Source organism: Amblyomma mixtum, chromosome 3 (genome assembly GCF_055824585.1).
Source record: "Amblyomma mixtum isolate Tamu chromosome 3, ASM5582458v1, whole genome shotgun sequence".
Lineage (NCBI taxonomy): Eukaryota > Metazoa > Arthropoda > Arachnida > Ixodida > Ixodidae > Amblyomma > Amblyomma mixtum.
Window position 1 is genome coordinate 122,573,370 of NC_143014.1, and position 70,435 is coordinate 122,643,804.

General features: G+C 52.6%; 1 protein-coding gene and 1 non-coding gene across 3 annotated transcripts; one reads left to right on the plus strand and one right to left on the minus strand.

Moving 5' to 3' along the window:
* Positions 1 to 1,850: 1,850 nt before the first annotated feature.
* On the minus strand, positions 1,851 to 47,537 carry Mtp (microsomal triacylglycerol transfer protein). Of its 2 annotated transcripts, XM_089581006.1 has the most exons (19): positions 47,089 to 47,537; positions 26,126 to 26,152; positions 22,442 to 22,635; positions 20,811 to 21,038; positions 19,917 to 20,030; positions 19,516 to 19,661; positions 17,163 to 17,251; positions 16,471 to 16,541; positions 15,118 to 15,278; positions 13,816 to 13,978; positions 13,213 to 13,326; positions 12,424 to 12,636; positions 11,183 to 11,394; positions 10,135 to 10,232; positions 9,925 to 10,046; positions 7,447 to 7,653; positions 4,647 to 4,801; positions 3,196 to 3,366; positions 1,851 to 2,066 (listed from the first exon to the last, which is right to left on the minus strand). In XM_089581006.1, the coding sequence occupies exons 1-19, from the start codon at positions 47,144 to 47,146 to the stop codon at positions 1,919 to 1,921; spliced, it is 2,691 nt and encodes an 896-aa protein (XP_089437132.1). In that variant the 5' UTR covers positions 47,147 to 47,537; the 3' UTR covers positions 1,851 to 1,918. The 2 variants fall into 2 exon arrangements, with proteins under 2 accessions (XP_089437132.1, XP_089437133.1); XM_089581007.1 differs by lacking the exon at positions 26,126 to 26,152 and having other exon boundaries at positions 47,089 to 47,536.
* Positions 31,967 to 32,038, plus strand: TRNAT-CGU (transfer RNA threonine (anticodon CGU)). Its single transcript has one exon. It is a non-coding gene; the product is annotated as a tRNA-Thr (tRNA).
* Positions 47,538 to 70,435: the final 22,898 nt, after the last annotated feature.

The following is a 70,435-nucleotide window of genomic DNA, read 5'->3' on the forward strand; positions in this document are numbered from 1 at the left end:
ATTTCAATTGTCGTTGAGACGCGCCCTCGGTCCTTGCAAAAACGCTTTCGTTTCCCCACGCAGCCAAGATTCTCCTAGGCTGCCCATTATGATTACGCATATTCACGGGAAGGCAAGTGCAATGTAAGCTCAGAAACTCCGAGGCGAGCAGAAATCAAACCATTTACCGGCGCCTTTTGATGTATTCGCATACGGAACCAAAGAACCCTCTTAGCATCAACAGTCAACCTCGGCACCATAGCTCACGCTGATACCAAGAAAGAGTAACTCGTCGCCTGAGCAGCAATCGTTGAAACTCGCGTACACACAATGGGTATCGGCCGTGAAAGCAGCCAGGGACCCCTCCTAGGGCAGCGTTACAGGAGAACCAAGGTAACATCTCGCAACCAGTCATTATTTGAACTGCCACCTGCCACGGTGGACAGTTTGCTCACAATAAGGTGGGCAGGTTGTGATGACGCCACAAGGTTACGTGACCTAAGTGGCCCACCTAGGCCAGGTTGCCCAGATCCTGGTTGGCACATAGAACGCTCTAGTGCTAACGCACTTTTTGAAAAGCCCGTGTAGCGCTGCCAATCGTGTTTTGGACGAACGCAGCGTGCGTGCTCGCTATACATAGCTTGCCAATGACGTCACGTCAGCGAACTCGCTGCTACGGCGGCCATGTTTGCGAACCGCTTGGCTGCCGCGCGCGCTTCGAGACGCGGACAAACAGAGGTGTTTCGAGCTGAGACCAGCCCCTTCCCAACGTCATCATCAGAAAACAAGTGGACCATCGTGGCGACCGACTACTTGATCCGTTACGCCGGAGCGAAAGCCCTGCCGAGCGGTACTGTGGCGGAAGTCACACAATTTTTCGTTGGGCAGTTCCGTTTGCGTCACGGCGCCCCAGAAGTTCTCATCATTGGCAGGGGAGCAACATTTACGGCGGAGCTCACCTAAACCTTTCTGAACTACATCCACACAAGCCACTGGCGAACTATTGCACACCATCCGCAGACCAACTGACTTAATTACGGAGCGTCTGAACAAAACCAATCACTGACATACTCGTCATATATATCCTACGTCTGCCATCCTAAGTCGTCCTTGCGTACAATTATGCTAAATTTATTTTTATTATTCGTCCCGGCGTTACGTTCATTTGTAGAGGGGGTCAAGAAACAAACGATGTAATTTTTTGCAGCAACGTATCTCCTATGTGGTTCTTTTTCCAGCATTCAAAGAAAGCTCGCGAAATCTGAGAGAAAAAAAAAACGTGATTCCGCTCTTGCGTTGCCGTGCTGTCGTGCTGTCAAACGCGTTCTGGATGAATAAGGCGCGGTGCCGTGGCGCGCAGTGCCTGCGCCCCAGTGCAGTAAAGCTGCAGGTTCAACACAGGCGCAGCAACGCGCGTTGCGTACTCTGCTTGCAGTGAAGCAAACGTTCAGTATTTATTTTTACGGGATAGCGTAAGGAGCTCGCTCGGATGAAAAACTGGCGCCGTCCGTCGTCCTGCGACAGTCGGAAAATATTCCAGAAGTTTCAAATAAAGCTTAGGAATTGTGGGAGGGTCCAAATGAAGCCAAAACTGGCAAAGAGGTCCCTCTAACGGGGGTATTTCAGAAAATAGAGATGTAATTAATTGAAAGAAATTAGCCGGCAGTGGGTCCTGTTAATTTTTTTGCCTTGCAGCGGCGTCACTGTGCGCCCTGAACAAGAGGCACATCATTCTAATTTAGAAATAACCCTACCTTCTGTGGTATCCTTCTTCGACACGCACAAGAAGACGACCGATGGCCGTCATGAAAGAGCAGTGTAATGCAACACACAATATAGAGTTGTACGATTACGCACACAAGGCTGCCAAGATGAGTAGAAACAATTTTATTTTATTTTTAATGACAAATTAATTAAGCATGTAGTGCCTACGCGACGTTCATACATCGGCGAGCAGCACAGAGCAATACTCGCAGTTCTTTTTGTGAAATGCATAAGACTTCCCGCTGATATTCTGAGATCTCCTCTTGAGCCTGCGCACAAGGTGCTTGCGGCCAGTCACACTCTCGTACTTGCGAATGTTGTGCCTGAAAAAGAAGAGAAGAGGGCAGGGAGAAAGGTTCGCTTAGCGAGAAAAGGGACCTCACCGTATTTACATGGAAATAAATCGGCTGAAAATAAAGTCGAGTGCGCCCTTGTAACGCCTGTCTCTGCACGAATGCAAAACATGAGAAAAAGAAAGCAAAAGCTAAACCCTCTCTTTCAATTTGCAATTTAGGAAAACAAAAAAAAAAAGCACGTTCTGACCAATCGGAAAGGGGAGCAACCTATAGAGTCGAGTACGTAAGGTTGCACGGCGAATAGAGTTGGGCGCTTCATGGTTCATCTTATGAGCGGAACAAATAACATATGATAAACGCAGCGCCTACGAATTCCGCTCATGCTGAAGGAAACCTCGCGAGTGCGTGCTGACATCGCATTTGGTTAAGCCGCTTAATTTACGGAGTCGAAAGAAACGCGGTCGAACTGCATGCACGGAAAACTTAACTAGGTTCTTGTACGTGACAGCCGTCCAAGATATTTCGTATGCTGTTACTTGCCCAGAGCGACGAGTTCTATGAAGCGTTCGAAGTTACGTAACGCGATTAAAGCTTCCCTCCCCCCAATAAAAAATGGAAAAAAAGAAGAAAAGACAGAGCTACAGTAATTTCGAAACTATGTTATGCGTCGATTCGGGCTGTTTGCAAACCAGCTCTAAGTTGGTGAAACATGGTGACCTCCAGAATATCTCGCGATAGCAGGCAGTCATAAGAAAGGGAATTTTCGGAATACACCTGCGCCTTCAATTTTTTTATTTTTTTCCCTGAAAGTGTTCAAACTGGTTATACTTTAAAGTATCAGAATTCACGGCGACGAATGCCTCGCGGGAGGCTGTTGCTGCAAGTGTCATAGCTTTACGGTTTCTTTCTGATTGAAGGCCAAGGTTGCGCAATGCTGCAGAGAAAACGCGCGAACAGAAGACAGCGGATGCCATCAATTGGACCAGAGGCAACCTGCAGCCCGCTAGAGAAACTGCGCCGACTATATTCCGTTTAAAATTAGCGAAAAAAAAAAAAGAAGTAAGACTCCTGATTTCCATTTTTTTTTTCTTTCTGCGCGCAGTCATCGGATTTCGTTCCCATGGGAACACCTTCACACGAAGGGCGGGCGACGCACCTCAAGACGACGCCCGGCTGCGTCATCTGGATGCACATCTTGTAGGGCTTCTCGTAGAAGTCGAGATCGGTGACAAACTCGAGGTGCGTGTCGCCGGCCACGTTCAGCTGCACGTGGCTCGAGGCTGCGTCGCTGTTGAGCGACGCCGACGCCTGGACGACGGTCGCGCCGCTGCAGTGACCAGAGAAGGCACACCATGAGCCGACAGTGCCTCGTCTGAGCAGCAAGCAAAACGGCGCCGGAGAAAAGTAAAAGCTGCTACGGCGAAACAATATGCGGCCCGAATGGATTGCGTGCCTGCTCTTTCATAACCGTATGTGCCAGGTCTGGCATTGACTCCGGGACAAAAAATCCACGATGCTGCACTAGTTCAATCCATACAGGGGAAACATAGAGGGGTGTGTGCGGGACGGCAATACAGTGCTATCTGGTAGCACGTTTGAAGACCGCACTTATCTGCCCAGTGTGCGCCTAAAGGGGACGTTTTGAGAGAGTGAGTCACGCCATGTTCTGCTGGAACCGCCATTGCGTATGGCCGTGACGGCCAGGCAATGCAAATTTTAATATCTGGCGCGGTGGCTCAGTGACTGGCGTTTGCCTGCTAAGCCGAGCCGAAAGTCACGAGATCGAAACCTAGCCGCGGCGGCCGCGTTTCGATGGAGGCGAAACGCAAAGTACGCCTGTGTGTTGTTGCATGTTAGAAAACTCTAGGCAATTAATTCAGAGCACATAAACTATGGCGTACCTCATAGCCCACACGCAGATTCGGAACGTTAAATGTCACATACCTTGATACCTCAATTAATATACCGAACCAAACGGCCGCGCGAGTGAGTGAGTGAGTGAGTGAGTGAGTGAGTGAGTGAGTGAGTGAGTGAGTGAGTGAGTGAGTGAGTGAGTGAGTGAGTGAGTGAGTGAGTGAGTGAGTGAGTACACGCACGTGTTTAGGAAAGGCATTAAGGGTGCAGTAACTTACTCTCAGTGGACACCTTAGCCGTGCCGTGAGGGAAGGGATGAGGGAGGGAGCGAAAGCAAGCAGAAAGAAAGAGGCGCCGTAGTGAAGAGCTCCGCGGGTTCCGGATTAGCTTCGACTATCTGGGGGTTCTCTAATGTGCACTGACATCGCACAGCACACAGGTGTCTTCTGAATTTCGCCTCCGTCTAAATGCGGTCGCTGCGGCCGGGATAGCACGAACAAGCGGATCGTGAGCGTTCGAAAGACGCGAGGTCAAACACGTCAGACATTGAAACGCCGAGTGAACGTTGTTCACGAGTGATCGTTGAGAACGATTGAGTACTTTTTGTGATAATGTTATACGGCGTGCAAAAGTTCTGTGTTTACTTTTATCCCCATATCATGCGACTGATGAGCTGTTTCCGAGACGCCGCACCAAAATTCGCATATAAGTATACGCATATGCCTCTGGCAAGGTGCAGCATATATCACGTACCTCGTCCTGACCACAGAGTGCGAGTTCCTGTTCCACAGCGATATCTGTATGGAGCCGGTCATGTCCAGGGAGATGACCCCCTGAAGCTTGAGCTCCAATACCAGGCCGTTGAGCAGGGCCACGAATTGGTAGTGGTCCATCATGAGAAGGTTGCCCTGCAAGGCAGAGGGAGCGTCACTTTCAGCTTTGACGCCATCACAGTTCTGCTTCAACAACTGGGATTTTTTTTTGTACAAGCAAAAATGCAAGTTCAAAAAGTGCACACTGGCAGCTGCACCGTCGCCGCGCCCTGCTGCACGAAGGACGACTGGTAAAGGTCCGCTGCAAACCAGCTCCTAATCGCCTTCCCAGCAAGTAAAATATGGCATCGCGCGTAATAGTATAGACGCAAGGACCGGCGCAAACAAGGGCGAGTATGCCCCGTCCGGTGCTCTGCAAAACAACATTCCTGCCTCGGGATGCGAGTCACGTATGCGCCTTGGCCGCTCAGTCAGTCGGAATTAGCGCCGGTCGCCCACCACACGCGGAGCCGGCAGAGAGCCGTCACTTTGACGGGCGCTCACTAACACCGCCTCGCCGCTGCGCATTCCCCGCACATTTCTCAGCGCGGCTCGCCTTTCGCCGCATGCAGCGCGCCGTGGACGCGTTGGCCGAAAACAGTGGCGAGCCCGACCCGCTGGCTACGGTTTCCAGCGGGGCAAACGATCGATTCACGTGGGCAGTGATTTGCGCCCGGATATCGTCTCTCGCTCCCTCTTTCTTACATAACAAAGCAGGCGTTGCAGCATTCCATAGGGGTATACCTTGGCGCGAGTGGAATGCTCGAGCGAAAAACGACACCGGAGATGCGTAATTAAGGAGTCTGATTACCCATCTCTTTTGTTCAAGTGCACGGAGCGGGTAACCATGTGGCCCCCATTGGCGGGCGCGGGGCTATCAGCTAAAAAAAAAAAAAAATACTCTAGAGGGTGAAAGGCGAGAGCGACTTGCCAGCCGCGCAACGTTCTACTACTTATTTCCGTAAAAGGAGAAAAATGCGCACCGCAACCGCGCAACGCCCGCACCACCGTGGGGGGCCTTGGACCCTCTCGGCCTCACGGTCGCCTCGAACAAGTGCACCTGAAATTCGCCGCTTCCCTCAGTCCGCATTCGCTCCCAGCGGAAACATCTCTTCGGCGATGGGTGCACCAGCTCGGCCTAACCAACGCTTTTGTAAATCGAAGTTGGTGGCACTCTGCCTGCGCCAATCAATGCCGTGCCTCGTATCTGCGCTCAAAGTTGCCCCACACACTTGATCAGGTATCTGACCGATAAAGGGCGGATGTGAAGTGCTGCCGTAGGCTGACCGAAATAACCCTCCAAGATAAGAGAAGGCGCACCGGTGCACTGCGCGGCAAAGGCAATGCCGCTTCCGTCAGATAAAGGCGCAGTCGCGGCAGCTGGTTCGCGGGTTTGATCGTGGGGAGGGAGGGAAACACGTATGATCATTGGTTTCAGCGCACGGTTCCTTCGCACGCATCGCAGTTCGGCGGCAGCTGTAGCGTTCGCTGAGCGACCACAAAATGGCCGCAACTAAAGAAGAAAAGTGAGCTAATGGATGTTGGTTGAATGGCTCAGAGAGTATAAGGACGAGGAAAAGGGTTTTTGTTGAAACAGCATGGCGAGTGCAAGCGACAAACGCGGTAGCAGAGAGGACAAGCACGAGCACTAACTACCAACCGTTTTCATTCAGAGACGAGAGCGCATAAGTATCACGCGATACCAGGCAGATCAAGTCCTAGCTTATCGATTTTATTGCGCACAGCCTTGGCTGTGCGCTCTATATGCGCTCTCGTCTTTATATAAAAACATTTGGTAGTTGGTTGGTAGTTGGATGTGTTGGTACCAACACATCCTTTTAAAAAAGGGCTTTTGTGAAGTCCTTTAGTTCGTAGTTTGAGTTTTTCGAGCGCTAGGTACCCCGTTTAAGCCACTCGCAAAACCCCCAGCCGCATTGTCCTCGTTTCGAAGGGGCCGCAGTGCAAGAGCGCCGATTCAGCGACGTACGACTGGAAGAGAAAGCCGGTCTTGGGAAGGAGCACACCTATGCCGCTGCTGAGTACGTAATAAGAGGTGGCTGCGAGCAGGACACGCGAGTTGTTGGTGACACAACAGAGAAAAACGTTATATGCGCCAGCAATTGCGAGAGAGGCAGTCCTTCCTTCCTTCCTTCCTTCCTTCCTTCCTTCCTTCCTTCCTTCCTTCCTTCCTTCCTTCCTTCCTTCCTTCCTTCCTTCCTTCCTTCCTTCCTTCCTTCCTTCCTTCCTTCCTTCCTTACTTCCTTCCTTCCTTCCTTCCTTCCTTCCTTCCTTCCTTCCTTCCTTCCTTCCTTCTATTTATCTGCTTTGAATCCTGTTTTTTGTTCGAAGTGCAAAGGGGCCAAATTAAACTCTGTCAGCGACATCGGCCACAACACAAGTGGAGTACATTTTTTTTTTTAAATTCAGGATCTAGTTCTCGCGTCGCTAACAGTTCGAACATCCTAGCTTGCCACCGATCAATGCACACAGTTGAAAATGTAGATAAACCGAGGAACGCGAAACTCCAAAGTTTTAGCTGGAAAAAAAAAAACACAACCTCCACCCTCCCGTATTCGTGGAAGCCGGAAATCCTCAATGGGCACTGGAACTCCCTTGAACGTCCAGCGGACGTTCAGGATGTCTGCAGGACGTTCCAATGTCCATTGGGTCAGCTACAAAGCTACCGTGTGCCCACAACACAAATATACCCCCCCTATCCCAAGGCAGCTCCCTGGCCCCACCTGTAGCGCCGGCGTGGGCTCGCTGGCGGTGCCGGACCAGACGTGGCTCATGAGCTCCGAGGTGCCCACGAAGAAGACGTAGGGGCGCAGCTCGTAGCCCAGCAGGCTAAGGCGCATGCCAGCCGTGGCCTCCTCCTCCTCACCGCCGCCGCCTCCGGAATCGTCGCCGCCGGCTAGGCCGTCCAGGCCGCCCGCGAACAGGCCCACCTGCGGGACAGCGAATGTTCATGCAGAACTTGTTGGTTCATTATAGATGCGAAGAAATAACTGCGCGAACGTGACACGGAAAGACACACGCAAAGCACAGCGTTTGTGTGCGTCTTTGCCTCTTTGCCGTCTGTCTTGTTCGCGCGGTTCTTTCTCCGCAGCGAATGCTCCACCGATAAATGACGCGTTGCGGCCACTCGCCAAATAGCTTATACTGACCGCATGTCGGTTAATGGCTGCTGGCTTCTGCTAGCCACTTGCCCTTCCACGCTATCAAGTGCAAGGTGGTTTACCGCAACGGCGTGATAACGGCGTGATAGAGTCGATGCCACCGGTTGTATCTAACTATAGACGCGTTTGAGCAGCTGGAAGGACTGCACGCGTCCACGTAGAGCGCCACAATTCCGACAATAAAGCTCCGAGCCTGTTCTGGTAGCTTGTAAAGTGGCCCGAGCTTTTTTGAAAACCTTTGTACGCCAAGCCGCGCAGTCGCCGCAAGAACAAAAATTTAGAGGCAAAAAAATGTCATTTTTATTATAATCGCGCACTCTCGAACTAGACAAGGTTTCTATAAAAGCGAAGTGTGTTTAGCAGTGCTGTCCTTTTCTGAAGAACAGTCGCAAAAAGCACAAATAAAAAATAGGGAAGGGAGGCTTCTGGTACCACGGGAACTTTTCGCGAAGAGGTCGAAGGGCGCCGCCATATTCGACAGTGCGCTGAAGAAGACAGTTGATAACGCCCGCTCGTAGAACAGCAGATTTAAGTGTTGGGCTGCGAAGCTTCCGTACGCTCCTCACACAGCCAGACAGCCAGTTTCTTTGAGGGTCGTGAAAAGGTCTACGCGTACTCTGGAGCATGTATTCCTGCTACGGCGGCTCCATCAGTGCTCGTTTGCGAGGAACGGACCGCCGTCGGAGGGGCAGAGAGGGACGACGTCTGAGAGCTGGGCGGATCGATACAGATTCGCTTGCAAGCCACGGAGTGAGAAGACGAACTACAGTTGTAGAAGAAAGCCGGCAAGCGCCGTAACCTACGACCCGGATTTCGCGCTCCCGTTTCCACACTGAGCTGCAATTATTGTTTGGTTTGTGAGCACTGCAGATACAAAAGGAAAAAGAAAGGCGGAGGTGGGAAGAGGATGGCTGGCAACTGCTACCACAGATGAAGAAAAATTGAGAGAAAGAAAAAGAAAAAAAATGGCAGACGATCATACGAATTGAAGCGGCGAAACTGAGGCGGCTTTTGCTTTTCGCTTTACATTGGTCGTCTTCGTAATGCGCGTCTCTAAATTTGATTTAGCCGTCACTTTTTCGTTGCGCTGTTGCGAGCTTCTGATGGGTCGAAGCTTCTGGAGGGTAGAGCGGCGTGGGGTGGGCGGCGGGGGTTTCAAGCCTTTGCTCTCACACGCCGACGCCGGGGTTTTGCTCAATTGCACTGGTACTGCTGTCGCAGTAAAATGAAAACAAAGAAAACAAAACAAGCAGCCAAGCGCAGCAGTGAGCTTTGTGAGGCGAGATGAAACAGGAAGATGCCGGGCGCACGCGGTTCTGCGCCCTCCCAGTCATTTAATGGTGCGCCCGAATTGGAACCGCGCTGAAACAATAACGATGAGGAGTGGCGAGGCAAGCTTCCCGTAACTTTCAACCTGAAGCCACTTCTGTCTTCGCTGAAGTGCGTAAGAAAAAACTTGGGGGCCACCCTAAAAGAGCTAGATGTTGGGCTAGTTAGTTGGATTTGTGACAAATTATGCATATTTGTAGCGCAACCAGGACAGAAGTCTTTCTTTGTGTTTCTGTCCTGGTTGCGCTACAAACATGCATAATTTAACTATATTCGTAGAAAAAAAGGCGATAGCATTTCGAAGTTGGCCCATCCCAAAATATTCCAAGGGACCCCCCAAAATTTGGGAGCAGGCCCACCCCAATGAATGGATTAAGGTGGAATATTGAGGATTAGTGGGTGGAATAACGTGAATTAGCGGGGATTAGTGGGTGAATAAGGATGGAAGAGTGGTTGGGGTGAGTATAATTCCATACGGTAATACAATAAAAGGAAACTCAAACATTCTAGTCCTCAAATTTTGTGGTGCTGATGACGTCACGACCCTCTCACGACCCGTCACGACTGGCTTTCGTTACAGAGAAACTGAGTGGTTTCTGCAAGACGACAACATAAATGATGTCGCATTAGTAAGCGAAAAGTAAAGGGCAGGGACTCGGGACTTTTCGCTGTGAAAAGAACGACTAAGGTAGACTAGATAATAACGCTTACGGAGATCAGGTTTAGCCTTTCGTCAGGAGTTTCGAGATTGACGTCCAATGAGCTCTCTTTGAGTAGACCACCAGGAATGAGCTCCATGTTCACTGCATAGGTGGAGTTCAGGTCCTCTCCCTCTGCAAAACAAAAAAAAAAGGGATTGAGCCGCATTTAACGGTTGGAAACGCAAGCCTGTTACCCGCGTAGGTATGCTGATGGACTTACTGGTGAGGTACTTGGTGAACGTGGCAGACGACCCAGAGTGCGCCAGGTTGTAATAGTTTCCAAATGTACTGTTGCTAAGCACCTTTCCAGCAAACGACCTGCGTGTAAAAGGTCACATCAGTCCCAGCCTAGACCCGAGCAACCCAGCGACTGGGCAATACCAAGGCGAAACACAAGTCGGAGTCGATTTCTATTTAAAATAACGTATTGTGAGGGACATGCGGGGTTACCGCAAAACGCCAAGTTCCAATCCTCGCACCGATCGCAGCGAGCGACGGCCATCTGTAACCACCGCATGCTCCGAATGATGTCCGACACCCCCACAGTGGACCTGTGCGGGAGTCTGTGCAACCCGACCGTCGCTGGTCTCATCTGAAGTAGGCGAAACTGATACTTCCGTATTTCTTAGGGAGAGCGTTTCTCGATGGAACTTCAGATGAATGGGACGCGCTGCCAAACACTCAATCTTCAACGAATCTGCTGAATCGTTCGCCGTGTGCTTGAGAGAGCCAGAGCATCAATGCTGAAGCTGCAGATACGCAAGTGTGCATGCTTAAAAAACGTGTACCTTCTGAGCTTATAGGATATGGCCAGCACTTATTATGGCCTAGAAGTTTACGACCGGAGCACTGCCAGGCTGCAAGCAAGGCACTGCTGAAAAGTTTTGTGAATTTACGGCGCGTCCAACGGCTATGTGGCTATGTAAAATGCCAGCCGCGGTATAAGGTCGTCGCCGCAGTGCTTCTGCATGTCACACTGAGTATGGCTCTGGATGTATGGGGTCTAATACTTGGCTTTCCGCACTACTCGAATTAAATTAGTGAAAAATAAATCACGGAGGCGACGCGCGTGGTATCGACTGACGTGGTACGACAATCCGCTTCGTATGTACTACGTGGTCCTGGACGGTTCTCGAAGGGTTCTGCAGTGTTCCAAACACACCCGACACATTGGCAAAGCGATGCCTACCGGCGCGGCAAGAAGGGGAACAGCGCATGGGAGCCGTCCCGAGATAAGCCCCCCTCCCGCTCATCCCGAGCACGCATACCTGCCGCTGTCGGCGCGGTCGACCAGCTCGAAGAGCTTGCTGGCGACGAAGGTGGCCAGCTCGGGCGCCTCGACCCTGGGCAGCAGCTCCAACGTGCGCTCGATGTGCCGCACGCTGGTGCTAGAGAAGATGAGCTCGGCGGCGAGAGCGCGCGCCGTCGAGTCGTGGCGCCGGTCCACTTGGCCGTACACCTTCTGCAGAGCGTCCAGCACCTGCGGCCGCCCAGTGAAATGCTCCAGAGGCGCCAAACTGGCCCGTTGGAAACAACAGCTGCTTCATTTAAACCATCCTTATATGCACTGATTGTCGTCCATGGACCGTACAGACCACTGAACCACAGACCACAGACCACAGACCACAGACCACAACACCACGGAAAACGAAAACTATGGGCAACCAATTGGATGGATGTGAAGGAAATGCGTTAGCGTCCTTCTTTCACTCACCAATCTATTCCAATTCTGAATCTACTCGGTTCTGAGTCCATTGTCTTTCACTACCTAACCTATTGCAATTCTGATTTCATTCCAATTCCGACTACGCCGTTTGGAAGCCTGACGAAGCAATATGGCACAGCTGCCCACTCTAAAGGGCTTTTTTTGTATTACTGAATTCAGGTTGCTCTCTGCTTTCGAAAACAGCGTTTATATGACACAGCATTTCAGGCGAGTGCAATTTCTTCGACTGACTTTTCCCTTAGCAGCTCCTATGCCTTCAGTGATGAGGCACTCGTGCATTCATGTTCAAAGCGAATAATGTGCGAAACAGCGAAGCGCTAGCGGGGATGCTGTGGTGCGGCGCTGAAACTTACGGAGTTTTAGCTGCTGCTGTCAAAAGACGCAGCAGTGATCTCCACTACTGCGTACGCAGCACGAAGTCAGTATATTAACTGTATGATTGTCATGTTATACGCTGTGACGACAGCGAATGATCTAGAGCCGTATCTCAGTAGATGAGGGGCAAGAACTGTTTATGAGCCATGGCCTCTGACTGCGGGCATCAAAGCAGGGTTCGCTGAACCTGCCTGTGCCCTTCCGTGTCGCCTTAACTAGGAGGCCATGTACGCGCAAGCATTCTGAACGCTGCAACTCGAGTAGAGCGCGTCGCGGCGCTGAATCCTCCATCCCGCGCAGACCGAGGAGCCCTGTTATCGGCTAACGGCTATCGAATCCCTGTATCTGTGCGCTATACATTCGTATACCACCCACGGACAGACGCCAGCAGGGGATAAAATCACGTACCTGGTCGTTGAAGTGCTCGTTCCCGACCTGCTTGATGGCGCGCAGCGCGCTGAGGACGGCCTTCTTGCCTCCCTTGCGCACGGCGTAGAGCAGCGTGGGCAGGGTGGAGGGCTGCGCCGCATTCTGCAGACCGCGGAGGTGAATCTGCCAGCAGGCTTCCTCCTTGCACTGGCGCAGCTTGTCCTCGAGGAACTTGAGCGCCGCGCCCACCGCCTGCGCACGCACGCCTCGACGCTCAGCGCAGGCAAGAGCACATTCTAATAAAAGGCCCTTGACCGCTGCCCGATTTCCATCGTTTCCTCCTATATGCAACAGGTGTCTGCGCTTCAGGAATTTATAACCGGCCTCGAGAGGTGAGAAGTGAAGGCTCGAAATCCTGGACCGTCAAAGTGAAAGACAGGCGAACTCTCTGCTTCCGTATGGATATACCACTGACGGCGATGTAACTCGCAGAAACATTATTAAGGCATGGCGTTGGCCCCCAGCGTGAGCCAACATCATCCCAATGAAGCTTTCTTAAATACGCTGTTCCCAGTTCATCAAAGCACGAAACATAAGATGCGCGACAGTGAGAATTTACTGGAAGCCATGGCATCGAAAGACTTTGCGGCTGCCAAAAGGGGACCTAATGATACAGTCGTTAGACAGACGCAAGAGCATCGTCCGGCTGCGCTCGCGGCTGCCTGCTCTCTCTTCCCCGGCTCAGGGCACGTTGAATCATTGCGCGATACGGACGCAGGCTGTGACGTTCAGCTCTTGTAGACGCACAGCAACTCAGAAGGTGCGCACCTCGGTTTTTTCGCAGTCTCGGTGACCCCTGCAGTAAACGTTGATGAGGGCTCCGAGGGTTGCCACAGCAGACGCCTTGTTCTTCTGGTTGCGGATGTCCTTCTGGCAGACTCCCTGCGAGGACGCGGCGTCACTTGCGAACGCAACGCGTAAGGAAAATAAAGAGCGAGCGCGTGTTTTCCACAGTAAAATAAGTTTAACAACGCGGAAGAAGTGCTTCTTGCCAACGATACAAATTGTTTGCTGCAAATACACTATGTAGGCTACAAGCTGCTGCGCCGCAGTCCATAAGCAATGCGCTTACACAACGAGCACCTGAAGTACTACAGGCGCATGTAACGTACTATACCCGCCAGTAGCTGTGCTGTGTAGCTGTGTAGGAATGCAGCGTTTATACGGAATAAAAGTAGCCTGCAGTGCATTCCATAAACAATATCCGACGAACAAGTTTGCATCTAGAAAACATCTCGTTCGCGACTTGGGTCAACTTAATCAATAAGTCACTTCTCAAAGCGAGGCAGGCGACGAAAAGAATTGAAGGTGTCATGAACAGTGGGCAAGCACAGCGAGTGCAAAATAGCATCTCGACGCCTGCCGACTCACCAGTATCTCGGTTATGATGGCGGGACTCGGGTGGGACGCGGCCATCAGGCTCACGAGGAACCGCTCGGCGAGATCGTTCTCAGAGTTGAAGTTGAGGAACTTGAGCGCCGCCTTGACCGAAGCCACGGTCTGCGTCGCCGCCGCCAAGTCCAGCAGCTGAGGCCTGCCTCGGAGAAGAGGGGCAGCGAGACGCACAATGCATGCCACTCTCGAGAGACCAACAAAAACAGCGCGGTGCGCCCGCGAACTGACAGCGCCAAACGAACCGTTATTAGAGAGAGGATCCGACGTGCACAGGCTGGAACTTTATATTATACTATCATGTTCAACGAGCAGTGTATCATCATCACGAGCATCATAATCACCCCCACCACCCAGGCAATGTCTACCGAAGGACGAAGGCCACCCCAACTGATCGCCAATCAACCCTGTCCCGCATCACAGCTGCGGCCACCCTATTCCAGTAAACCTCTAGATATACCCGACCCACTTTCTGCCGCCAAAGGCTATCTTTTTCTTCACGTGGAATCCGATCTGTTATCCTAATAGGCCATCAGTTATGTGTTCTTCGCACTGCATGTACCGTTTCTTCCTCTCGATTTCGGCTAGTATATCAATGACTCGAGTTTGTTCTCTGATCCACGCTGCTTTGTGCCTCTTGCTCCCGTCACTTTCCCCTCCGTAGTTTGCTGCGTTATCCCCAGTTTAATTGGTTATCATCCTCGTTATTTCTTTCTCATAGTCCGGGTCAGCGATCACTACTTGGCCGATATGTATTCCCTTACAACTTCCAATATCTCCCATCCAACCGCAGCTGTTGAACCCTTCCCAGACTACGGAACATCACTCTCTCTTTCTTCATATTAATTTAAAGCCCACTGTTTTACTTCGCGCGTTTAGGTCTTCGAATGCGCTGACATTTCTGTCCCGAGTTACTTAGCAGAACCCGCCATCAAATCGCCAAATCGGAGGTTACTAAGCTGTTCTTCATCCGCTCCTATATTTACCTCTTCCTAGTCAAACTCTGTGAATGTCACTTGTAGGCTTTCAGCGAATAAAAGCAAAGAGATTGTGCACCTTTCCTGGCGCCCTTTCTGATTTTCGCCCACGAAGTCCTCTTGTGAATAAGGTCTCGCTGCGCAATCCCTGTATACATATTTTCCAGCAAATTTACAACACATTTCCCCTACAGCCTGGTACAAAATCGTCTTTATGGCGTCTCTTTAAAGCGTGGTAGCGTATCTCCCTACCACTGTTTCAGAACTGTTTAAATTAAGAAACTCGGCGCAGGGGTATACGTACGTGATGTTCTTGTTCTTGCTGCTCTTGAGAACCGCGTGCACTTCCTTCTCGGAGGCCTCCCGGAAGCTCTCCAACAGCCTCAGGAACGACACGGCGGACTTCAGCGTCGCCAGGTTCTTTGCGCGGAGATTCGATTCGAACAACTTGACGTTCTCGGCCAGCTGGGAATGGGCGGAAAGGAGCGCGCTCTGCTCAGCAGTCGGCTTGTCTTTTATTTTTTATTGCCAACAAAATGATACGCCATGTACATAAGAGCCGCCAGCCAACCCGTGACTGGCGTAGAAAAGCTAAAATTCTCTAATTGTCGTTCAGGCTTCAACGTACGGGAGCCGCTCAGGTGCCGGATCCTCAAGTATGATTATCTCAATGCATCTTGCATTTCCTTCTCTAAAATACTGTCTAACAGGCCGTGCATCGAGATCTGCGTGACGCATCGCCATCCTGCTCCTCCATATACACTATGCAACCCCAAAGCCATGACAAGGTCGTAAAGCACACCATCCTCGTTTTCAATCGGGAAGTATGTAATGCCGTGGGGGTGAAAGGAAAATCCTTCTTAAGAGTCCTTTGGAGGACATCTAAGAAAAAGAAAAAAAGAACCGCACCCCAGCTGTCCAAGAAAACATGCTCAATCGTTTCTTCCTTTTTTACACAGAAAGCAGTCGGCTCCCCATGGCACAAATAATCCCTTCTGCAGCCACGTTTTTATTGGAAAAGTACTGTTGCGCAAGCGAAAAAGAAAGGTCTTGGCTGCGGTTGAAATCGTAATCTTCTTAACCCTGTTTAAAATATCTTTCCCATGGATCTGCACAGCACATGGTCCAGTACAATGGTGGAAGGAAGCGTGACTCACAGTGATCTTTGTAAAGGGTTTTTTGAGTCATTTTACTGAGATCATCAGAAGAAAAGCGGGTATGCAGAAAATGGCAAGGCTCTACAACTTCCTTCAAGTATCCAAGAACAGCTCCTTGAATACGTAGCACACTCCTTGCCGCGCAAACATCGGGTCACATCAGACAACGTCGGTCAAAGGCGTGCAAAGCACACGCACTTGTTCGTACGCCTAAATGCTTCCTCACTTCTTCCTGGCGCTTCGTTTATGATTTGCTAAACCAAACCGCCTGAGCCTTCGAAGACGAGACACGATCGCACTAATTATGTTGGTTCCGCAAGCATGTACAATCTCAAAGGCTCATCTAAATCTTCGTATCGAGTCAGGAGAGCACTTTCTTTAGTTTCTTTCGTAACTCGTTGCGATTGTGGGAAGACTGTTCTCGCGCATTAGTGAGCAGTTATTGTGCAGTCAGTTACTAGACACTTCAGATTCGTATTTCTGGCTTGTTTTTCACATACAGACTTGCAGTTTTTGGTGCATTTCTTCGGCTCCGGCCTTGCGACTATGGTGTCCTCCGTCAGTTTCTGACCTAGAATAAAAGAAACAGCCACGCAAGAAGTAAGTGCCATTTTAAAGGATGAAAATGTTGGTCATGGAAGATTTTCACTTTCCCGAGATAAGCTGCTTATTGGCGAAATAAGAAGAGGCGTTGTAAGGAGAAGACAGGTGGGGAAGCACTGCAGCCATAGCTTTCAACACAATCGTATTCGAAGTCATAACTTTTTCATGGTGGCGTAACCCACTTCATGCGATGAACATCAATCTTGGTGGATTCTGCCCCCCCCCCCCCCCCCCCCTTCTGCTCATGATCTGTTGAAGCGAATATGCATTGTAACAAAGTAGCCTTTTTTTGTGGACGCTGTCGTAAATTACGGAATTTGGCATCCCATATAATTCTTCTGCTACGGACAGCAAGCCACAGTAACTAGATTCGTTGGCAACTCGGTATACATACTCCATTACGCTAAGATGTCACGAATAAGACGTATTCCTGTGGCTGCGTCTGTGTGCACCGAAATTATTTGTAAAGCCGGCTCAAGTTACTCGTAACACCCTGTATACACTGACTACTCGTAGACGCTAACACCATGTTCCGTCCTCTCGCCGGCGAACAATCCCCACAGAAGCGAACGCCGGTGAATGCACTTACCAGCGGTGAGCTTCTGAATGACTTCCGCTTCTGTTGCTGCGGTGAACGTCTGACCAGACGGTGAAGTGGACTCTAGTTTGTAGCTGTGCCTGCAGAAAGAAATGTGAGGCAAAACTAACCGATCGGTAACGGAGCAAAACGATTTCATTACTCGCTTTCACAGAGCACGGGACGTAAAGCACTGCTCCAGGTGTATAAACAGAGCGCCCATTTAAAAGGAGCATGAAACGTTATTTATTAAGGACAAAAAGCACGCGAGCTATCAGTAGTCGATCACCCGTCACCGCAACCATTTTTAAGCTGGCTTCATTAAAACCAAAGGTATCAGCGATGAAAAATGATGCTCCTATTTGTCGCCTTCAACTCATACACGCCGATACCCAGAAAAAATAAAACAGGTAGGGATGCACAGTACACCGGAATCTAGCATTTCGCCTATATGTAAATGCGACCACCACGGCCGAGATCAAACGCCAGTCCTTCGGGCCACTAGACAAGCACCATAAGCGGTGGATTCCGTGTTCCCTTTAATATTGCCGCTACCCTTACAACTACAGTATTGCGATTGTCGTCGAGTCTATAGGCAACTCATATATATATATATATATATATATATATATATATATATATATATATACCAGGTGTCCCAGTTAAATGTAACCAAGCTTTCAAAAAACACGGGATGTTCTAGCCGTCTGAAATTAAATCAGGGTTGTTTAGAGTCACGTGACCTAGTCCGCAGTATTTTTTCGTTCTTCAAGGTTGACTAATTAGTTAAGTTTAATTAACTAACTTTTTAATTATTGACTTGAGAAACAAAGTGTCAATGGAAAAGTTGTAGATCGCTTTGAGAAACAGCTTACCGAGACATTTGCAGCAAAGTAATATTTACGTAAAGTAGTTTTTTTTACCGGCCTTTAACCACAACCCGCACAATAAGAAAAAGCTTCCACATGACAACTGTGCCACTTCAACGTCCCAAGACGCGCCTTAAAGAATAAAATCCATTTTTTCTGAAGTCCTCTCCTCGATGAGACTTTGGGTGCACATTGGGGCAGAGAAGTGAGCGAGCAGCCGGTCACGTGACAACTTTCTCTTAAGGCCAATAAATGAAGCTACGTAAATCGTAACTTCATGGAAACAGCACTAATAGCGGTTTTTCGAGGCGGTCTAAAAGTTTTTCATGACACTTTCTTCCTGAAGCCAATAATTAAAAAGTTAGCTAATTAAACTTAACTAATTAATTAACTTTGAAGAGCGAAAAAAATACTCAAGAGTAGGCCACGCGACTATGAACAACCCTAAGTTGGTTTCACTGAACTAAGACACTTCGCCTTTTTTAAAAGTTTGGTTACATTTAGCTGGGACACCCGGTATATATATATATATATATATATATATATATATATATATATATATATATATATCAAGATTCTTCAAGACAGTTGATAAAAAATAGGAAGTCACACTGAATAACTTAACGCATTAATTTATTCGACGTTTCGACCAGAAGCTGGCCTGCATGTGTGTGTGTGTGTGCGCGTGTGTGCGCGCGTGTGTGTGTGTGCGTGCGTGCGTGTGTGTATGCGTGCGTGCGTGCGTGCGCGCGCGCAACGTTATTAATTCGTCGTAATAAATCCCCTCGAAAAAACAAGAACCATTTTTCGACATTCTGGCTCACTTAACCCCAAAAGACAAACCTTACACTACACGAGCTAATGATGACTCGTACATACCTCGCTCCCGCACTAACTATGGTCGCCAAATGCCTCGAGTTCTGGTTCTAACACCTGTGTCGCTTAAATTATTATCTCCCCGAATTTGAACGGACGCGTCTGCCTCTTTACAAGATTTTTTTTGTTGTTCTGTCCATCGACAAGCCTGCATAACGCTCCTATGTAATTATAAACCTATGCACTACGCAGATGCCACACGGTGTTTAATATTGTCTTTACTTTTTTATTAGGTTTGAAATTCCAGAGTTAAACCTTTTTTTTTCACCGCACCTATGCAGCCACATACGCCCAGGGGGCCACATTCCCCGTCAAGCCTCTTTTAGCTTTTTGTATGTGCCCCCTCCCCACATCACTATGTTGAAATAAAGATTGATTGATTGATTGATTGATTGATTGATTTATAACACGGTGGCGACACCAATATTTTTGTCGATTCTCACCAGCTGCGTTTTTGAGAGAACCGGCACGTAATGATGCCTGTGAGAATTTTATACTCAGAAATTATGTTGTTGCTACGTATTAAAATAGCCTGACAGCAAGATATCTACATGACTTTTGGCGAGTCAGGCGACGCTGACAACAATTTTTCTGCCCAGCAGTTTCGCATTTGTACTCACTCTGCTTTCACCAGGATGCTGGCTTCTTTCAAAATGTTGACATACATTTGGGTTTGTTCGCTGATCTGTACACTTTTTGGAGCTGTCATGTCAGGCAGTAGTTCGTACAGTGACGTCGATTTGGTTAGTACCGTAGGGGACTGGATCTGAAAAGTAGACGAAATAAACTATTAATCATCAGTCAGCACTAAACCCCTAATCGACCTTGATGGGAACAGCAACAGCAACGACTAGAAATGTTTAAAGGGTTACTTAAATCCGCAGCCCGTGCACGTAATCTATACACATCGTTTTCTGGCTAATGCATGCAGGGCCGCTGAAAGCGGTGCTGCATAATGATTCGCAGTGAGTCACCGAAGAAAGTCCTTCGAACGCTGCTGAAGACGCGTAAGCATACGTACGTGATTAGGGTTGAAGTACTGCGTCTTGTCAGGATGTGTACACGAAGTCTTGTGTTTCGTAATGGTGTTACGCTCCGTCTTGAACGACACCGAACACCGACCGGACACGTCAACCTAGAATGATGCAAAGCGCGAAAATTCCGATCAGCACAAAGTGAGGCTAAGAATGACAGCGACGTCCACAGAGGCGCCAGCGAAAGCTCAGCTGACGTTTAAAGGTGAAGTGCTCTCATGGCGAGCTCAGAAGAGAGGAGGCGCCGCGGTGGCTCAGTGGCTATGGTACTCGGCTGCTGACCCAAAAGACGCGGGTTCGATCCCGGCCGCGGCGGCTAGAATTTCTTTGGAGGAGAAATTCTAGAGGCCCGTGTACTGTGCGATGTCAGTGCACGTTAAAGAACCCCAGGTGGTCGAAATTTCCGGAGCCCTCCACTACGGCGTCTCTCATAGCCTTAGTCGCTTTGGGACGTTAAACCCCATAAACCAAACCAAATCAGAAGAGAGGAGCCATATTTGCGTCCTTTTTAATGAAGACAACATTTTCTTTCTTTTAGGAGAGAGAGAGGGGGGGGGGGGGGGCTCGTTCATTATATGTACTGGTTCCCGGCTTCTAGACCAGTTGCTTGGGCCATAATCCGGCTTTTGCTTCTGTCAGCCACACTGGCTGCGGCTCTCGCGGAGCTTTAGGACGTCGTACAGCACGAGACGGCTGGAAGGTGAACCGACACCGAATGCGAGCCCGAGATCCCTGTGCCGCCTATTTTGGTAAGCGTTTTACAGTAGCGTTGAAGCTATTTGGAATGCCCTTCACTGAAGCGCTGCAATAGCCTGCTCACTACCAGGAGAAAGATGAGGGAAGAGAAGAAGCACAGATGTGCCGACAGCATAGCGCCAGACCTGCTGCTTGTCCTCGGGCGTGAGCTGGTACTGCAGCATGCTGGCGACGGCCTTCTTGATGTTGACGCTGGTGGGCGACTCCTTGTGCGACCAGACTTTGACGATCTCGTTGCTCTGCTGGAGCACGTACAGCGGCAGCGGCGAGGCCGCGTCCCACTGCGACCCGTGCTCGCTGCGGCCGCTCTCGGGTGCGTCCGCCGGCACCACGGTCAGGTGCACCTGCGACAGCTGCAGGCACGGCGAGGCCAAACGCTGTATGCACACGTCCGTGTATGTGTGGGCATGGAAAGCTATAAGCAACCCTTTTCGCGCGGTCATTTGTAACACATGTGGCAGACTATGATGCACCTATGGGGTCGCCGTTAGCTCGCCCAACGCCGCAGCCACGAAAAGCGGGGAGTAAACGAGATTTCCCTAACGTTTTTGCAACTACAGTGGGAAATTGCTGTTAATTAAAATGATGCTAAACTCGGCGCGGTTATATGATTATCGTCGTGCACGGTTTTAGATTCGTCGTCAAAGCAGCCAATATCGTAATAAATACTTATTATAGCACAGTACGAAATTTCACGACACTTGGAGTGGCGGCACAAGGATGCACTGAAAGGGCACTCGCGGGCATCTTAGTTTCATTAACGCCTCCCTCTACTGGAGTATTGTCCAAGGAGCGCCGCTTCGAAAATGCGAAAGTAGGGTCATGAAATTTGCGTCACAAAACACTATTCAATACACTACGGGTGTAGTTGTAGTAGAGGGGGATTCGAATATTTATAGTTCACAAATAACGGTGGGTAGCTCAGACTCAACAATTACGCCTGAGATGGTACAAATCTGCGTACAGCCTCGACGTTTTGCATCATGAAATGTGTACTCAGCAGGAAGTGCCTCCACGTGGGACTAAGCAAGCTACAGAACAGAAGCTTGGAGTGCTGGTAAAACTATATATATATATATATATATATATATATATATATATATATATATATATATACGTACCAATTCACGCTGTCGCGCTTGACTTAGTTCAAAGATATTACATAACTGTTTCTTTAATATATAATGGCTGCAAAGCTTTTACTTTATGCACTGCACAATTCCTTTTCGTCTTTTCTATATTTACAGGGCAGAGTTTTTGTTACTGGTCGGTAGAAACTCGATATAGAACAATTTGCGCTGAACATGGCGCGCACTGGAGGAAATCGGAGTAAACCCCATCTTTTCGCATCGACTAAATGCTCTTTATTTTGCTCAAACACGCAGTGCGGCGCACGGCAGCTTTGATGCAAGATGGGCGTTGACATCATAGCCGAGATTTCTGCGGATTAATATCAGCAGTGGCATAAATGAATACATACAATTTCCCAAGATGCATTTGAAGTTATCGGCGGAAACAATGAACGAGAAGAAATCCCCCTGAGGTGCAGCTTTAAAAGCACAACTGCATCAAAATAGGCAAAAGATGGCGATCCCAGATGGCGATTCCAGATGGCGAATGCGAGTAACCGAAATGCATTTACGCGCGGGGTTTCCTCCAGAACTGTTTGCAAAGGAACGCGGCAGAGCGTCCTCCTCGTCACATGAATCCTTGAACACAGTACGCGCACAGGTTAAGCCCACGGTGCGTCACGTACCTCAATCCGGAAGAGGCGGTTGAGCGGGTCCTGGGGACTCTTCCAAAGGCAGGTTACCGCGGCGGTGGCCCTGAGCCCGTAGCCCACGCTCTTGCTCGTCTTGCCGGCCGGTCGGGGCGCCGCTTCGTTGAGGAACACATCGCTTTGCAGGCTGTACTTGTAGGTGGTGCCCAGCTCGAACTGTCGGCTCGGAGCTGTTTCACGGACACGACGCCAGAGCATTCAGAACACGCGCCCGCCACCCCAGGTTCGCAGTAGTGAGAAAATTTGAGAGGAGCAGAAAGACATAGGCCGAAGGACCGGCGAAATGCGCTTTTACCGAGGAATAAAAGGATTTAGTGAATAAACGTGCTCTTTTAGTCGTTGCCTATACAGTGCATCCAGCTTCATGGCTTGCTGGTTTGCGACAGGGGCGCAGCGTCGCATGCTTGTACGAAATGAAAGTTGTTTGCCCGTCCTGTCGATTCCTTGCTTGAACAATGCGAATCGATGTTTCCTCCGTGCTTTCTTTTTTTTTTTTTTTGCTTATGTGGTCCGAAGCCTTGTGTGCGGTGAAGATGCCCGCTGAATGGCGTGTGCTTACAGTGCTCGGAAAAAGTCGAAAGAATTGCATGTTTCCGCTCTCACCAACATGAGGCTGCACGGGCAGAAAAAAAGACGCGTGCACTGTTGCATATACCGTGACATTCGTCTACATAACGGAGCGTTCACATTCGTTCAACCACTCAGGCTTCCCTCTCGACCTGAAGAAACGACACGACGAAAAGCTAGACCCTGTAAGGTGAGTGTTCCCATACAAGGAGTTCTTGCTACAGGTGTCACTTAACCCCAGGTAGTTAAGAATTCTGAAGGGGATGGAAGAACTTTAACCATCACCTCGCCCCTTCCCCAAGAGATTTGCAGCGCTGGAGATATTCTACGAGCTGCGCGGCAGGGCCGTGAAGCAACCCCGGTGCCCGAAAACGACGGTATAGTTGTCAAAAGAGCCCTCTTTTCCAACAGCTGTTCTGCGCCGCACAAGTAGCAGGCTATAGAAAGCTTGGTGCTTAGGAGCTGTATTTAAACGAGCGTGCCCACCACCATAAATTCAAGATATGGAAAGTGTTTCTGCTTTTTTTGTTCTTTGCCAAGCATTGATCAATGGTCCGCATTTTGCTAAGTCGCCGCTCGGCGGCGCTTGATCTTTGCACGCCCAGGGTTTACCTAAACATGTGGTCTTACACCACATGGCAGGACTGCATTTCTCCTGATAAGCTGTACGAGTATTTTCAACCCAGCCAGTACTCTATCAAGTACTCAAGTATCGGTGTGGCCGTGAATAACCTTGAGGAAGCTTCACTTAAAAGCCGTTATGAGGCTGTCACAGGGATCCGCGCATATTCTGCGTATAACACGCGTGGTGTATCTACACCATACACCCGTGTACTAATACGTGTGCCTGGTGCACCAAAGGGTAGCACACGTACTATAAGTTACAAATTCTCAACAGCTCACTAATACCTCGCAAATTATTAGTGTTATCAATTCGTAGATACGTAAAACGTCAGCATTTGGTTGCGAAACGAAAGCGGAAACAATTCGGTGCATCACAAATAACCGATACAAGGTGTCAATAGTTTAGATATCGCGAAACTAACCAACTACGCTAAACTGCATTACTGTGTGCGACGCTTTAAAAGCACATCTTTTTGTTCCTTGTATTCTTGTTGATCCAGTTTCTTTTCCATCTTCCTCAGCGCGAGAATGACGTAATCATCATCCAAGAACGTAGAGCGTACTTCTGTGACCGAACATCACTGTGTCATTATTTCGCATGTCTGATATTTTTTCTTTTTTTGTGGGGGATGGGGATGTGCCTCAGTCTCTTTTCTTCTCCCCAGTTTGTCAGTGGAAATCTTACAGTTGCTAAAGGCGCCAGGTTTTTGACCACGGAAGCAGCAGGTGTCAGCTCTGACTTATAATATCCATTTTCACCTGATGCACGCACGAATCCTTAATTTGTATGTTTCGTGCAAATAAAAGTATCTGAACTACACACTCATTAGCAGACAACAGTTAAAGTGCTCATGGCAGGGTGTAACGCAGCAGTGCATACACAGACCACAACTAGATAGCGTCGAGAGCTTCCGTAGCAACGAAACACATCGCTTACAGAAAAGTAAATAATACAGATGGAAGCGGCACAGGGAAACAGAACGATCATGTGCACATTTCACAGCAGTGCAGCCTGGATTTCAGTGCGACATCGCCGTTCGAGCGACGGGAGAGTTTTCTCAGTTATCGCACTGGAATTAAAGGGGCTCTGAAAAGGGCTCTCAATAAAGTTGCGTAATGCCTGGGATGTTAAAGGACGCCGCTTCACGAATATCCTCCAGCAAGAATTTTTTTAATGCATTTGTTAGAGGCTGAGTTATCTGTGCTGAAAATAAATTTAATCGTTTTCGCTCTATTCCTCTTCTCTCGTCACTTTTTGCACGCTGAAAGGTCGGTGCACCTCCGCCGGCCCCACCCACTGTCCCACCGCCGGCTGCCGACAGGCGCGGGGATTTGCCGCGAAGAGGGGGGCGGGGGGGGGGGGGGGGTGGAAGGGGGGGGGGGGCTTCTGACCCGCCGTGAGCGACGCGGCCATAGAAGCTGCGTGATGTCTGAAATAATCTAATAGACATCTCTTAACTAACATACGCAGGAGCGTGAAATGGAGGAGGACGCGACTATGAAAAAGTCGCCAGAAGGGGCTTGCCAACTTTTCCGAGCGATTGTGGGTTCTCTGCTGCGCGTAGACGTGCATTATTTGGCTGAGGTGCTCATGACAACACAATCTAGTGACTGAGGAAGTTTATGTACACTCCTCAGAACGTGTTTCAGGGCCCTTTTAAAAGGGAAGAGATTAAGGGCTGGGTACTTGATACCAAGAGCCGTTGCATTTCGTTACAAAAGCCACGACCAAAGTGCCAACGACCAACTAACAGAAAAAATACGCCAGCAGCTTGTACAGTTCAAAGCTCTCCAACTTAAGTAGTACCCGAACCCGTTAGCCAATTACAAGGTCCGACAGCTGCTAGCTTGGAATTCGTACGTATTTCTGCATGACGAAAGTGTCACAAACTAATATTTAGCAGCTAAATCGAGACATTAATCAGCTGCCTTCTCTCCCTCGCTACCAAAAGTTTCAAAAGCTGGATTATAGAAGTTAATTCCCTCGTCACAGTCCGCCCACAGACGCAACGATGCGCACAAACGTTGAGGACTTTGAGGCGCAACTTACTTGGACTAAATAGGAACAAACTTGAAGCGAAGCAGCATCATAATATATACTGTTCATGAATCTGCACCTTGCGTTAAATGCTTTGTGCGGAATACACAGGGCAGCACCCCGGATCGTCTAACGCAAACATGCCTCTGGACACGACTGCGACAGGCAACGTTGAAAACAGAAGGCGGGCACATGCGAAGAAGTGAGTGCTGTCAGCGGAGTGTATGCACAGCCACACGACATGAACAGATCACATCGCCGGAGTAGCGACTCAGACAGCGAGAGATTAGTGGGGGACCAGAGACGGGGAGACAGATTCCCAGCGCCAGATACATACCATGCAATCTACACACGGCTCGACGCACCTACACACGTTCCTCCGTTAGTGTCAGTATGCATTCAGAGCAGGCGTCCGCTGCTATGGTACATACCTGGAGCTGGGGGCGAGATTACTGAATCTGAAATGTCCAGAAAAGCACACAGTTGGCCGCTGCGCACAAACGCCGAGGCACGCTCGGCCCGACACCTACACGGCGGGTCCCGAGCGCCACTTTTAGCCAGCTGTAAACATCGAGCAACTACAGACATCCCGTGGAGCCGTTAGAGTTTACACTCATGGCTGGAGAAGCTGCGACAGAGAGGTTTTTCAGCCACGTGCCTGGGAGGCATCTAAACACTACGGATTGCAGGTGCTGCTTCCATTCCTGCAGGCGGTTTGAACCTATACGCAGTGGTCAGCCAGATGAAGCAACCAGCCTCTCACGTGCTCTTCATTACCTGGGGAATGGCAGTAACAAACTAAACGCCCTCTGTAACGAACCAACGTTCTCGCACATACGCGTGTCCGTCGCCATAAGTTTACGCCGATTCCTATTCGGATGTCGACAACCGCACGGAATTCGTCTCGGAAGAGCAGCAACCCATGGAGGTAGCCGTGCACGAAACCAAGCAATGTTCCTTTCAAGCAATGTGGGTCCTGCTACTTCCTCTCATTCTTCATTCTACGCCTTGATCGCGTAACAGGCGGACCGCGCTGCGCTCTACGACGCATGGCAGCACCATATGAAAGGCTGGATAGCCTGTAAACGGGAAACGAAACGGGAAATGCTATGTACTATCGTGAACAAAAGTAAGAAACCCAACTCCAAGTTCCGACCCGTGCCACTCTGCGTGGAGGCGCCACCTGACACAGCACTTCTGGCATCGAGACTGGCGCCACTTGACAATGCACTTTCCGGTGTCGAGACGGGCCCACTGCTTGGTGACTTAGATGAGAGGCGGGTTAGAGTTACGAGAGGGTAGCCAAATACCGCACCCGTAACCCTAACCTCCCCTCTCATCTAAGTCACCAAGCAGTGGGCCCCCCTCGACACCAGAAGTGGTTTGTCAAGTGGAGCCTCCATGTAGAGTGGCACGGGCCGAAACTTGAAAAGGGAAAGGGGGGGGGGGGTCTTATTTTTGCCCATGATCATGCACCACCCTAAGTGCACTGCTATGGATGGCGGCCAAACTGCAACTGTTCTCTTCTGCACGCTGCAATAAATAACCTTCGTAGCAGCATGAGCAAGGGTGAATTTTCAACTACCGAGATCTGGAGCACCCGAATAACAAAAAGGGCTCAAGTTCCAAAAATAACCCGACGTCCGCAGACTCCCGGAATCGCGAAAAAAGAAACGAATGAGATGAAAACAGGCGAGATATCTAATCGTCGGGTCAGTAAAAACAAGCGCGCAGTCCCTGCAATTGACTGTTCTCGCGATGAACCCCGGAGCGAGCCGCTATATCAGCGCACTCGAGCGACCGCAGTCTCGTGCATTGACAGTGTGTCGCCACTTCACACGTCAGTATCGTCAGATACTGTCAGATATGCGCAGATACGTGTCAGATATGTATCAGATATAGTCGATGACCATATCTACTCTAAATATTGTGCCATAGCGCGTTTTTTCTTGTTTTGTTTTTCATCTCGCTCTTCAACGCCCCAACTGCAGTATTTTCGCAGTGCACCTTCAGACATTCTACTTTGTTAAAAAACATTCTAGCAGCGTCCACGTCGTTTCGGAACAATTTTTCGGGCCTTATTTACGTGACAGGCCCTGTTTAAAGTGCTTGCACAAAACATTTAGTGAATTACGGTATGGATGTCCATATAGACTGCGCTAGAAGGGCAGCTACGCGTAAATTAAGTCACGTGTGTCATGTCCGATCCAGCTATCGCACATTATTAGCACAGTCTTAGTGCAGTGCCCCTCGGGTTCCCATCAACAGCCGAAGAGTTTTCCCTATAGATTCATTGAAAAACGTTCGTACGCGCTCTTTCTCGAATGCGAACCTTTATCGACGCGCCACGACATATGGCGACACTTGTCGGCGTATATAAGACGAACCGACAAGGGAGATTTCTAACAATGTCAGTCAAGCATCAAAGATGGAGACCTGCCAGTTTTATGAGTGCTGGTACTCATCTAAACACTTCATCTGGCGAAATAAGGTCGCTTATCGTTGGTGCCTGACGACGAAATCGGCGCGAGTGCTTGGCCGGGGCAAAATAGCAATGTAAACACTTTAACATGACCTCTCCGCTTCTTCGTGATTTGAGTTAGGGAAAAAAATGAAAAAGACGATGAGATTGCCTCTCCCTCCAGTCCCAATGAGAGTAGACCACACCAACCAGTTTTTCGAGCAGAAAGGCACAGATCCACAAACATGATAAAAAAAAGCTGCTTGTATATAGGCATATAGTTTTGAAACGGTACGATATATTTGATAGAAATTTTGTTTTATCAAAAGTTGGAGGTGATAAGAACATTGATTCGATTCAGAAATGAAATAAGAATATATATAGTTTTGACATGGTACGATATATATGGTAGAAATTTTGTTTTTATCAAAGGTTGTGACGTGATAAGAACATTGATTCGATTCAGAAATGAAATAAGAATACAGCTAATCAGAGAAAAAAAGATTTACGCGCGCCTTCTGCTTTTTGAAGACCATCGTCCAAAAATCCCTGAACATTGCATGTACACTTAGAGATGTTCTTGAAATAAATTATACCCATTCTACCTATATCTAAATGACACTTAGCACAGAACAGTGCGCGCTATACTAACGCTCAGCGGCCTTGTTATTAACTACAAAGCACACGTGGGGAAAAAAAAAGAAGAAAGGACCATTTTTGGATCCCGGTTCATTAAATCCAAGCGTTAACATTTGGGGGTAGGTATCACCACTTTTGAAGCAATCAAATGTGCCTTAAGTTCACTAATATTTAGCAAACGCGATTTTCTTACAGGCAGCTTAACAAACGTATTTTCAGCTTTATGGGTTTTTAGAGCCTTACAGTTGGCCACTGATCATGTAAGAACTGGTCGCCAAAACCACAATGGTGTCACAACGTCAGGCTCTAGCCCCAAACACAGCGCAAAGCTGACACAACGAATGAGATGACAAGGATAGGCAACAGTTTCTTTCCCCAACGCGAGAGTTGGGACATAACGTAGTTGTTACAGCCAGGTCGCGATAAAGTTGCTGGCTTGAAAACAGACGTAGTTCCCTCAAACGAACCAGCATATTTCTGCCTCGGGCTGATCGCGCTAAAATTACAGCGAGTGAGCCGCCGCTAAGTGCGTGAGCGTGGCCTTAACTCCATCGACACACGTAAACCTCTTCTCACTCATTTCGCGAGTGGCAACGTAATATGTGAGCGTGTCGCTTAAGAAACGAAGCGAAGACTGTTCACCGCAGATAATAGCGATAATGACGGTTTGAGGCGAGATGCGTGAAGCAGAGGAGAGGAGTCCGTCAAGGAAGCGCCGCAGGTAGGAGACACGTCCTCGGGGTACCACACCTCAGGTATCCTCCTCCGTGTCAGTAATGGAGCAGGCAGCCTTCGCTCAGAGCTCGCGGCCAGTGCACGTCTCGACGATCAAGGGTAACGCAGTTCGGCGCGCCTCGCACGGCGGATGCTTCCCCCAGCCCGAAGCTCGGAAGGGACCCGGAAGCCGAAGCAACCGTCCAGATACAAGGAAGCCGACGCCATATTACGGGTCATATATAGACTCCCTGCATGAGTCATTAGTCTGACTTCTCCACGCGGCCGTCTCCCTCACTAGATATATGTATACGGCGGCTCTGTCGGCTCCTGACGTGGGTTCACGTGGTGCTTTCAACGAGCTTCCAGTAATGCGATAATTTTCCGACATGTACCACGCACATCTGTCGCACAGCGGCACAAATTCTGAGTTGAATTAGTGCTTGAAAACTAGTGGCCATTCCCTGCATTTAGCCGTTGTTTGTTTGTATAACTTCCCAGGTATACAAACACCACGTTATATATATATATATATATATACATATACAGTTGAGCCCACTTATAACGAACTTGATCGTCGCGCCGAATTTGTTCGTTGTATCCAAAGTTCGTAGTAAGTGGACCACCTATAATACGGGCAAAAAGAGCAAGCGAGACGAAATTTAACTTTATTTCTGAAAGAAGTTAGTGATGTATGTCTGCTTCTTCAAAGCTGATCGCATCACTGCCGTTTCTAATTTTTCCAGCGCGGTATAATATGTTCATCGCCAAGGCCTCTGCAGCACACGAGTAACCGATCGCGGTTGAAGCGTTCACAGCAACCGGCGGTAGAGCAGCATCCTCGTCATCGTCCTCGTCGGTCTCTGGGCAGTCAGGAAGGGCTCGCACTTCACGCACAATAGCTTCGTCAGTGCATGGCTCCGCAATGTCGGCGTCGTCATCAGCAGAAACGAAATCGTCCCAGGCAACGTCAGGTCCGGCCAGCTGCGTGTCAACGACGCGTTGCCACAAGTCCTCGTGCGACCGGCCTTCCGGTGGGTCATCTATGGCGTCCTCAGTGCCTGGGCCCATAAAACCCACCTTGCGGAAGCAATTTGCTATGCACTCCGCGGTGAGTTCCATCCACGCCGCTTTCAACATCTCCACGGCGGCAAGCAAGCTGATACGAACTGGCATGGCAGCATCAATCGTGATCAACAAGCGTTGGATGACGCGCCGCCGGTAGCACACCTTGAACGCATGAATGATGCCCATATCCAGCGGCTGAATTTTGCAGGTTGCATTGGGAAGCAAGAAGAGCACTGTCACCGCACTCAAGGAAGGCTGCACATGGTGCGCCGCACAGTTATCCAGCACGAGCAGGACCTTCCTGTTTTTTCGTGCCATGTCGCGGTCGAACTCGACAAGCCACTCGGCAAATAAGTTACGACTCATACAGGCTTTTGGATTGTTCCTGTAGCGTACGGGCACGTAGCTTCCAAAGCATCGCGGCTTACGTGACTTGCCGATGACAAAAGGCAGCCGCCAGTCACTGCCGTACATGCCACTGCCGCGTCGTGTCAGGGGAACACAAAGTGCGCGAAATTCGCCTGCCGCGAGTTCGCAGTCGAGCGAAACCGCGCCAAACACCGCCGGCTCGGTCAACTACGGGGGTCCGACAGCTTCGCGTTCGCTCTAACCGAGTGTTGAGGCCACAACAGTTCGTTCTATGTGAGACACTGTGCCATTGCCCCAATATATATTTTGACGGTAGCACCGCCCACGTTCGTACTAAGCGAGCGTTCGTTATATCTGCGGCTGTTATAAGTGGGCTCGACTGTATATATATATATATATATATATATCCCACCTGCGGCATGTGGTTGTTTTTTCTTCTGTTTTTTCTTCTTTTTTTTCTTCTGCTTTTCTAATCAATTAGCTCTAAGCGACAACATATTAAGTAATATTCTTACTTGATCAACACCAAAAAAAATAAAAAATAAATAAATTTAAAAAAATCCCCTGTGCTGCTTGGTTTCTGTGGCTGTTGGCTTCTCTCATATATATATATATATATATATATATATATATATATATATATATATATATATATATATATATATATATATATGAGAGAAGCCAACAGCCACAGAAACCAAGGGACACAGCGGATTTTTAATTAATTTATTTATTTTGTGCTGTTGTTCGATTTAGAATATTACTGCATATGTTATCGATTAAAGCGTAAAGCCTTGACGCCATAGGAAGCATAAGAGGGTTCTCACACAGCTTCCACCCTCGCCGTTCGATGGCGTTCTACGTCACATCAGCGGTAACTCAGGACGTGCTACGTCCGCCGGTTAAGATCGTGGGTGGAGCTGATGAACACTCTCAAGGTTAAGTTATTTGTAAAGATAAATACCCCCGAAAGCAGAAGATTTGACAACCGTCGCCGTATAGCTCAGCCAATAAAAAAAAAGTCGCCGTAGCTCAGCGGTAGAGCACCGGACTCGTAATTCGGAGGTCGTGGGTTCGGATCCCACCGGCGGCATGTGGTTGTTTTTTCTTCTGCTTTGCTAATCAATTAGCTTTAAGCGATAAGATATTCAGTAATATTCTAAATCGAACAACAGCACAAAATAAATAAATAAATTAAAAATCCGCTCTGTCCCTTGGTTTCTGTGGCTGTTGGCTTCTCTCAAATTTATAACGAGCCCCTCATTCCCCTTCCGTTGTTTATATATATATATATATATATATATATATATATATATATATATATATGGGTTGCGAAATCGTGAAGTACTAGACTGCTTATAAGAATATACGAGGTCTGTTAGAAAAGTATCCGATCTTTGGCCGAAGAAAAAAAACTGGCATAACTGGAGCGTTGGAAACCTAATAACCTTCAAAGTAGTCTCCTTGGGGCTCCACATACATCTCCCATCGGTGCTGCCATTGTTGGAAGTATTCCGAAAAGGCCCTTTTCGGAATGGAATTTAGCTCTGCCGTCGTTGCAGCCACAATGTCCTTTCTTTTCTGAAATGGCGCTCCTTTCAATGGCCTCTTCATTTTAGGAAACAGCCAGAAGTCGTAGGGGGACATATCAGGAGAGTAAGGAGCCTGTTGAACTACAGGAGTCTGGTTTTTCGCCAGAAAAGTCTGAATCAAATGCGAGGAATGTGCAGGAGCAATGCCGCGAGGGATGCGCCAATTTCTTGTTGACCTCAATTCCGGTCTCTTGCGCCGCACAGCACCACGTAGGCGATGGAGGACATCCCTGTAGTACTATTTAGTCATTCTTTGACCCTGTGGGGTGCGTACTCGTGGTGTGCCACACAGAGCTAGTCAAAAAAGCAGTCAGCATCACTTTGACATTGCTGCGCACTTGGCGGGCCTTCTTTGGTCTTGGTGACGTGGAATGCGTCCTCTGTGACGACTGGGATTTGGTTTCCGGGTCGTACCCGTACACCCAAGACTCGGCACTAGTGATTACGGCGTCGGTGAAGTCAGGGTAACTGTTTGTGGAATCCAGCATCTCCTGTGAGACTTCAACACGAAGCTGCTTTTTCTCCACCGTCAGCAGCTTCGGCACGAATTTCGCCGCATCTCTCTCCATGGCCAAATCTTCGGTGATAATGGAATGTGCAGAAAAATTGCTGATGTACACCTCTCCCGCAATTTCTCGGATAGTCACACAACAGTCCCGCATCACCACAGCGTTCACTTCGGCAATGACCTGGTCATTTCGGCATGTTGATGGCCGACCGGAGCGTGGCTCTCTCTCCACGGATGTGCGGCTGTCTTTAAACCAGTTGCACCACTGCTTAATCTGTGTGCTGCTCATAGCATCATCACCGAAAGCCGTCTGAACATTTCGAATGGTTTCCACTTGGCTATCGCCAAGTTTCTGGCAAAATTTGAGGTAGTAGCGCTGCTCCTCTCGCTCCGCCATTTTCCTTGCAACAAAAAACCGACGAGAGCACTGCGCACTGCCTCACTCAAACGCTGCTTCCCAGCGACTGACGCTATCGGCAGGCGGGAAAAAATTCGTGCATGCGCACGAGGGTTCAAGGTCGGCTGCTGTAAGCGCGCTTGTTTCACATCCATCAGGTGTTCGCAAAAAAAAAAAATAAAGTCGGATACTTTTCTAACAGACCTCGTATAGCGAAGTATACGCTTCGTTAAAGGAAACATATTTATTCAACTCGACGTTTCGATCGGAAGACCGATCTTCTTCAGGAGTGATTTTACATTGTTAATGCATCCCCTTTTATAGGGGTGGGAACAGAACAGGTAAGTGGGAAACACAAAGCACATAGCAGAAAAATACGCATAAAAAATTATTAGAGGCAGTGCGACCCACATACACCCCCCCCCCCAAAAAAAAAAAAAAAAAGAAAGGAGAGAGTGCGAGGAACAGGTACTCAGTAAGAAAATACAACGTCCAGATGTTGTATTTTCTTACTGAGTACCTGTTCCTCGCACTCTCTCCTTTTTTTGTGTTTGTGTGTGTGTGGGTCGCACTGCCTCTAATAATTTTTTATGCGTATTTTTCTGCTATGTGCTTTGTGTTTCCCACTTACCTGTTCTGTGCCCACCCCTATAAAAGAGGATGCATTAACAATGTAAAATCACTCCTGAAGAAGATCGGTCTTCCGATCGAAACGTCGAGTTGAATAAATATATTTCCTTTAACGAAGCGTATACTTCGCTATATATATATATATATATATATATATATATATATATATATATATATATATATATATATATATATATATATATATATATGTGTGTGTGTGTGTGTGTGTGTGTGTGTGTGTGTGTGTGTGTGTGTGTGTGTGTGTGTGTGTGCGAGAATGAAAAACGCTTCATTTAGGTAAACATTTATAGCGAGTCGATGTTTTGGATAGAGCCTGTCCTTTTTCGAGCCGCGTGTTTTTGCAATAGAAAGCATAGAAAAGATAAAACGGTCAGCGAAATATTCGCATCAAATCATGCCCTTTGTGAAAAGACAAAAAATTTCGTTAAAAAAAGAACAATGCCACGCATGCTATATGCACATATGGGAATTAAGCTTGTTATGGCTGTTTCTCAGAAACACAGCCTTCCTCCTCTGGTAAGGACAAAGCAAACTCTTCTTGTCACTTTTCACGCTTTCACCTTCTCTAAGAAATGCTCTCTGCGTTTCCGTGCATTCATTTGATTAGCGATGCTCTTATAATTCCAAGTTGCTCACAGCCGCTGTTATTCTGCGTCCTAGAACAATTATAAATTTCTCCCCACGTTTACGCTTTTGTGGCGCCTTGACACTATATTTGGTCACTTTTTTGGCTACTTTTAAGATCTTTATGGTTCTTATTTTAGTTTAGGGCCTAACAAACCTGAGGAGGGACTCTCTGCGGGGCAAACGGCGTCGTAGTACGCTGCAAAAAGAAAAGTCCCACGTTTACCGCGGTTTCCAAATGCATCGCTGCAAGCTCAGATGGGGTGCGGTCGCCGTTAAGAACTTAAGTCTGTGGTCATGTGGCCGAGGCGAGCCTGGGAGCGGGTGCACAACAGCTATCGCTCTAAGTTCTCCGCCTCGGGGGAGAGAAGGATGAGAGATTAACTTCGAGAGTTTGTGTCATGTTTAGCTGAGAGGAAAAACGTAAATGGTAGCTTAAATAAGGTCTAGCCCATTTATAACCAACCTGACGGTCACCCGGATACCGTTCGTTATATCTGATGTTCGTAGCAAGCGCACTCTCCGTATAACAGCCAAAAATATTAAATCTGCCAAAACTGGCGTCTACTTTTTGTAAAACTGCGTTATGCACGTCTACTTGTTCAAAGCAGAGCCTCCTGCGGCTCTTTCAAAGCTCTCCAGGGTGGTAATGTTCTCCTCGTCGAGACCCTTGTTGTCAGCTATCAACTGTAGGGATGGGATATAACTAGCCGTGGTCGAAGCGTCCACGGCAGCTGACGGCAGGTCGGCTACAGGGGAGCGCTCGTACTTGGCATTCAACGGCTTCGTCAGAGCCCACGGCTCTGCGCTATCGTGGTCCGTACGAACGTAGTCGTCCGAGGAAACATCTGGCCATCTAAGCATCAACGACGCGCTGCCAGAAATCTGCATGCGTCTGATCACGTGTGTTCTCAAGCTTCATCTATCGTTCGTAGGCTCGTGCAGCGACGAAATTAGTGCAGCGCTCGTGACACAGTTTGTATCAGCTGCACTGTCCGCTATAGCATATGACGCTACCTGCACATGGTAGCAGCGAAAACGATGGAGCCGATTGGTCAGGCGACGCATACCACGTGACCAGCATGGCCAGTAAGGCATTCAAGCTTCTCAAATCGCTGCTAGTAGTTGATCCACGATCATGGGCAGTAGCTTCGCTTTCGACGATGCTGGAAGCTGGAAGCGCGACCTCTTCAATTTCGGGAAGAGTTCAGGCCGTCCTCGTTCGCTATAACCGTGTGGTGCGGCCAAAGTTGTTCGTTGTATGTGAGAAATTGTCATTGCCCTAGTGCATATTTTGACTGTAGCGGCGCACTCCTTCGTAATAAGCGAGCGCTCGTTATACCTGCGGCTGTTATAAGTGGGCTCGACTGTAAAATATAACGAGATGGTAGCCATTTATTTAAATGCACGTCACGCGTCACGCGCGTACACTGTACTGTGGCATCAGTAGCGAGGTGTGCTGAGATCGCTAGTTGGGGTTCTGTCATTATGGAATATGCGCAGCTGGCAGACGACGGACGTAGAGGAGGACAAATACGCGTCCGCCGCTGTTTCTCAGTGGTTATGTGCTCGGCTGCTGACCCGAAAGACGCGGCTTCGATCCGGGCCGCGGAGGTCGCATTTCGATGGAGGCGAAACGCTGGAGGCCCGTTTGCAGTGCGATGCCAGTGCGCGCTGAAGAACCCCAGGTGTTCGAAACTTTCCGGAGCCCTCCACTACGGCGACCCCCATAACCCGAATCGCTTTGGTACCCCATAAAACAAACAAAACTGCACTGAGCGAACAGAGAAAGACCGAAAGACCGAAGCATTTTTACGCGCGTGGGCAACGCGCGCGGAGTGCCTGTACAGAAGGCAAAACACATGTCTAGAACGACCGAACTGTGTTTTCCGCAGCTTTTAAAGATGCTGTCACCAGGCAGGCAAAAAATTACGGCGAAATCCTACGAGTTTAATTGCACATGCTTACATCAAGAGCATTTTTAACCAAGTGTCATCGCTAGATATCGCATGTTCAGCCCGAAACACACTCACACTCTTAAAAAAAAAGTTAGTAAAAAGGTAGTAAGTGCCGCAGTTACTAACCCGGACTTCGTTTTACTACTTTCTATCAGGTATTTCTACCCTCTTCAAGGTATAATTAGTAAAAGTAGCCCTTGCTACCTTTTTACTAACTATGGTCGCTAATTACTACGTAGTTAGTAACCGTTCCTTTAACCTTAAAATAAAGTCGAAGAATATAAACTGACACAGATTGTCGTGCTAATAAATTGGTATTGTAATTAAACATTTCTTCAGGTGCATATGGTTAGGTAGACTAAGCTGTTTCTACAATCTAAACTTCATAATTAACGCTGGCATCTTAGCTCAACCGGTAAGAGCCACTAGCCTGTAAATGAGAGTCTGATTTACGGAGTATGTAAGGCTGAGAAAGATTTCCCTAAGATTTCCCCACGGCAAGGATGTTGATGCCATCCCCTCGCATAATTTCTACATGTAATGCGCGATAAGCTTAAACCTAAGTGTGTGATTTACGGCCAGCACGTTCTGACAGCTCTGTCTGGATTCCGGAATTAGTCAAATTGACTGGAAAGCTTTTTTTTATTTTTCGAGTACGCATAAATTTGACAAGCCACGCCAGCACAGCGTACGATGAATCTAGCAACATATGCGAGTTTCTATTCATTTTCTTAGTAAATATACTGCTAGCTTCCCGTTACTACCTGCAGGTAGCAGTCGTTACTACCTTCCCGTTAATACCTGCAGTTACTGTAGTAACATATGTGACAACCAGTTACTACCCCAAAAGTTAGTAAGTACTACCTTTTTTCTAAGAGTGCAGACCATGTTTTAGACAAGCATTTTGCCCTCTGTGCGTGGACGCGTCAACATGCGATGATCTAACCGCTGTCGCCAGAGCAGCTGGTCGGCTGATGCTTGCTACGCGCTTACTTTGGACGCAACTCGAACTTATCTGCGGGCGTAATATTGGAGTAAGGTTCCCCGCGAACAGAGAATAGGTATTGATTGCGGGAGTGTTAGAGTCCAGTGAGCGAAGCTGCAGGAAGCGTCATGGACCGTCAGTTGCTTCTTTTTACAGCCAGGATATGGTACACGCGCCATTGTCCTAACAAACGCACCGAAAGTTTTTTTCCTCCGTTTCCCGTTGATGGAGAGCTTTAGCAAAGCGTAGACGTATTAGTGTGGACGTGTACAGGATCAACGTATGCCTGCTGCGCACGCACAGGCGTGGGCCCCACCTTCGACCACAGCGTACAACTGCGCGTGCGCAGCAAGCCTATGTTAATCGGAGACGGCGTAGAGGTGCAACATCCGCCTCGCGTGCAAGAGGACTGCATTTCGGATGCCGGTGCCGCGCAATTCTCCACCGGATAGAAGGGGAAAAAAATCCGACTGTCGACGGAATTGAATAACCAGGCCTGGGGTGCGGCCTGATCCCGACGACCGGAGCCGACAACGCAACCTCTCACCGAGCGGGATTTTGCCATCCTGGTGAGTACTTGACCACCACCTCCCATATGAACACACCAATCCTGCATACGTCTACGCTAATACGTCTCCGCGTTGCTAAAATTCTCCGATAACAGTTCCTGGCCACTCAGTCGGGGCGCAATACCGACTCCCAGCACCAGATCCCTCCCAGAGCCTTCTGATGTTGAAATACACTGAGTGTTTGAAGTGTTTCGTATACTATGACCACAACTGCTGCAGTTACGTAACCCTGCGCATGCAAGCGGTGACCCGGAAGCCGGAATCTCGAACAATGGCGGTGCGGCTGCCGCTTGCGCACCCAGCGTCGCGATAAAGGAGCAAAGACCTGTTCTATGACTTCTGCAACGACGGCCTTAGCCCCGCTGCCTGCGATCCATAGATTCCGTGCAAGCTCTGAAATCGCTACCATCACTGTAGAAGAGTGCGAATAGCAGGCCTCATCCCCTAGTGAGCCCTTGCAGTGATCGCTGTTTGCGGACATGGCCAACAAGAAGACGCGAAGTGGCAGCCGTGTAGTTTTTGTTAAAGACATTGGAACCCAGGCGCGTACTCACCGCGGTGCAGTTTTCACGTTCCCTAAAAAACCGGATCTGAACGGAGGTACAGAAGGAAAAAGAAAAGTTGCTCCGGCAGGTTCACGCGATAAGAAAAAGCCCCGAACCAACGTTGTTTTTCAGAGGCAAAAAGCTGCCCTGCTTGCATGAGGCCGTGCAAGCAGTACGCGCTGCGGATCTTGCAGTGTTACAAGCAACGCAGCACGCTGCGTGTTGAGGTCATGCTTACAACACTGCGGGAAAAAGAGAGAGATACACTTCTGGAAACTAAAGCGCTGAGATCCACAGCACTTTTTATATATACATATATATTTACATATACTCCTTCAAATGCTTCTTTTTCTAGGAATTATAAAGGTAGCGAACTTACTGACGATGCCATAACCTGCCTTGTGCACTGCAGTATCACGCGACGGCCCGTAGCAAGATCGCAGCGGTCACAAATGAATACACACACCCGCTGCATTCTGGGTGTGGGGGCCAATGTCAGCATATTTATTTTGTTTATAATTAATACCCTAAGGGCCAAAAGCATTTTAGAGGGGAGTGGTTATAAATGATACAATGAAAGCAAAACAAAAATTCAACATACAAGCGTCATGTTGCTGGTTATAGAATTCAGTAAAAGAAGTAAGCGTAAGTTGTAAGCGCAAGATAAAATGAGGAAACAAAGTAACAAAGGTAAATAAAGGTAACGGAGAATAATAAGTACATTTGTTGTGTGCGCCTTAGTATACAATGTTAGCTAAACTATTACCGAAACGCAGGTTGTCTTGAATGCTGCCTGTCGATCCGGAAAGATGGTTCCAATCTGCTCATGTACGGGGAATGAACGACTACGAACAAGCTTTTGTTTCGTATGACGTTATGCCGACTTTTTGAGTGTGGTCTAGCCGTGGAGGGATGAAAGACGGAGGAGATATGATTTCATCGCGTAGATTGGGACAATAGTGAAAAAAAAAATGATAAAATAAGCGTGACCGTGAAAATTCCCGACGGGAGGCTAAAGGTGGAAGGTTAAGCGTGTTTTTCATGGAGGTGATACTTGCAGCAAGATTAAAGTTAAGGAGGATGAAACGGGCGGCGTTATTTTGCACGAGCTCAAGCGATGTCCAAATGTTCCTGCCGACACCAACGTCTACTGTCTGCTCTGTCGCCGAATATGGTATTTTTGCGGAGTGGTAAGGAAAAAATACGCGGCTCACGAGCCAAATTACGGGCACATTGTATTCCTGCCTCAGTTAGTACGAATCTCGGGAAAACTAATGAAAAAAACAAAACAAAAATCATCGCTGCGCAGGTTCTACGGAAGTTCCAGCCGTAATGCCCAACTCCATTATTTCCATCTTACAAACGATGAATAAGGTACGAGAAGAGGGCTGATGCGGGCTGGTTGGTACGTATTGACGGAGAGGACGTGACAGCGCTTAAGACGGGACACGGGGAACGTGTTTCCTTTATACGCTGCCTCACATGTTGCAATAAATCATTTGGTTGCTAGTCAGCGCAAGTGTGAGCCTCGTTCCCCGTCTTAAGCGCTGTTACAGGTACGACCGAGTATGGGACCGGAGTCAGTTGTCAGAATGAATTTATATATACTTTTATGCGCCAAAGCAATATTTAGGGTTGTGGGGCGTACCGTGGTGGATAGCTGCGGATCAATATCGATTTCCTGATGTTTTCTACGGCGGCTTCAATACAATGCGATTTACTCGGCGTCCAGACTACAGTTCATTCGCCGACTGCCTTTCTTGGAAATGATCATTGTGCCGATTTCTGGCTCTTGCTGTATGCGTACAACCAGGCTATTTGTGCGTCACTAAGCAGTTATTTTGAAGCCACCGAGGTGGTGGCAAGGCGGAGGTTACACGACCGAGTGTGAAGCCTGCTTTCAGATAAACACGCTAAATGAAAACTACACGCGAACATACGGAGATAAATTGTACTTCTTGAAATTTTGTTCTGAACATTCTCAGCTTCTTTCCTTTTTGTTTTCACAATCGTATGTCAGTTGTTTTTTTTTTTTCCAGCTGCTGTAGAGTGGCAAACAATGGGATATGTACGAAACCATTCGTCAACGCTTTTGTGTGCGTTACACGTACGAGCAACCAACAATCAAGCTTCATCAGCGCACAGCCGTGGAACCTTTTGACTCAACACATGGCACTCTGGCAACGAAGAGTCTGAGAACGAAACAGGAGCGACGGAGCAGACGTATGTCTTTTCAGAGACTATAGCGCCAGCCTCGTAAATCTTTTCTTTTTTTCTTTCGCGGCGCAGTTGTTTAACGCGCGCAATACGAGCCGTCGGAGTGACCCCATCCCGAGGTGCTTCTTTTTTCTAGCACTTCGCCATCTAACCAAGACAAGCGGGAACTCGTTCTTCCGACTGCGACTCGCTCCGCGCTGAAAGCGACGCCGAGCGCCCGTGGGTCGGCCGGAAAGGCGGCGAGGACGGCGGTCCGCAGCCCGCCACGCAGGGGCCCCCGAGAGACGCGTGGCGAAAGTGGCCCGCTTTAGTGCGTGGCTTCCCGCGGCGGTGCCACGTCGGCTCCGCTAATCAGGACCACTTATCGACAAGTGTTTTCGGAGCCCTGCAGCGCGGCCGCCAGCGCTGACATCGCTCCGTCGGGACGCATCCTCAGCCGCAGTTCACGGCGCGGCCGGCGAATGCTCGTTCTCTGCTACGTTCCTGTAATGCTCTGTTCCTTTAATATATATATATATTTCCTTTCCACTTTCTTTGGTGCTAACGAGTGTTTCTTTCGCGGCGATAAATTGCTGCCAAAGAGAGAAATAGTTCTTGTGCTGCGTGGACACTGTCCCTGTTTTTTTTGCGGTGTTCATTCATTTCTTCATTTAGCAAGTCTCTCGTCCCTCCAGTCCTTCCGTATGTGCGGTTTCCTCAGCCGGCGTTACTGTTTGTTTTTCCATGGGTGCTTCTTCTTGCCGCATACCTTTCTCCTGTCCCACTTGTGATAATCGGTCCCCCCTGCGCATGATCTCCGAAAATGTGAGGCAGGCATACGTCGCGCAAGAAGCGGTTTCTCCGATGCCGGTACCCAAGTTAGGCGTGCGTTAACAACACCGATATCAACGAGAGGCATTGTTCAAAATACTAAAGCTTACTACCGGTGCTCGCGACATACTAAGCGCCGAAGAACAAGGGCCCACTCGTCGTATACACAGAACAGCTTGACGCGACAGATGGCTCAGTGGATGACTTGTGTCTAGAAGTCCAGTGTCTTCTAAGCTAACTGTATAGGCTCGCTTTGTATGAATCATCACGACCCCTCTCTCGGCAGAACTTGGTGATGTGCCGCAGCTGGCGAATGCCGGCAGTCCTATAAGACGGTAAACGTAGCACACTCGAGTGACACTTGATACTCAGCGTTGCGCGCAGATAGCGTCCCGTCTGCCTTGTCCTGCGTTGTCTACCCAATGGCTATGATACCTCGAGGAAGAGGTCAATGGCTCTTGAAACGACAAGGGAGAGACCAGAGCGAGACGGTAAATAAAAACGAATGACGCTGTCCTTGATGGGTGAAAACTCGTGCTGGCTCTTCCATCCCCCCCCTCCCATCTTTCCTCGAAGCTTATTTCCCTTCGATACAAAATCTTGTTAAAAGTGCGGAACTCAGCGCGCTGTCCATGTCAACGACTGCATCTCAAAAATCACGCGGAGAGAGACACGGACACCAAAAGTGACTGTGCTATCCCTGTCTTCTTAGTCAAGGAGCTTAGTCAAGGAGCCCAGAAGGAGTGGAATAAGAGTATGAGAAGGGTGACGATTGGCGGTGCTTAACAGCGCGAGCGCAAGGCTGAGTAAAAAGAGGCAGCGCTATGTTGTCGATGAGTATGTGACTGTAAGATCGCAAGGTTCGCTGGCACTGCACAATGGCACGAAGAAAACGGGACAATGCGGGAAACAAGGCCAACAAGAGCGTGAGTCGCTGTTTTTTTTTTTCACCGCCACCGAATAAAGGTATATAGCCAAAGGCAGCAACTGTATGCCCACAAGGTAGGGTTACATTGAAGAAAGAGTGCTGAAGCGCTCTTGCATTCCTAATTCAGCGAGACTAATGTATAATACATATACTAAATGATATTGCTTTGTTTGTGTCAACTGTCCACTTGATGTTGCTGTCGTAGCATCGAAAGGAGTCACCACACGCGGAATTCGGCACTTTAGTAAGTTGCCAAGTTGCGCAAAGGCTCCTAAAGAACATGAATTTAAATTTAGTCCCCCATGTGCTGCGCGTCAGCGGCATTGTTCACTGCAGCACGTGTCTAAAGTGGAGTGCGAATGGCCCGTGAATGAAGCAGCGGCGTATCTGCGGGCAGCAATCTCGGCTGATGGATTCCCGCGATACGGGGCCCTTGTATCGGTTCTTTATCTCGAAGGGTTCCCGCAAAGGACCGCGAGGCCGTCTGGTCAAGGGGTCCACTCCACTCAAGCCGATCAGCCAAGACGTGTTCGGTGGTCGCAGGCCGATTAGATTGCAGCGGCGCATGACACAGTCACGGAGCCCTTCTCCGCTCTGAAGCATGCATGCAGCGCGGAGCCGGTAACAACGTGGCCGCCGCGTAGTACGCTACCGCGTGCACGTGGTGCTGACGTGGGGGTTTCCGTGGGGGCCGCATGCGAGACACTGCCCCCCAATATTGCAGCGAGAGATCCGTGGCTTCCCCAATGCACCAAGAAGAAAGTCGCAGAGGAAAATATTTCAAGCACAATTAAGTTTAGCGCATCTGGGTGTTTCGAGCACGAAACCCACTTAGCACAGAGACTAAAAAAAAATTTACTGCTCGCGCTGCACGAAAAAGAAAAAAGCCGCAATGCTCTGAAGACAATGTAGCCTGGTGTCTTCTGGCATGTGCACTTGCAGGAAAATGTTTAGGAAAGTATATCATATGGCGGCAGAACCGAAGAGTTTCCTCGGAAAGAGAAAATTCACTATAAGGCTCTGGTTTTTCAGAGACAGCTGTGTGTGAGCGCTACGGGTCAGAACTGCCTAAAACTGTGCCATTTGTACTCGCTGTCCGAGCCCTGTGCTATGGGCAGATTGGCAGGGAGCTAAAAGTTGCTGAAGGACACTAATAAGACATTTATAATGGCGGAATCGTCCCAGATCTCGCGCTTCACATTCTAAAGTCGGTGGCACTCACCGAAGCTTGTAAATTTAGGCACATTCACGAACTGAAGGATTCCGAGCGAAGAGCATCTGTCAACGCTTCACAGTAAAGCCAATGTGCGAGCTCCCGGTTCCAACTGCCGCATGTATTGATCGCGGTTCGACAGAATGAACCGTTATTGAGGCGTCTGCCTCAGCAAACTGAGGCGTCCCATGTCTGCGTACAGACGCTCGTCCGCAAAAGAGATGAGTGCTGTGTGTGTCAAGCAATTTCGCGCACATAATGCACGCTTGCACACAGTCTGCTTGGAACTCCTGGAGCTTAATAAACTGTCCAATTTTTGCGTGTACGCTGAGCATATATCCTTCACCGTCAAAACCTGCGCGCCACATATAGTCTCCGAAAGGCAGGTGGAAAGCAACACAAAGTTTAAGCTCTCGTTTCCTTGTACAGCAGAAAAGGTGCGGAGCAACCATATGTTTCGTACTGCACAAAAAGGTTTGATATACGATCAGCCTCATACGTCACCCCTATTTTACCCCGGCACCAGTTGATACTTCGAATACGAAAGAACTAAGCGCAACAAAAAAAAGGAAGAAAACTTAGTAGGAAAAAAAATGGCATATTGGGGAAACAGTTCTTGATTTTGCGAGGCACTATGTTTCGCGCGATAAGTAGTAGTAGTAGTACAAGACCTTTAAGATGGGCATCAAGAATCGGAACCACCCAGGGCGAAATTGAGCCCGACGTTACCCTGTACCGATGGGCCACAGCTAACACAAGGTTCCCGGGCAGAGCTTCAGCAGGACACGGCAACAGTTATAGCATTCATGCATCTCGTGCGCTAATACAGATTCACATGTGCGTCACCTGACGGCAGACGGTTTCAGGAGTCATCATCGTCCTGAAAACTTCGGACGCGAAGTGACACACGAGTAAAGAATCGCAAAAGAGAATGGTTAGTGAAATCAATAGAAAATGGCCATAGCTATAACCACCAATAAAATTTTCAGACCTCAGCGAGAGATCTTAAACTAAGTTACACCGCCACTTCTCCTCTTCAGCGCTTCGCTTGAACATTCCGCAGCGCCACATGATAAAATGCAACCATTCGTCAGTGGTACAGCCCATCTTGGACATGCTGAAAACTGGCCTTCTCAAGACCGTCAGTCATGCAGGCGGTACCTTCTAATTAACGTTACGGATGAATCTGATTTTTATTCAATTTTATTTTGTCAATATGTAAGTTATAATGATACCATCTAGGCCGTTAGCACTCCTGTTGTATACAATCGTGCACCCACGCAAGGCTTCAAGACCCATCGCTGAGGCTGTCTGCACCTCTGGCGCTATCAGGCGCGGGGATCAGACTAAGTGTTTGCTGCGCTGCTCAGAAGCAGAGTAGGCAAAAACAGACACTTCGACTGTTTAGTCTGTAGCAAACGCATACGCTGACCGGCCTAAGAAGTAAGAAGCGCTGCGCTAGGTGTCGTTTTTTCCTTCTGCACGAACCCGAGTTCGTGGCACGCCGCTGTAGAAAACAGATAGTGCCCCGGCGGAGAAACGATAGCGACTCTATATATGCCCTCTGCTTTCCGCTGCGGTCGGGAAGTTCACTAACTGTTGCGCCCCGGCCTGCTTTCTATATCGCTGGGGCCGGAGGCCAAAGAAGGGTGGGAGGGCGAGCGGCAGAGGCGCTGGCGCAGCGAGCCTGGAGACGTGCGGCACGCTACAGCGCGCAGCTCAGCGTCTGCATTCGCGATGCCCGTACGAGCGCCCTTGAATAAATAACACGCGACATCGGTAGAGCCTGGAACGCGACGACCGCGAACCGCTACGAAGCCGACGCCTGCGAGAGGCTGCGCGAAGGAAAAAGACGTGCATCATGAAGAAGAGTGTACCCGCTCCGGTTTATACCAAGAGTCCGTATACAGGTTGCCTGCAAACATGAACTGTTTCGTGCTGCTCATTGAAAGGCGCAGTGAATATTGCTATTCAAGGAACAGAAACTGAAGCCGACTGGGACGAAAGCGGCCGGATGAGTTGGCACATATGCCACGAGCGGTGCGAGCAGGATGTTGCGCACCATCTTCGGCGACGGCAAAACTCTTACACCTGCGCCAGGTATCGCTGCATGCAACCTCATGTTTCATTCGTCCGTATACCCGAATACTGTGTGAGACGATGAGTAATCTCAAACCCCGTATGAGCGACAACTTGGAGCCAGTACAAAGTAAGAGCGCTGCAACAGACATCGGGATATCCGTTTCCTCTGGGGCCCTTCTTGAGCATCGATTGAAGACGCCGAAGTCGAGCCATGGGCTCAAGGCTGCTCTCCGATGCGGTCACAGCCATATATCCGCGATGTCCCGAGACAATGAACGTAAAAAAAAAAAAAGAAGAAAAAACGATGGAATACCAAGTGAAAGTAGTTCGAATATTGCTCAAACTTGCTGGGAAAATTTCTCCTTCCCTGCGGCTATAAACTGTGTATCGACAAACGCTGGAAGCAGAAGTTGAGATTCTCTACCAACATATGAAGAACCAAATACAAACAGAAATGGGAATTCTACTGGCGCTACCAATTTTCTCTCAGAACCCGAGCCAAAAGGTCTGCACGTTCATATGTTCAATACGACATTCTTGGCGTACGGTCCTCTGTCCAGACATCACATATGGAAGCCTAAGCTAGTCAGAGTTACTACAACTGCTGCCGTCAAAGCACGTGGTGAGGGTTTCGCAGATTTTGTCGCTCACCATGCAAACTTAAGGCGTTGAGGTTTGCACCTGATGATCAGCGCATGACTAAGACGTTTTTTAACCGTAAAAAAAAAAATCGGCTTGAGGCTCTCCAGAACGCAGAATTTTTTTGAGAAATGTTTCAGAGCTGCACGTACGAAGCTCTGAAGACAGCGACTTTCGCTGACGCCACATAAACACTATGATAAAGCATTAGCGGCACGTGTAGGCTGAAAGCTCGCGCAATGCAGCGGTTACAGCTGCCAACGCGACCAAATCGAGAAAATCGTATAGTACGCGTACTGCCATGAGTTACTTCGAGCGCTCATCACTTTTCGGAGGACGTTAGAGATGCAGCTCTCCAGCCTTCGGAAAACCGCGTCACTTGGGAAGAGGCTTCGCAGCCACGGCTCTCAATTAGAGGCACTCACCAGCGAGGCAGGCGAGTGCCGCCAGCAGCCAGGGCAGCAGCAGCCGGGTCCGGGCCATGGTGGCGGCGTGTGCTCGGAGGGCCGACCTATCGCCTCTGAGCGCTCGACGTTCGCCGCGCCGCGGAGGCAGGGGCCGCCGGTTGGTTGACCTTCAGATAAGGGCGGCCGGGATCGCGATGATATTTCACCGAGGCTCGATGGTGCGGCTGATAGGCGCTGAGTGCGGAGCCCTGCGCCTGGACCATTGCATCCGAGCCGCGGCCGGTCGTGCAGGCGGGCGACCGAGCAGCGGGCTAGCCCCGATCTGGCCTTGGCCTTGCGCAGGGGAGGACCAGCAGCGGCCGAAAAAGGCAAAAGTGGTCCTGCCAGTTCGCCCTTCTTCCGGGTGAGGGTCGGCCGCCGGCACCGTTGCTCGGCGCACACTCCTCGCCCGGCCGCCGGAATGCCGATGCTAATAGAGGGGCCGCCGCCGCCGCCGCGACGCTCGGGCGCGCTGCTGCCGCCGCCACCATGACTGCGCAGCCCAGATCAATGGGACGCACGGGGCACCGCGCTCCAAGGGCACCTCCGGCACGTCCTCGGCTCGCGGACGGCACCGTTATGCGCTGTCGGAGTTCATCAGCCCCGCTGCTGTGCGAGCAGCAGGAGACATCGCACGTCAGGACACAAGAAAGATGACAGGACGCAGCGCTTGGCCCTGTCGTCGTTCTCGCTTTCTGACCTCGCTTTCGTTGTAGGCTTGGTTTACCAGCTAGGTCGCAAGAAGCCTTTACTCGCTACATCACGGCGCCTCTATCTGCCTAGGAAAGTGCCCCGCACAACGCTGACCGACTAGTTCCACAGCAGACCGCCAAGAAGCTGCGACGAAATTAACAGTTATCACACTTCCGCCGCTGCCGCCATCAGCGCGCGCGCATTTCCGCTCGTTGTGGTACTCCAGGAAGAACGGGTGGAAGGGTAGGGGCAATACTTTGCCCGTCTGGTTTACTTCAAGTGAGGCAGCCGCGTTTCGAAGGAGGCGAAACGCAAAAGGCGCCCGTGTGCTGTGCGATGGCAGCGCACGTTAAAGGTCCTCAGGTGGTCTGAACTATTCCGGCGCCCTCCACTACGGCACCTTTCTTCATTTCTTTTTTCACTCCCTTCTTCCTCCCTTCCCCAAGGCGCTGTTGAGGTGTTACCCGAGATGTGAGCCAGTTAATGCGCCTTTCCTCACCTCAAAACCAATTTTCACTTTTTTTTTCAAGCGAACAAACGACACATCTAGGAGACGCTACACCTTTTCCTTAACTGTAAGCGCCCGCTCTTTTCCCTTCTTTCATCGCAAGCACAAAGAAAGCAGCTATTGTACTGATGCAAACCAAGCCCATCCGATGGCTCAAAGACTCAGCAGGTTTTGGTCCGGTCGCTGAGGTCGTACTTTAATGAGAAAGGAGAATGGAAGTTGTCACGTGTTCGACGTCAGTTCGACGACCCTCAGGAAACGACTAAGCGCTCTGAGTTTGCTTCGCGGCCTCCGTTACACTGTAAACGCTGATGTGGACAATCACAACGGTGATGCGCGCTTAACGTATTCGCCAGCTGTAGCGAGTGCAGTCGTACTTTGATAACTTCCCATCTCAGCGCTCTGAAATGACACCGGCTCCAGCGAAGCAGACATCTGGGCTTTGCGCAGAGTGCGAAAGTAATCCTGCAAACAGCTTTCACCCCGCTTCGGGGAACTGGCCGTATAGCTCCACGCGAGCAATCATGGCGGTGAGGGCGTGCAAGTAATCACTGAGATGCGCGGTGTTGTGGAGAGAGTGGTAAGTGTTCCTGCACACACAGTGCATGGTGGTTCGATCTCACTTCGGGAAGCACTACAAGAATAAGACACTGCAATCAGTTTCGGCTGTGCAGAAATAATGCGGACAACGACGTAACGCTTATCTCCCTCACAGTACACCTCGTCCAAGAGAAATGCTTATTACGCGTAATGAGCCGTGCATTTTCATATCGAAGAGAAATGAGAGCAGCCTCTTCACGAAACGCTTATCGTCTTCCGGCATTAACCGAAGCAATCAGCGCCACACCGCGGGCGCTCCGCGGCTGCCGCCTGCACGTCCTTCGCGCTTTTCAACTGTCTTCAGAACGCGCTTTGCCCATACGTATTGTGGTGCACCTACAGTAATCACTGCATCCCCACCGACAGCCTCGGACACTCGAGAATCAATGCTGTACGCGAAATTTTGAATTCTTCGCATAGCATGTACTATGGGAGACAAAATTCTCCAGGACGCGAAACAAGCAATTTTGGCTAATAGCTGCCATGGTTTTCAGCGATCACCTGCTATTACTAGCATACATCATAGCAGGCGAGTCCGACTTTCCCTTCGACAAGTGTCGTCTCCAGCCAGTGGCTAATCCCAGAGCTATCAGCTTCTGTTCCCGATGACGCGTCTTTGAGTGTTTTGTCCCCAACAGTACATCAAGTATCGTATTTCGAGAACAGGGTATTAGTCAACAAAATACTTCGGTAGTATTTTGATAAAATCACGCTCAGTTCTGCTTGTCTGCATTTGTTGTCAGCTACGAGGAGTGTTCAATAAGTTTTGCCAGCAGAGAGAGAGAGAAAAGCACTTTATTAAAGAGCGACGTATATTAAGCGCTCAAAAGACCCTGGGCATGGAGCACCAAGAGTTTAACCTTTCAATAAGTGATGAGGTTGAAATGCGTTGCATTGGCAGAAGAAAAAGACTATGTATGTAAGACTAATAGATCGTGTCATGAGAGATCCCATCTCCAGTGCCGTTGTCCCGTTGCGCTCACTCTTGTATATAGTAATGAAAGTTTAAAATGCTCTCCTGTGTAAGTAACAGTTGGACTTTTAGGTTTTCATTTTGTTAGGATTCGGCAGACTTTTTTCGGCGTTTCAGAAGGGAGTTGCCGTTTTTTTTTTCAGCAAATATAATTTTCTGCGGATGAATTACAGGTTTTTTTTTTTCATTTATGTAACGTGGTGCTCTTGTGCGGTCAAAAGTCACTTACAGTTCATCTTGCCCTTTTTGTGAGCCCGAGCATTCAGTTTACAACGCACAAATGGTCGTATTTACCGCTGTGCTTGTATAAAAGGGATGTTATCACCGCCATTAAAAGAATTAACAAATTTTAAATGCTGAACCGTGAGACAAAAAGTCAAATGGAAGTTGACTGAAAAAAGGTGGGTTGTCATGCTATCGTTTGGGTTGTTGCGCTGGGTTAAAAGAAAGGACAATGCATCACGTAGTCAGCATGTTGACGACAGCGATGGAAGTGCGGCTTAACCGTTGCGGTAGCCAAAACATGACAATATTTCGCGGCGCTTTTGTCGGTTTAAACCGAAAAGTCCAAACGCTACACGTAGGCTACTTCTTATTCCTCTACATTTTCCCGGCCAGCCTAGATAAAATTCTCTGCTAACCTAAGTGGTCGTCCGCGATTCGGACGCGGTATGGCGCCTATGTAGACATCTAATGCATTCTACGCATTAAAAGCAAGCAAAACTGTACTGAGCATCCCTCGTACATTCGTTGATCTTCTTGTGTACAACAACACATCGCATTCAAGGTCGAAGCGTCTTACCAAATATAAGACCCAGTTGTTGCCTCGCTAAAGTATAGTTCGAACACCTACAGAACCTGGCAGCTGCCCTTTCCAAGTTATGCGCACGACCTCTCAAGCGCACCTGAGCTCGAATTCAGGCCACAATTCGCGTCACAATTTCGGTTAATACAGACCGTAAATGTGATCTTAACAGGTACGGTACGATGCGGCCGGCGACAATACGCGCGCCCAACGGACCCGAATATGTAACTGCACAGGGTGATTTTTCTTTTAACGTTTACAGATCTGTATTTTAAAAACTATGACAGGTACAGTCTTTGTCAAAAGTTTAGAGCCCAGGGGGTTTGCTTCTAAGCCTCGCAGTGGGCCTCCTGTAACATTCGTGGTAGTCCTACCCATTGGAGGAGGCAGGACCAGAAATCTTACCTTCAGCAAATTTGGAGCGCTGGAGATGCATTATGAACCAGACAGTGTGCTTCAGAAGCAAACCCCCTGGGCTCCAAACTTTTGACAAAGGCTGTACGTCTGTGCGGTCTGTGCAGATGAGCTTGGGTTGTACAGCAAAGCGGACATCATGCATGTTTATGACAGAGTTTAATGATTAGGCTATTAACTTAGCTAATCAACTTTTTTGTTTTTGATTTCAACGGGCAATATCATAATCAGATCATAATCATAATCAGATAAAAATCAGATTGGACGTCTTTTGGCTGCTGGCTTTCCCTCGGTGGTGTTGACTGTCGTCGCTGAAACCCTCCTCCAAAAAACAAAACACTGCACCAATCCAGAGAATCCTGAAGAAAGGGGCCCTGCGGTAAAACCTGAAGTTATGCCTTATGTGCACAGTGTCCCACAATTTGAAGAAGGCGGCTAACAGACGCAGGGTACCGCTCGTTTTTTCAGCCCCAAACAAGTTGAACAAACGTATACCCCGTATTTGTGGCACTGAGCGCCCCAGGTGCAGTATAAAACATCAGCGTAACTTCATATGCTGTGTGGAAGGAGTGGTGTACGAGATACCCCTGACCTGTGGAATGTCCTATATAGGGCAAACGGGGAGGTGCATCAATAAACGCCTTGGGGAACACGACAAAAAAGGTAGAAAGTAATAACGATAAATGTGCCAATTTGGTCAGCCATGTTAACACGTGCAAGTGTGCACCTCGACTGGAAGAGGCGAGGATTCTGGGCAAAAGCAAGATCAAGCAGGCGAGGCTTTTATTGGAAGCCTTTCACATAAACAAAAAGGCAGCCTTGTGCGTGAGTGATACGTCGGTTAAATTGTATGCGGCGGAGTACGATTTTCTGTACAATAATGATAGTGCGAGGTGGTAAGTCACGGCTGCGATAAAGCACGTGGTGTGAAAATGTGGGCGTTACCTGAGGCTATAAATGTATGTACTTTTCTCTAGCAGTAAACAGTTGGAAGTTGGCGCCTGTCCGTTGTCTCCTCGTCTCTTCTGTCCTTGTGAAATTATTTGCGCCAAGGTGGTTTTATTCGAAGTTTCAAGCCTTGCTAAATTTCGGAGCAAGCGAATCGAGCCCTTCAACTCGGCGCTGTTTCGCCAAATAGCGGCACGAGCTTCTCTGAGCATCTCAATGGCGCAGGCCAACACAAGGTGGTTGTTTATTCTTTCCAGCCTGTAGTGATCATTGACCTGCTTCTTGGCGTCCTCGTCTCCGCAGTAGTCGATTATGACCAAATGTTTAGGGGAATCCCCCAAGGTGGAGTAGATTTGTAATAAGGGAGTAATTACTCATTGACGTCCATCCAAGCCAAAAAAAAAATCCCCTGTGCCCCTTGGTTTCTGTGGCTGTTGGCTTCTGTCATACGGCTACAAAGGAAAGCTAAACAGCTTTCTCAGAAACATCCCAGTTAGAGAAAAATTCGTCCTGGTCCGGGGTTCGAACCCGGAACCACCGCTTCACCGGAACAGTCGCTCTACCAATTGAGCTAACCGGGACGGCAAGCTTACGGTATACGGCGAGAGCGAATTGATCAATAACTCGAAGTGGGAACAGAGTCGACCATAAGCTTGCCGTCCCGGTGGCGTATTCGCCAAGTGCAGCCTGTACAGCGCAAGGCTTGAAACCACGGTGAATTGATCACGGTGACTGAAGATTGTCACTACGCCTTACCTAAAAGGGATAATAAATCCTCTTAAACGGCGTTATATGCCACTAAGCATCACGATTTGCGACCTAAAAGGGAAATAATTGAAAAAAATGAAATTAAAAAAAACAATAAAACTACAGTACAGAGAGCGGAGTCGAACGGCTGACCTTCCATACGCAAAACGAGCCTCTAATCCACTGCGCCATAGCAGCGATGTCAAGCTGTCGTTCTGAATGAATATTTATAACCAGCCTTAATGTGGCTGCTACCTGCCGGTGGGCGGCGCTGTCATCGCTGGCTGTACCGGCTGCATTTGGCGAACACGCGTCCCGGTGCGCTCAATTGGTAGAACGAATGCTCCGGTGAAGCGGTGGTTCCGGGTTCGAACCCCGGAGCAGGACGAATTTTTCTTTAACTGCGAAGTTTCTGAGAAAGCTGTTTAGCTTTTTTTTGTAGCCGTATGGCTGCGCTTGGGTGGACGTCAATGAGTAATTACTCCCTTATTAGTAGTCGATTATCTACAGCGCTGTATACATGGCCAAAGTCAAGTAGTCCGCTGGTGTTCCCCCTGCACTATTGTTCATGGCGCGCGTACGGACGGGCCAGCAACAGGCGATGGCTGCGTGTTTTGCGCCGCACAGTCAGTTTGTACCTCTATACCAGCTCTGCAGAACCGGACACACATGTGGCGCTACCTTGCCAGGAAGCATCTTGTCGAGCGGGAAAGCACTCGGACACGACTCTCACATCGCCATCACCTTCAGATGGTTTCGAAGCAAAGGATAGTCTCTCGCTCCCGGAATTCCAATTCTTCTGCAGTAGGAGCAAAAGCCACCTACTTACCCTCACCACTGGTCTCTTGAATCCGTTCGAAAGCAAGCACTACGTTTTGTTCTCGGTTACGTTCGCGCATGCTGCTTGCATCGCTTCGGCCAGGAAATGAACCATGCAGCCACTGCTGAACCATGGTATCCATGTCTTCCGCTCGTCTGAAGAATGGGACCTGTGGTTGTGCATGACGGGCCTGCCGTTCTGAGCGATCGGTACGCTCAGCTGCTTCAGGATCGAATGAGTTGATGAACTCTGCTCCAGTTGCTCCAGTTTTCTCATCGTTCCCAATGGGGCGAGGATCAGGTTGCATCATGTCCATATGCTTCACAACCCTGTTGCACGTCCGCGCAAGCATCAGGGCCATACAACAAGGGTAGAGTAGGAGTAGCAGTCAGGCAGCCTCCGGAATGTTCAGAAGCAAGGTTTCCAGAGTCAGGTGGGCAATCCTGAAATCCGCTCTCCTTGGCGAAAATGGCGTGCTCCAAGGTTTGTGAACCGTTATAGAGCAGAAAAGGTTCTCCGGCTTCTTGGGCTTGTGCTATGTCATGACTTGATGCACGAGAACCGCCTTCCTTTGTGACAGCTATGGGCAAAGGCAGCGAAGAATCAACGGTCAGAGCGGCTTTTGCGTTCACCTTCGTAAAGGAGCAGGCACTGTTCGCTTCTTTCGTCCCTGATACTTTGCTTTGAAGTAGCGCTAGACTGTGTTAGTCCTCTTCTCCACTCTTAGTGCCTTGTCATGACTTCAAGCGTACTGTAGCGACGCTTGTGTGTTTACAGGGAGCAGGGGCATATGATTTCGCAGCTTCCGAGTGTCTGTGCTGCTTCGTGCTCACACGGGCACAACGCTTAGACTTTGCATGCGCCTCAATACGACCTACGTTGCCCTGCATTATGCCTCCGGAAAGAGCTGATGTATCCAGGCTCCAACAGCATGCTTTGCAACACCTGCGGAGGTACAGAAGTGTGCAGCCTGGCTCCGGATGCACTGCTCCGTCTGGTCGTGGATTTACTACGACGTTTCGTCCTGGATTCGCTGCGTCTCCGTCGTCTTGTTTCTACTTGTCCTCGGTGCGCCTTGTGCCGCTTGCTGTAAGTCTCATCATAATCAAGATAGTATCGCGGCGAGCGTGCGTCCGCTTGTGTGTGCTTTCGCCGCTCTTCCTTCCATTTCCAGATGACACTGATTTCACTACATAGAAAGCCTTGTGCGGCAGGTGACGTTGCCCCTCCTGATAACTCCCTGGGGCGCTGTCCGGCCAGTCGCACGTGTGTGGCTGGGAAAAAAGGTGACGTCGCCGCTCTTGGGACCGCACTGCGGTGCTCTCTGGACCATTGCACTTTGTTTGGGGAAGTGACATGTGTGCCGAAGTTACGATGTTTTCGTGGCGCCTGTATGGTCTAGAAAGATGATGAACGTCGCGAGTCAACGAGGAGCTTCGTGACGGCGATGTGGCACATGTCGGTCGAATGGTATGCCGATCGACTGCTGAAACCAGCCACCTCGACTGCGCGACGACTCACCAGCGAAGAATAATTTGTAGTCCCGCTCTTGTCCGAAACTGAATGGCGGCGGCGCAGTGGGTCCGCCCATGAAGAAAAACCTCCACTGCCGGGGACAGTCAAAAGACCACGTTTGCGTATGGCGTTGACTCGGCTGCCAGCCAGGACCAAACCACGCACGGCAGCCACCGAGAATGACCGCATGGCACCCCAAGTAGACGTCGTATATTGTTGGCTGTAGCCTTCTGAGGCGCTGGCGCTGTGTCTATCTGTGAGGGAGCTCAGATAACGCTGAACCTCAGCAAAGGCCGAGGCCGCGCCATCGCCACGGTACTGGTAGCCCTCCGGTATGGGCAAAGGCCGCATGCGCGAGCCCTCCCTGTCCATGGTGGCCAAGTGGAACTGGGCCGTGTGTTGCTGCTGTGGTGGTCCTGGCCGACGGGAAGCGGTCGCGCACACGAGCCCTGGCTGTTCATTGTGGCCGTCGTGGAACTAGGCCGTGTGTTGCTGCTGTGGTGGTCCTGGCCGACGGGAAGCGGTCGCCCACCCGAACCCTCCCTGTCCATGGTGGCCGCCGTGGAACTGGGCCGTGTGTTGCTGCTGTGGTGGTCCTGGCCGACGGGAAGCGGTCGCGCACACGAGCCCTGGCTGTTCATTGTGGCCGTCGTGGAACTAGGCCGTGTGTTGCTGCTGTGGTGGTCCTGGCCGACGGGAAGCGGTCGCACACCCGAACCCTCCCTGTCCATGGTGGCCGCCGTGGAACTGGGCCGTGTGTTGCTGCTGTGGTGGTCCTGGCCGACGGGAAGCGGTCGCGCACCCGAGCCCTGGCTGTTCATTGTGGCCGCCGTGGAACTAGGCCGTGTGTTGCTGCTGTGGTGGTCCTGGCCGAAGGAAAGCGGTCGCGCACCCGAGTCTCGCTGTCCATGGTGGCCGTCGTGGAACTAGGCCCTGAGCTGCTGCTGTGGTGGTTCTGGACGACGGGAAGCGGTCGCGCACCCGAGCCTTCACTGTTCATTGTGGCCGTCGTGGAACTAGGCCGTGTGTTGCTGCTGTGGTGGTCCTGGCCGACGGGAAGCGGTCGCGCACCCGAGCCCTCGCTGTTCATTTTGGCCGTCGTGGAACTAGGCCGTGTGTTGCTGCTGTGGTGGTTCTGGCCGACGGGAAGCGGTCGCGCACCCGAGCCCTCGCTGTTCATTGTGGCCATCGTGGAACTAGATCGCGTGTTGCTGCTGTGGTGGTCCTGGCCGACGGGAAGTGGTCGCGCACCCAAGCCCTCGCTGTTCATTTTGGCCGTCGTGGAACTAGGCCGTGTGTTGCTGCTGTGGTGGTCCTGGCCGACGGAAAGCGGTCGCGCACCCGAGCCCTCGCTGTTCATTGTGGCCGTCGTGGAACTAGGCCGTGTGTTGCTGCTGTGGTGGTCCTGGCCGACGGGAAGCGGTCACGCACCCGAGCCCTCGCTGTTCGTTTGGGCCGTCGTGGAACTAGGCCGCGTGTTGCTGCTGTGGTGGTCCTGGCCGACGGGAAGCGGTCGCGCACCCGAGCCCTCACTGTTCATTGTGGCCGTCGTGCAACTAGGCCGTGTGTTGCTGCTGTGGTGGTCCTGGCCGACGGGAAGCGGTCGCGCACCCGAGCCCTCGCTGTTCATTTTGGCCGTCGTGGAACTAGGCCGCGTGTTGCTGCTGTGGTGGTCCTGGCCGACGGGAAGCGGTCGCGCACCCGAGCCCTCGCTGTTCATTGTGGCCGTCGTGGAACTAGGCCGTGTGTTGCTGCTGTGGTGGTCCTGGCCGACGGGAAGCGGTCGCGCACCCGAGCCCTCGCTGTTCGTTTTGGCCGTCGTGGAACTAGGCCGCGTGTTGCTGCTGTGGTGTTCCTGGCCGACGGGAAGCGGTCGCGGACCCGAGCTCTCGCTCTTCATTGTGGCCGTCGTGGAACTAGGCCGTGTGCTGCTGCTGTGGTGGTCCTGGCCGACGGGAAGCGGTCGCGCACCCGAGCCCTCGTTGTTCATTTTGGCCGTCGTGGAACTAGGCCGTGTGTTGCTGCTGTGGTGGTCCTGGCCGACGAGAAGCGGTCGCGTACCCGAGCCCTCGTTGTTCATTTTGGCCGTCGTGGAACTAGGCTGTGTGTTGCTGCTGTGGTGGTCCTGGCCGACGGGAAGCAGTCGCGCACCCGAGCCCTCGCTGTTCATTGTGGCCGTCGTGGAACTAGGCCGTGTGTTGCTGCTGTGGTGGTCCTGACCGACGGGAAGCGGTCGCGCACCCGAACCCTCGCTGTTCGTTTTGGCCGTCGTGGTACTAGGCCGCGTGTTGCTGCTGTGGTGGTCCTGGCCAACGGGAAGCGGTCGCGCACCCGAGCCCTCGCTGTTCATTGTGGCCGTCGTGGAACTAGGCCGTGTGTTGCTGCTGTGGTGGTCCTGGCCGACGGGAAGCGGTCGCGCACCCGAGCCCTCGCTGTTCATTTTGGCCGTCGTGGAACTAGGCCGCGTGTTGCTGCTGTGGTGGTCGTGGCCGACGGGAAGCGGTCGCGCACCCGAGCCCTCGCTGTTCATTGTGGCCGTCGTGGAACTAGGCTGTGTGTTGCTGCTGTGGTGGTCCTGGCCGACGGGAAGCGGTCGCGCACCCGAGCCCTCGCTGTTCGTTTTGGCCGTCGTGGAACTAGGCCGCGTGTTGCTGCTGTGGTGGTCCTGGCCGACGGGAAGCGGTCGCGCACCCGAACCCTCGCTGTTCATTTTGGCCGTCCTGGAACTAGGCCATGTGTTGCTGCTGTGGTGGTTCAGGCCGACGGGAAGCGGTCGCGAACCCGAGCCCTCGCTGTTCATTGTGGCCGTCGTGGAACTAGGCCGTGTGTTGCTGCTGTGGTGGTCCTGGCCGACGGGAAGCGGTCGCGCACCCGAACCCTCGCTGTTCGTTTTGGCCGTCGTGGAACTAGGCCGCGTGTTGCTGCTGTGGTGTTCCTGGCCGACGGGAAGCGGTCGCGGACCCGAGCTCTCGCTGTTCATTGTGGCCGTCGTGGAACTAGGCCGTGTGCTGCTGCTGTGGTGGTCCTGGCCGACGGGAAGCGGTCGCGCACCCGAGCCCTCGCTGTTCATTTTGGCCGTCGTGGAACTAGGCCGTGTGTTGCTGCTGTGGTGGTCCTGGCCGACGAGAAGCGGTCGCGTACCCGAGCCCTCGTTGTTCATTTTGGCCGTCGTGGAACTAGGCTGTGTGTTGCTGCTGTGGTGGTCCTGGCCGACGGGAAGCAGTCGCGCACCCGAGCCCTCGCTGTTCATTGTGGCCGTCGTGGAACTAGGCCGTGTGTTGCTGCTGTGGTGGTCGTGGCCGACGGGAAGCGGTCGCGCACCCGAGCCCTCGCTGTTCATTGTGGCCGTCGTGGAACTAGGCCATGTGTTGCTGCTGTGGTGGTCCTGGCCGACGGGAAGCGGTCGCGCACCCGAGCCCTCGCTGTTCATTTTGGCCATCGTGGAACTAGGCCGTGTGCTGCTGCTGTAGTGGTCCTGGCCGACGGGAAGCGGTCGCGCACCCGAGCCCGCGCTGTTCATTGTGGCCATCGTGGAACTAGGCCATGTGTTGCTGCTGTGGTGGTCCTGGCCGACTGGAAGCGGTCGCGCACCCGAGCCCTCGCTGTTCATTGTGGTCGTCGTGGAACTAGGCCGTGTGTTGCTGCTGTGCTGGTCCTGGCTGACGGGAAGCAGTCGCGCACCCGAGCCCTCGTTGTTCATTTTGGCCGTCGTGGAACTAGGCTGTGTGTTGCTGCTGTGGTGGTCCTGGCCGACGGGAAGCGGTTGCGCACCCGAGCCCTCGCTGTTCATTGTGGCCGTCGTGGAACTAGGCTGTGTGTTGCTGCTGTGGTGGTCCTGGCCGACGGGAAGCGGTCGCGCACCCGAGCCCTCGCTGTTCGTTTTGGCCGTCGTGGAACTAGGCCGCGTGTTGCTGCTGTGGTGGTCCTGGCCGACGGGAAGCGGTCGCGCACCCGAACCCTCGCTGTTCATTTTGGCCGTCTTGGAACTAGGCCATGTGTTGCTGCTGTGGTGGTTCTGGCCGACGGGAAGCGGTCGCGCACCCGAGCCCTCGCTGTTCATTGTGGCCGTCGTGGAACTAGGCCGTCTGTTGCTGCTGTGGTGGTCCTGGCCGACGAGAAGCGGTCGCGCACCCGAGCCCTCGCTGTTCGTTTTGGCCGTCGTGGAACTAGGCCGCGTATTGCTGCTGTGGTGGTCCTGGCCGACGGGAAGCGGTCGCGCACCCGAGCCCTCGCTGTTCATTTTGGCCGTCGTGGAACTAGGCCGCGTGTTGCTGCTGTGGTGGTCCTGGCCGACGGGAAGCGGTCGCGCACCCGAGCCCTCACTGTTCATTGTGGCCATCGTGGAACTAGGGCGCGTGTTGCTGCTGTGGTGTTCCTGGCCGACGGGAAGCGGTCGCGCACCCGAGCCCTCGCTGTACATTGTGGCCGTCGTGGAACTAGGCCGTGTGCTGCTGCTGTGGTGGTCCTGACCGACGGGAAGCGGTCGCGCACCCGAGCCCTCGCTGTTCATTGTGGCCGTCGTGGAACTAGGCCGTGTGTTGCTGCTGTGGTGGTCCTGGCCGACGGGAAGCGGTCGCGCACCCGAGCCCTCGCTGTTCGTTTTGGCCGTCGTGGAACTAGGCCGCGTGTTGCTGCTGTGGTGTTCCTGGCCGACGGGAAGCGGTCGCGGACCCGAGCTCTCGCTCTTCATTGTGGCCGTCGTGGAACTAGGCCGTGTGCTGCTGCTGTGGTGGTCCTGGCCGACGGGAAGCGGTCGCGCACCCGAGCCCTCGTTGTTCATTTTGGCCGTCGTGGAACTAGGCCGTGTGTTGCTGCTGTGGTGGTCCTGGCCGACGAGAAGCGGTCGCGTACCCGAGCCCTCGTTGTTCATTTTGGCCGTCGTGGAACTAGGCTGTGTGTTGCTGCTGTGGTGGTCCTGGCCGACGGGAAGCAGTCGCGCACCCGAGCCCTCGCTGTTCATTGTGGCCGTCGTGGAACTAGGCCGTGTGTTGCTGCTGTGGTGGTCCTGACCGACGGGAAGCGGTCGCGCACCCGAACCCTCGCTGTTCGTTTTGGCCGTCGTGGTACTAGGCCGCGTGTTGCTGCTGTGGTGGTCCTGGCCAACGGGAAGCGGTCGCGCACCCGAGCCCTCGCTGTTCATTGTGGCCGTCGTGGAACTAGGCCGTGTGTTGCTGCTGTGGTGGTCCTGGCCGACGGGAAGCGGTCGCGCACCCGAGCCCTCGCTGTTCATTTTGGCCGTCGTGGAACTAGGCCGCGTGTTGCTGCTGTGGTGGTCGTGGCCGACGGGAAGCGGTCGCGCACCCGAGCCCTCGCTGTTCATTGTGGCCGTCGTGGAACTAGGCTGTGTGTTGCTGCTGTGGTGGTCCTGGCCGACGGGAAGCGGTCGCGCACCCGAGCCCTCGCTGTTCGTTTTGGCCGTCGTGGAACTAGGCCGCGTGTTGCTGCTGTGGTGGTCCTGGCCGACGGGAAGCGGTCGCGCACCCGAGCCCGCGCTGTTCATTGTGGCCATCGTGGAACTAGGCCATGTGTTGCTGCTGTGGTGGTCCTGGCCGACTGGAAGCGGTCGCGCACCCGAGCCCTCGCTGTTCATTGTGGTCGTCGTGGAACTAGGCCGTGTGTTGCTGCTGTGCTGGTCCTGGCTGACGGGAAGCAGTCGCGCACCCGAGCCCTCGTTGTTCATTTTGGCCGTCGTGGAACTAGGCTGTGTGTTGCTGCTGTGGTGGTCCTGGCCGACGGGAAGCGGTTGCGCACCCGAGCCCTCGCTGTTCATTGTGGCCGTCGTGGAACTAGGCTGTGTGTTGCTGCTGTGGTGGTCCTGGCCGACGGGAAGCGGTCGCGCACCCGAGCCCTCGCTGTTCGTTTTGGCCGTCGTGGAACTAGGCCGCGTGTTGCTGCTGTGGTGGTCCTGGCCGACGGGAAGCGGTCGCGCACCCGAACCCTCGCTGTTCATTTTGGCCGTCTTGGAACTAGGCCATGTGTTGCTGCTGTGGTGGTTCTGGCCGACGGGAAGCGGTCGCGCACCCGAGCCCTCGCTGTTCATTGTGGCCGTCGTGGAACTAGGCCGTCTGTTGCTGCTGTGGTGGTCCTGGCCGACGAGAAGCGGTCGCGCACCCGAGCCCTCGCTGTTCGTTTTGGCCGTCGTGGAACTAGGCCGCGTATTGCTGCTGTGGTGGTCCTGGCCGACGGGAAGCGGTCGCGCACCCGAGCCCTCGCTGTTCATTTTGGCCGTCGTGGAACTAGGCCGCGTGTTGCTGCTGTGGTGGTCCTGGCCGACGGGAAGCGGTCGCGCACCCGAGCCCTCACTGTTCATTGTGGCCATCGTGGAACTAGGGCGCGTGTTGCTGCTGTGGTGTTCCTGGCCGACGGGAAGCGGTCGCGCACCCGAGCCCTCGCTGTACATTGTGGCCGTCGTGGAACTAGGCCGTGTGCTGCTGCTGTGGTGGTCCTGACCGACGGGAAGCGGTCGCGCACCCGAGCCCTCGCTGTTCATTGTGGCCGTCGTGGAACTAGGCCGTGTGTTGCTGCTGTGGTGGTCCTGGCCGACGGGAAGCGGTCGCGCACCCGAGCCCTCGCTGTTCGTTTTGGCCGTCGTGGAACTAGGCCGCGTGTTGCTGCTGTGGTGTTCCTGGCCGACGGGAAGCGGTCGCGGACCCGAGCTCTCGCTCTTCATTGTGGCCGTCGTGGAACTAGGCCGTGTGCTGCTGCTGTGGTGGTCCTGGCCGACGGGAAGCGGTCGCGCACCCGAGCCCTCGTTGTTCATTTTGGCCGTCGTGGAACTAGGCCGTGTGTTGCTGCTGTGGTGGTCCTGGCCGACGAGAAGCGGTCGCGTACCCGAGCCCTCGTTGTTCATTTTGGCCGTCGTGGAACTAGGCTGTGTGTTGCTGCTGTGGTGGTCCTGGCCGACGGGAAGCAGTCGCGCACCCGAGCCCTCGCTGTTCATTGTGGCCGTCGTGGAACTAGGCCGTGTGTTGCTGCTGTGGTGGTCCTGACCGACGGGAAGCGGTCGCGCACCCGAACCCTCGCTGTTCGTTTTGGCCGTCGTGGTACTAGGCCGCGTGTTGCTGCTGTGGTGGTCCTGGCCAACGGGAAGCGGTCGCGCACCCGAGCCCTCGCTGTTCATTGTGGCCGTCGTGGAACTAGGCCGTGTGTTGCTGCTGTGGTGGTCCTGGCCGACGGGAAGCGGTCGCGCACCCGAGCCCTCGCTGTTCATTTTGGCCGTCGTGGAACTAGGCCGCGTGTTGCTGCTGTGGTGGTCGTGGCCGACGGGAAGCGGTCGCGCACCCGAGCCCTCGCTGTTCATTGTGGCCGTCGTGGAACTAGGCTGTGTGTTGCTGCTGTGGTGGTCCTGGCCGACGGGAAGCGGTCGCGCACCCGAGCCCTCGCTGTTCGTTTTGGCCGTCGTGGAACTAGGCCGCGTGTTGCTGCTGTGGTGGTCCTGGCCGACGGGAAGCGGTCGCGCACCCGAACCCTCGCTGTTCATTTTGGCCGTCCTGGAACTAGGCCATGTGTTGCTGCTGTGGTGGTTCAGGCCGACGGGAAGCGGTCGCGAACCCGAGCCCTCGCTGTTCATTGTGGCCGTCGTGGAACTAGGCCGTGTGTTGCTGCTGTGGTGGTCCTGGCCGACGGGAAGCGGTCGCGCACCCGAACCCTCGCTGTTCGTTTTGGCCGTCGTGGAACTAGGCCGCGTGTTGCTGCTGTGGTGTTCCTGGCCGACGGGAAGCGGTCGCGGACCCGAGCTCTCGCTGTTCATTGTGGCCGTCGTGGAACTAGGCCGTGTGCTGCTGCTGTGGTGGTCCTGGCCGACGGGAAGCGGTCGCGCACCCGAGCCCTCGCTGTTCATTTTGGCCGTCGTGGAACTAGGCCGTGTGTTGCTGCTGTGGTGGTCCTGGCCGACGAGAAGCGGTCGCGTACCCGAGCCCTCGTTGTTCATTTTGGCCGTCGTGGAACTAGGCTGTGTGTTGCTGCTGTGGTGGTCCTGGCCGACGGGAAGCAGTCGCGCACCCGAGCCCTCGCTGTTCATTGTGGCCGTCGTGGAACTAGGCCGTGTGTTGCTGCTGTGGTGGTCGTGGCCGACGGGAAGCGGTCGCGCACCCGAGCCCTCGCTGTTCATTGTGGCCGTCGTGGAACTAGGCCATGTGTTGCTGCTGTGGTGGTCCTGGCCGACGGGAAGCGGTCGCGCACCCGAGCCCTCGCTGTTCATTTTGGCCATCGTGGAACTAGGCCGTGTGCTGCTGCTGTAGTGGTCCTGGCCGACGGGAAGCGGTCGCGCACCCGAGCCCGCGCTGTTCATTGTGGCCATCGTGGAACTAGGCCATGTGTTGCTGCTGTGGTGGTCCTGGCCGACTGGAAGCGGTCGCGCACCCGAGCCCTCGCTGTTCATTGTGGTCGTCGTGGAACTAGGCCGTGTGTTGCTGCTGTGCTGGTCCTGGCTGACGGGAAGCAGTCGCGCACCCGAGCCCTCGTTGTTCATTTTGGCCGTCGTGGAACTAGGCTGTGTGTTGCTGCTGTGGTGGTCCTGGCCGACGGGAAGCGGTTGCGCACCCGAGCCCTCGCTGTTCATTGTGGCCGTCGTGGAACTAGGCTGTGTGTTGCTGCTGTGGTGGTCCTGGCCGACGGGAAGCGGTCGCGCACCCGAGCCCTCGCTGTTCGTTTTGGCCGTCGTGGAACTAGGCCGCGTGTTGCTGCTGTGGTGGTCCTGGCCGACGGGAAGCGGTCGCGCACCCGAACCCTCGCTGTTCATTTTGGCCGTCTTGGAACTAGGCCATGTGTTGCTGCTGTGGTGGTTCTGGCCGACGGGAAGCGGTCGCGCACCCGAGCCCTCGCTGTTCATTGTGGCCGTCGTGGAACTAGGCCGTCTGTTGCTGCTGTGGTGGTCCTGGCCGACGAGAAGCGGTCGCGCACCCGAGCCCTCGCTGTTCGTTTTGGCCGTCGTGGAACTAGGCCGCGTATTGCTGCTGTGGTGGTCCTGGCCGACGGGAAGCGGTCGCGCACCCGAGCCCTCGCTGTTCATTTTGGCCGTCGTGGAACTAGGCCGCGTGTTGCTGCTGTGGTGGTCCTGGCCGACGGGAAGCGGTCGCGCACCCGAGCCCTCACTGTTCATTGTGGCCATCGTGGAACTAGGGCGCGTGTTGCTGCTGTGGTGTTCCTGGCCGACGGGAAGCGGTCGCGCACCCGAGCCCTCGCTGTACATTGTGGCCGTCGTGGAACTAGGCCGTGTGCTGCTGCTGTGGTGGTCCTGACCGACGGGAAGCGGTCGCGCACCCGAGCCCTCGCTGTTCATTGTGGCCGTCGTGGAACTAGGCTGTGTGTTGCTGCTGTGCTGGTCCTGGCTGACGGGAAGCAGTCGCGCACCCGAGCCCTCGTTGTTCATTTTGGCCGTCGTGGAACTAGGCTGTGTGTTGCTGCTGTGGTGGTCCTGGCCGACGGGAAGCGGTTGCGCACCCGAGCCCTCGCTGTTCATTGTGGCCGTCGTGGAACTAGGCTGTGTGTTGCTGCTGTGGTGGTCCTGGCCGACGGGAAGCGGTCGCGCACCCGAGCCCTCGCTGTTCGTTTTGGCCGTCGTGGAACTAGGCCGCGTGTTGCTGCTGTGGTGGTCCTGGCCGACGGGAAGCGGTCGCGCACCCGAGCCCTCGCTGTTCGTTTTGGCCGTCGTGGAACTAGGCCGCGTATTGCTGCTGTGGTGGTCCTGGCCGACGGGAAGCGGTCGCGCACCCGAGCCCTCGCTGTTCATTGTGGCCGTCGTGGAACTAGGCCGTGTGTTGCTGCTGTGGTGGTCCTGGCCGACGGGAAGCGGTCGCGCACCCGAGCCCTCGCTGTTCATTTTGGCCGTCGTGGAACTAGGCCGCGTGTTGCTGCTGTGGTGGTCCTGGCCGACGGGAAGCGGTCGCGCACCCGAGCCCTCGCTGTTCATTGTGGCCATCGTGGAACTAGGGCGCGTGTTGCTGCTGTGGTGTTCCTGGCCGACGGGAAGCGGTCGCGCACCCGAGCCCTCGCTGTACATTGTGGCCGTCGTGGAACTAGGCCGTGTGCTGCTGCTGTGGTGGTCCTGACCGACGGGAAGCGGTCGCGCACCCGAGCCCTCGCTGTTCATTGTGGCCGTCGTGGAACTAGGCTGTGTGTTGCTGCTGTGGTGGTCCTGGCCGACGGGAAGTGGTCGCGCACCCGAGCCCTCGCTGTTCGTTTTGGCCGTCGTGGAACTAGGCCGCGTGTTGCTGCTGTGGTGGTCCTGGCCGATGGGAAGCGGTCGCGCACCCGAGCCCTCACTGTTCATTGTGGCCGTCGTGGAACTAGGCCGTGTGTTGCTGCTGTGGTGGTCCTGGCCGACGGGAAGCGGTCGCGCACCCGAGCCCTCGCTGTTCATTTTGGCCGTCGTGGAACTAGGCCGTGTGTTGCTGCTGTGGTACCGCTTCCTAGCCGACGGGAAGCGCACCCGAGCCCTCGCCGTTCATTGTGGCCATCGTGGAACTAGGCCGCGTGTTGCTGCTGTGGTTGTCCTGGCCGAGGGGAAGTGGTCGCGCACCCAAGCCCTCGCTGTTCATTTTGGCCGTCGTGGAACTAGGCTGTGTGTTGCTGCTGTGGTGGTCCTGGCCGACGGAAAGCGGTCGCGCACCCGAGCCCTCGCTGTTCATTGTGGCCGTCGTGGAACTAGGCCGTGTGTTGCTGCTGTGGTGGTCCTGGCCGACGGGAAGCGGTCACGCACCCGAGCTCTCGCTCTTCGTTTGGGCCGTCGTGGAACTAGGCCGCGTGTTGCTGCTGTGGTGGTCCTGGCCGACGGGAAGCGGTCGCGCACCCGAGCCCTCACTGTTCATTGTGGCCGTCGTGGAACTAGACCGTGTGTTGCTGCTGTGGTGGTCCTGGCCGACGGGAAGCGGTCGCGCACCCGAGCCCTCGCTGTTCATTTTGGCCGTCGTGGAACTAGGCCGCGTGTTGCTGCTGTGGTGGTCCTGGCCGACGGGAAGCGGTCGCGCACCCGAGCCCTGGCTGTTCCTTGTGGCCGTCGTGGAACTAGGCCGTGTGTTGCTGCTGTGGTGGTCCTGGCCGACGGGAAGCGGTCGGCCACCCGAACCCTCCCTGTCCATGGTGGCCGCCGTGGAACTGGGCCGTGTGTTGCTGCTGTGGTGGTCCTGGCCGACGGGAAGCGGTCGCGCACACGAGCCCTGGCTGTTCATTGTGGCCGTCGTGGAACTAGGCCGTGTGTTGCTGCTGTGGTGGTCCTGGCCGACGGGAAGCGGTCGCACACCCGAACCCTCCCTGTCCATGGTGGCCGCCGTGGAACTGGGCCGTGTGTTGCTGCTGTGGTGGTCCTGGCCGACGGGAAGCGGTCGCGCACCCGAGCCCTGGCTGTTCATTGTGGCCGCCGTGGAACTAGGCCGTGGTTTGCTGCTGTGGTGGTCCTGGCCGAAGGAAAGCGGTCGCGCACCCGAGTCTCGCTGTCCATGGTGGCCGTCGTGGAACTAGGCCCTGAGCTGCTGCTGTGGTGGTTCTGGACGACGGGAAGCGGTCGCGCACCCGAGCCTTCACTGTTCATTGTGGCCGTCGTGGAACTAGGCCGTGTGTTGCTGCTGTGGTGGTCCTGGCCGACGGGAAGCGGTCGCGCACCCGAGCCCTCGCTGTTCATTTTGGCCGTCGTGGAACTAGGCCGTGTGTTGCTGCTGTGGTGGTTCTGGCCGACGGGAAGCGGTCGCGCACCCGAGCCCTCGCTGTTCATTGTGGCCATCGTGGAACTAGATCGCGTGTTGCTGCTGTGGTGGTCCTGGCCGACGGGAAGTGGTCGCGCACCCGAGCCCTCGCTGTTCATTGTGGCCGTCGTGGAACTAGGCCGTGTGTTGCTGCTGTGGTGGTCCTGGCCGACGGGAAGCGGTCACGCACCCGAGCCCTCGCTGTTCGTTTGGGCCGTCGTGGAACTAGGCCGCGTGTTGCTGCTGTGGTGGTCCTGGCCGACGGGAAGCGGTCGTGCACCCGAGCCCTCACTGTTCATTTTGGCCGTCGTGCAACTAGGCCGTGTGTTGCTGCTGTGGTGGTCCTGGCCGACGGGAAGCGGTCGCGCACCCGAGCCCTCGCTGTTCATTTTGGCCGTCGTGGAACTAGGCCGCGTGTTGCTGCTGTGGTGGTCCTGGCCGACGGGAAGCGGTCGCGCACCCGAGCCCTCGCTGTTCATTGTGGCCGTCGTGGAACTAGGCCGTGTGTTGCTGCTGTGGTGGTCCTGGCCGACGGGAAGCGGTCGCGCACCCGAGCCCTCGCTGTTCGTTTTGGCCGTCGTGGAACTAGGCCGCGTGTTGCTGCTGTGGTGTTCCTGGCCGACGGGAAGCGGTCGCGGACCCGAGCTCTCGCTCTTCATTGTGGCCGTCGTGGAACTAGGCCGTGTGCTGCTGCTGTGGTGGTCCTGGCCGACGGGAAGCGGTCGCGCACCCGAGCCCTCGTTGTTCATTTTGGCCGTCGTGGAACTAGGCCGTGTGTTGCTGCTGTGGTGGTCCTGGCCGACGAGAAGCGGTCGCGTACCCGAGCCCTCGTTGTTCATTTTGGCCGTCGTGGAACTAGGCTGTGTGTTGCTGCTGTGGTGGTCCTGGCCGACGGGAAGCAGTCGCGCACCCGAGCCCTCGCTGTTCATTGTGGCCGTCGTGGAACTAGGCCGTGTGTTGCTGCTGTGGTGGTCCTGACCGACGGGAAGCGGTCGCGCACCCGAACCCTCGCTGTTCGTTTTGGCCGTCGTGGTACTAGGCCGCGTGTTGCTGCTGTGGTGGTCCTGGCCAACGGGAAGCGGTCGCGCACCCGAGCCCTCGCTGTTCATTGTGGCCGTCGTGGAACTAGGCCGTGTGTTGCTGCTGTGGTGGTCCTGGCCGACGGGAAGCGGTCGCGCACCCGAGCCCTCGCTGATCATTTTGGCCGTCGTGGAACTAGGCCGCGTGTTGCTGCTGTGGTGGTCGTGGCCGACGGGAAGCGGTCGCGCACCCGAGCCCTCGCTGTTCATTGTGGCCGTCGTGGAACTAGGCTGTGTGTTGCTGCTGTGGTGGTCCTGGCCGACGGGAAGCGGTCGCGCACCCGAGCCCTCGCTGTTCGTTTTGGCCGTCGTGGAACTAGGCCGCGTGTTGCTGCTGTGGTGGTCCTGGCCGACGGGAAGCGGTCGCGCACCCGAACCCTCGCTGTTCATTTTGGCCGTCCTGGAACTAGGCCATGTGTTGCTGCTGTGGTGGTTCAGGCCGACGGGAAGCGGTCGCGAACCCGAGCCCTCGCTGTTCATTGTGGCCGTCGTGGAACTAGGCCGTGTGTTGCTGCTGTGGTGGTCCTGGCCGACGGGAAGCGGTCGCGCACCCGAACCCTCGCTGTTCGTTTTGGCCGTCGTGGAACTAGGCCGCGTGTTGCTGCTGTGGTGTTCCTGGCCGACGGGAAGCGGTCGCGGACCCGAGCTCTCGCTGTTCATTGTGGCCGTCGTGGAACTAGGCCGTGTGCTGCTGCTGTGGTGGTCCTGGCCGACGGGAAGCGGTCGCGCACCCGAGCCCTCGCTGTTCATTTTGGCCGTCGTGGAACTAGGCCGTGTGTTGCTGCTGTGGTGGTCCTGGCCGACGAGAAGCGGTCGCGTACCCGAGCCCTCGTTGTTCATTTTGGCCGTCGTGGAACTAGGCTGTGTGTTGCTGCTGTGGTGGTCCTGGCCGACGGGAAGCAGTCGTGCACCCGAGCCCTCGCTGTTCATTGTGGCCGTCGTGGAACTAGGCCGTGTGTTGCTGCTGTGGTGGTCGTGGCCGACGGGAAGCGGTCGCGCACCCGAGCCCTCGCTGTTCATTGTGGCCGTCGTGGAACTAGGCCATGTGTTGCTGCTGTGGTGGTCCTGGCCGACGGGAAGCGGTCGCGCACCCGAGCCCTCGCTGTTCATTTTGGCCATCGTGGAACTAGGCCGATTGCTGCTGCTGTAGTGGTCCTGGCCGACGGGAAGCGGTCGCGCACCCGAGCCCGCGCTGTTCATTGTGGCCATCGTGGAACTAGGCCATGTGTTGCTGCTGTGGTGGTCCTGGCCGACTGGAAGCGGTCGCGCACCCGAGCCCTCGCTGTTCATTGTGGTCGTCGTGGAACTAGGCCGTGTGTTGCTGCTGTGCTGGTCCTGGCTGACGGGAAGCAGTCGCGCACCCGAGCCCTCGTTGTTCATTTTGGCCGTCGTGGAACTAGGCTGTGTGTTGCTGCTGTGGTGGTCCTGGCCGACGGGAAGCGGTTGCGCACCCGAGCCCTCGCTGTTCATTGTGGCCGTCGTGGAACTAGGCTGTGTGTTGCTGCTGTGGTGGTCCTGGCCGACGGGAAGCGGTCGCGCACCCGAGCCCTCGCTGTTCGTTTTGGCCGTCGTGGAACTAGGCCGCGTGTTGCTGCTGTGGTGGTCCTGGCCGACGGGAAGCGGTCGCGCACCCGAACCCTCGCTGTTCATTTTGGCCGTCTTGGAACTAGGCCATGTGTTGCTGCTGTGGTGGTTCTGGCCGACGGGAAGCGGTCGCGCACCCGAGCCCTCGCTGTTCATTGTGGCCGTCGTGGAACTAGGCCGTGTGTTGCTGCTGTGGTGGTCCTGGCCGACGAGAAGCGGTCGCGCACGCGAGCCCTCGCTGTTCGTTTTGGCCGTCGTGGAACTAGGCCGCGTATTGCTGCTGTGGTGGTCCTGGCCGACGGGAAGCGGTCGCGCACCCGAGCCCTCGCTGTTCATTGTGGCCGTCGTGGAACTAGGCCGTGTGTTGTTGCTGTGGTGGTCCTGGCCGACGGGAAGCGGTCGCGCACCCGAGCCCTCGCTGTTCATTTTGGCCGTCGTGGAACTAGGCCGCGTGTTGCTGCTGTGGTGGTCCTGGCCGACGGGAAGCGGTCGCGCACCCGAGCCCTCACTGTTCATTGTGGCCATCGTGGAACTAGGGCGCGTGTTGCTGCTGTGGTGTTCCTGGCCGACGGGAAGCGGTCGCGCACCCGAGCCCTCGCTGTACATTGTGGCCGTCGTGGAACTAGGCCGTGTGCTGCTGCTGTGGTGGTCCTGACCGACGGGAAGCGGTCGCGCACCCGAGCCCTCGCTGTTCATTGTGGCCGTCGTGGAACTAGGCTGTGTGTTGCTGCTGTGCTGGTCCTGGTGACGGGAAGCAGTCGCGCACCCGAGCCCTCGTTGTTCATTTTGGCCGTCGTGGAACTAGGCTGTGTGTTGCTGCTGTGGTGGTCCTGGCCGACGGGAAGCGGTTGCGCACCCGAGCCCTCGCTGTTCATTGTGGCCGTCGTGGAACTAGGCTGTGTGTTGCTGCTGTGGTGGTCCTGGCCGACGGGAAGCGGTCGCGCACCCGAGCCCTCGCTGTT

Coding starts and splice junctions, on each gene's coding strand:
- Mtp (XM_089581006.1), bottom strand. CDS start 47,146: ATGGCCCGGACCCGGCTGCTGCTGCCCTGGCTGCTGGCGGCACTCGCC. Junction 26,153..47,088: donor GGCACTCGCCTGCCTCGCTG/GTGAGTGCCTCT, acceptor TGGACATTTCAG/ATTCAGTAATCTCGCCCCCA. Junction 4,802..7,446: donor AGCCCACGCCGGCGCTACAG/GTGGGGCCAGGG, acceptor TCTGCCTTGCAG/GGCAACCTTCTCATGATGGA.